Below are 72,089 nucleotides of genomic sequence, written 5' to 3'. Positions count from 1 at the left end.
TTTTCAGTTCTTTGTATCTCCACTAGTGATATTTTTCAGTTCTTTGTATGAGGGGCTGATGGATACAAAATGATTTCATATTCAATTCTATTCCTATTCAATATTTTTATCAGAACTACAGTCTTGATAAAAAGTCAGTATCTAAAGTGCAGCAAAGTTTAAATTCACTTTTTTGGTTTTACCTTTTTATTGAAGTATGAGAAACATAAGGAAAAATGCACACATAATAACTATACGGATTGCTATATTTTCACGAACTCCAAACAGCACCCAGATAAAGAAATAGAACATGGGCAACATTTTGTACTTCCTTCCTGTCACCATCCCCTCCACAATGATAACTGCCACCCCAACTTGCAACCCCACTGACATGGTTTTGCCTGTATTTGTCTCTATAGGATAGAGTCACAGAGGATATAATCTTTCATATCTGACTTATTTCATTTAATATTCTGCTTGTGAGAATCAGCTCTATTGCTATGTGTAATTATAAATGGTTCCTGATCATTACTATATAGAATCCCATTTTATAAACACACTTCCACTTACTTATGACTTTTAGTGGCAGTTTGATGGGCAGTCTGAGGCTGTTATGAATAGTCTATGTCCTTCAGTGCACATATGTGCACTTCCATTGGGCATCCACCTAAGAATTCAGTGCGGGGCCACAGGGTATACATGTGTTCCCTTTAACAGCTACTGACAACGGGCTTTCCAAAGTGGTTACACCAACTTACATCCTGTTGTTAGTGAAGAGGCATTCCAGTTCCTCCACAACTCAACCAACACTTGGTACTTTCCATTTTTTAATTGCAGCCATTCTCATAAGGGATTTTAGCTCATCTCTGACTTACTCTCTAATGCAGCCTTTCCTGTGGCTGTGAGGTATAGCACACTGCTTGGCAATGTACAGAATCACTCTGGAGGACAGTCTCAGCACAGTGATATGACCTGCTGCTGCTAAGTCGCTTCAGTCATGTCCGACTCTGTGCGACCCCGTAGACGGCAGCCCACCAGGCTCCCCCGTCCCTGGGATTCCCCAGGAAAGAACACTGGAGTGGGTTGCCATTTCCTTCTCCAATGCATGAAGGTGAAAAGTGAAAGTGAAGTCATTCAGTCATGTTCGACTCTTAGGGACCCCATGGACTGCAGCCTACCAGGCTCCTCTGTCCATGGGGTTTTCCAGGCAAGAGTACTGGAGTGGGGTGCCATTACCTTCTCCGGTAATATGACCTACAAATAACAAATCTCACCCCCAAAGCCTGGAAAATCTCTCGAGGAGGAGATAAAGAACCAGGACACACACTGCACAGCAGGACGTCCTGCAGGACACTCGGGGCAGCCTCTCCCAACCCCATCATCAGGCCAGCCTCCCCTTCTTCCTCAGGACTCCTCCTCTGCTGTCCTCGTCACTGGACTCTTCCTGACTTTCTTCTAGCCTTTATGACTTTGGGGCTCTCTCCCCATCCTTTGGAGAAGGCAATGGCAACCCACTACAGTACTCTTGACTGGAAAATCCCATGGATGGAGGAGCCTGGTAGGCTGCAGTCCATGGGGTTGCTAAGAGTCAGGCACAACTGAGCGACTTCACTTTCACTTTTCACTTTCATGCATTGGAGAAGGAAATGGCAACCCACTCCAGGGTTCTTGCCTGGAGAATCCCAGGGATGGGGGAGCCTGGTGGGCTGCCATCTATGGGGTTGCACAGAGTTGGACATGACTGAAGTGACTTAGCAGCAGCAGCAGCAGCAGCCCCATCCTTCTTACCCTGAACAGCACCTCACGTTCAAGATGAACGGTCTGACAAAAACCCAGTTCCTCCTCCTTTAAAGTGAGAGGAACGGCAGATCATGACCATTATCCCTGGGCATTGCCCCATGATACCTGTGTGGTGGGAATTTGACATGACACTATCTTAATTTACCCCTGTCCCCTGTCCCATGCTGGCAGTCAGGCCTGGCAACCCCTTTTCATGAGGGCTTCCATACTTAGACGGGCAGAGAGCCCAAGCCAGTATCCAAAGCCTTCTCGCTCTTTTGCAAAGTCCTAGATCCTCAAAAACAGATTGTGCTGGGGGTCCCTGAGGAGAATGAGAGGAACACTGCTTGTGAAAAGTGGCTGCTTAGAGAAGAGACTGCCTTTCTGGGTAGGGGGAGAGGACCTGACAGAGGGCTGTGAAGGGCAGCCCCTGGGTCTGGGCTCCCTGGCCATGTGGGAAGGAGGAAGGCAGGGAGGAGGAAGTACCAGGAGAGGAAGTGCATAGGAGGAAGTGCTGGAGGGGAAGTGTGGGGCGGAGAAAGGGCCAAAGGAGGAAGTATGGGGAAGGGGAAGTGCATAGGAGGAAGTGCTGGAGAGGAAGTGTGGGAGAGGAAGTGCTGGAGGGGGAGTAGGGGGGTAGAGAAAGGGCTGAAGGGAGAACTTCTGGGGGGAGGAATTGTGGGGAGGAGGAAGGGCCAAAGGAGGAAGTGTGGGGAAGAGGAAGTGCATAGGAGGAAGTGCTGGAGAGGAAGTGTGGGGTGGAGGAAGGGCTGAAGGAAGAAGTGCTGGGGGGAACAATTGTGGGGAGGAAGAAAGGCCAAAGGAGGAAGTGTGGAAGAGGAAGTGCTGGAGAGGAAGCGTGAGAGAGGAAATGTGGGGAAGAGGAAGTGCTGAAGGAGGAAGTGCTGGAGAGGAAGAGGAAAGGCCAAAATGAAGACATGCAGGAGAGGAAGTGCAAGAGAAAGAAATGTGGGAAGGAGGAAGCACCAGAGGAGGAAGCTCAGGAGGAGGACATGGAGGAAGGAAGAAGTGCAGGGAGGAGGAAGTGCTGGAGAAAGAAGCCCTGCTAAGTCCACAGGAGAAGCTTTTGTTCAAACAGAAAGAGGCATGTCCCCCTCCACCAGATGCAGGCCAAAAGCAACGGGCTTCCATGTAGATGAGGCCTCTGCCCAGCCTGTGCCAATCAGGGCCCATGAGCATACAGGCCTTCAATCCCTGTGGTCCATCCAGCCCTCTGTGCAGATGGACATGGAGCACACCATGACCCAGCGACCCTGGGAGATGCGATGAGACTCAGGACAATCTGCCGTCACTGGTCACCAGGAGGAGTCCTAGGTGCTGGCTGCCACCTCACTTGCTGTGGAGCAGGGCCCAGAAAGCTCTCTTCAGGAGAAGGACCCAAAGGGAATCTGGGGCCTCCACAGTATTCCTGGAAGTCTGAAAATATTGGAGTCAGTCTTTTCAATTTGATTTAAATGCCATAAGAACTGGGATGTTTCCTGTATGCTTGAGTTTATTTCCACTCCTGTCACACCTGAACTATATATAGTTTCTTTTCAAAATAAATCTATTTTTGATTGATGAAACTATAAAATTGAAACTGCAAAATAAAAGTGAGATTACTCCCATGTGGGTCTAAACAAGTAGATTTTTATTTAACCCATGTGAACATTAGAATAAAATATAAAGTTTGGATATAATCCTGTATAATTTTATATGACATTTTATGTAAGCTATAATGCTCACATGAAACATGGGGAATTCAAGATTATAATGATTAAATATCTGACATTTCCAAGTATTCATGTGAGCATTTAAGATTACTTGTCATTTTTTCTCTTTGTTACCTTGCTTTTTAGATGCTATTTTTTTCACAAGGTAAGCAGAAATACCTGAAATATTACTACTGTCATATTAACACATTCCCTGAACTATTTGCAAGTGTCTGCAACTGAAATGTTTATTTTTGAACACACAGCTGTGCTCCTGTTTTCATGACACTGAAAAGTGTTACTTGAATAATACACAGCCTGATTTTGAGAGAGCCAAATTAATCATGATTAAAATTGAAAATTAACTTTAAATGTTATTGTGAGACATTACAATCACAGTCAGAAACATCCAGAAAAAAAAATTGTAATATTATTCTCATTTAACCTAGAGTAGGTATGGTTTCCTAATAGATTTTCCTTATGAATAAAAGCCTGGATAATAAAAACAAGTATTTATTAAAAGCTTGCAATACCCTTTTATTGCAAATTTTTCATAGCAATGACCAGGAGGATTATGTTATATTATTACAGTTAATAAAATCATAATAGTAAGAATCATAAAAATCTGATACCTCAACTATGCTGATTTTTAGATGCCTTTCCTTTGAAGTGTTTGAAGTACTTGAAAATGGATTATCTTAACATTCCATTTTCTAGGATGGTAAAAAGGCAAATATGACTATCCCCAATGCATAAACAAACTGAAGCACAAAATTTAATAGATTTCTGAAGACCACAGTTGGCCATTAAATTATTCATATGTGTGTATACTTTAATGCTTCTATGCTTTTTTCTTTTATCATAGGATTTTTTCCTTATTCTCTCTTCTTCATAATGCTTTCTAAAATCTAAGACCAAACTGAAATGTTACCCCTTCTGTCAAGCCCTCAGGTAGAAATATCTGACATGGCTGTGTGTTATTCACCAATTCCAATTTCTTTAATAATTGACTCTCATCCCTTTTGATTTTAAATAGTTTTCTTAAATTATGCTTAAAAACAAACCCAAAGGGCTTCTCTGGTGGCTCAGTGGTAAAGAATCCACCTGCAGTGTAGGAGATGCAGTTTCAATCTCTGGGTCAGGAAGATCCTCTGGAGAAGGAATGGCAACCCACTCCAGTATTCCTGCCTGGGAAATTCCATGGACAGGGAGCCTGGCAGGCTGTAGTCCATGGGGTTGCCAAAGAGTCAGACTTTACTTAGCCACTGAAAACACAGAATGAAACAAACCAAAAACAAATAAAAAATACACCAGAATGGCTAACTATGATTATGTGTGGGAGTTGCACCATGCATAACTTTTCAACTTTCTATTTTCCAGATTTTCCCTAAAGTTCATAGAGTTTATGGTTGGAAAAAGCAAAACAAAAACAAATCAAATGGGGAAAATGTTTTATGAGCTATCCCTTTAACTTAAAGCTGGGAAAAGGCACTGATCCAAGGCTAGAATATAGAAGAGACATCATAGGAGGGGACAGAGGCTTTTGGATAGAGGAGGGACCGAAAAATCCCACCCCCCTCCCAAGATTTTACCTCCTTCACGTGTTATATCTAGACGTGACTCTGCTCCCCAGGAAGCCGGAGGGACATCAGAGCAGCCACTGGAACCCGTGTCTTAGTTTCAAGAAAGTATAAGACAAAAGGCCAGAGGGACAGGTGGCATTTGAGAACACTAGTCTCTCTTCCTTAAATGAAATAGAGAGGAAGGAGTCACTTAGAAACTCCTTGGGAGAAGTAAGAATCTCCTAGGGAGAACCTCCTTGGGCAAACCTCCTTGGGCTTCTCTGGTGGCTCAGCTGGTTCTGCCTGCAATGCAGGAGACTTGGGTTTGATCCCTGGGCAGGGAAGATCCCCTGGGTTCGATCCCTGGGTTGGGAGAAGGGAAAGGCTACCCACTCCAGTATTCTGGCCTGGAGAACTCCATGGACTGTATGTGGTCGCAGAGTCAGACACGACTGAGTGACTTTTCAGTTTCACTTTGGAAGAAGTAAGAGGTGGTGATGAGTCAGTCCATCTCCAGAGGCTAGAGCTCAGCTCAAGTCTCCTTGTGAACTGAGCCTGAGAAGAGGTAGCAAGTCCGCTCATGTGCTGGGTGGTGAAACAGGCCCCAGAGGAGAGGGGTCTGGTCTGTGGGGAGCCCCAGGCCCTCACCTGGGCACCTCTTTCTATCCACAGTCTCCACTGTGAGGCAGGAGTTGGAAAACTTCAGGCCTGTGAGCTTGATCCGGCTTGCCACCTGCTTTTGTAAAGAACATTTTATTTGAATCCAGTCATGCCTATCTGTTTACGTATCTTCTTTGGGTGCTTTCACAACATGAGCCAAAGACTGTCTGGTGGCAAAGCTGGAAATATATACCAGTCGGCCCTTTCTAGCAAAAGTTTGCCACCTCTGCTCTGAGGCGTGGACCTCAGTGTGTGCTGGAAGCAGGGTGGTGGGCCTTTGGAAGTTCCAGCTCAGGAAAGGCAGAGAGCGCAGACCCAAGTGCACAAGGCCGCGTCCCTCGCCTCTCGCCCTGCTAGACTCATGGGGTGGTAAGGCGTCTGGGACTTGAGACTGACTGAACCATGGGTTCAGCTACAGCTTCCTCCCAGGGAACAAGGGAGAATGCAATCCGGAGGACAGGCAACAGCCTTCATCACCCGCAGTGCTTGTTTGGTCCCCTTGTCTTAACTTTAATCTTTTAAAAGTAGCATCTATCCTCATGTGTGTCACATCATAGGCAAATGATCACATTTTTATCCACCCAAGAAATGTATTTTTGCTGCTTCCAAGCCAACTTTCTAGTAAAATTTGTCACAAAGAACGTCGACAAGGTGCAATCTGGTGTGAGGCTGAGGAGCTGCAGAGAAAGTCGTGCCAAAGCTGAGACAGACCAAATTCATACCGGAACACGCAAGGGCGTGAGCAGGCTGATCAAGATGAGCACACTTCTTCCCAAACAGCATCATGATGTTGGAGGGTGACGTCAGGAGTGTGCCAGTGAGTCCACAGGTGGGAAATGTGTCATCCAAAATTCTGTTTTGTGAAACATTCCCTAAACACAGAAGAGTTTGAGACCAATTTTAAAAATATGGATCATATGCAAAATATTCTGTAAGGCTCCAGAGGAGCTCCATTTAGAAAGGAAAAATAAGTGTATATAAAAAGATCTAGCGAAGAGTCACAGGACCCATAGGGGACTTTATGGTCCATTTGCTCTACCACCTTATGAGATTAGAAGTAGAAAATGCATCTAAGCTCATCTTTTGCCAGGATGGCTCTCCTAGCAAGTTCCACTACCTTCTTGAACTCAATTCTGAGTGTCTGGGGCCATGTGCTCTCCTTGTCCTTCTCTTGGAGGCAGTAAAAAGTCCTGTGGGAGAATTGCCCAGCACCCTGGTGGAAAAGGTAATGGAGCAAGGAATGGGGGAGAGAAGACTGGTCCTCACTCAGCTATTTCTCAACCACCAGAACCCACATGATTCCACAGATTCATTCAGTTGGTGTATTCTTCCTACTAGACACAAAGCCAGTGCTCTGGGAAAAATAAAGATGCTGGAGACAGAGCCTGAGCTTCTAGGAGTTTATGGGCAAATAGAGGAGCAGCTGCAGGAGGAAGGAACATGCTCTGGGAGGTGGAGCCACGTCCCACATGTGCAGTGGTGGAGGGACCTCCAAGCTGGTGTGGAAGGCCAGGTCAGAGGGGAAGTGTCCCAAGTGCAAAGGACAGAGGCAGCGAAGGAGATGAAAAGGAATGACTCAGGGTCGGATTCAGCTAGAATATGCCATCACAGGGGAGCAGTGCATGGCCAGTTAGGCAAGATAGCCAGGACCCAGACTAGAAAACAAATGACTCTGGTGTTACCCAGGGAGCAAAGTGAAGGCCTCTGAGAAGTGAGGCAGTGGTGATCTGATCAAGGAAAGACTTCAGAAGGATTATTCACATGGTGGTTTGTAGACTGGAGTTGGGGTAGGTTTCAGTTCAGTTCAGTTCAGTTCAGTCTCTCAGTTGTGTCTGTCTCTTTGCAAAACCCTGGACTACAGCACGCCAGGCTTCCCTGTCCATCACCAACACTCGGAACTTCCACAAACTCATGTCCATTGAGTCGATGATGCCATCCAACCATCTCATCCTCTGTTGTCTCCTTCTCCCATCTTCAATCTTTCCCAACATCAGAGTCTTTTCCAATGAGTCAGTTCCCCGCATCAGGTGGCCAAAATACTGAAGCTTCAGTTTACGCATCAATCCTTCCAATAAATATTCAGGACTGATTTCCTTTAGGATTGACTGGGTGGATTTCCTTGCAGTCCAAGGGACTCTCAAGAGTCTTCTTCAACACCACAGCTCAAAAGCATCAATTCTTCAGTGCTCATCTTTCTTTATGGACCAACTCTCACATCCATACATGACTACTGGAAAAAACATAGCTTTGACTAGACGGACCTTTGTAAACAAAGTAATGTCTCTACTTTTTAATAAGCTGTCTAGGTTGCTCATAGCTTTTATTCCAAGGAGCAAGTGTCTTTTAATTTCATGGCTGCAGTCACCATCTGCAGTGATTTTGGAGACCAAGAAAATAAAGTCTATCACTGTTTCCATTGTTTCCCCATCTACTTGCCATGAAGAGATGGGACAAGATGCCATGATTTTAGCTCTTGAATGTTGAGTTTTAAGCCAGTTTTTTCACTCTCCTGTTTCACTTTCATCAAGAGTTTCTTTTGTTCCTCTTCACTTTCTGCCATTAGGATTGTGTCATCTGCAAATCTGAGCAATCTTCATTCCAGCTTGTGCTTGATTCCGCTTGTGTTTGATTTCACATTGTGTTTCATCCAGTCCAGGATTTTGCATGATGTACTCTGCGTATAAGTTAAATAAACAGGGTGACGATTTACAGCCTTGACATACTCCTTTCCAAATTTGGAACCAGTCTCTTGTTGCTTGTCTGGTTCTAACTGTTGCTTCTTGACCTGCATACAGATTTCTCAGGAGGCAGGTCAGGTGGTCTGGTATTTCCATCACTTAAAGAATTTTCCAAAGTTTGTTGAGATACACACAGTCAAAGGCTTTAGCATAGTTAATGAAGTAGAAGAATATGTTTTTCTGGAATTCTCTTGCATTTTCTATGATCCAGCGGCTTTTGGCAATTTGCTCTCCTAGTTCCTCTGCCTTTTCTAAATCCAGCTTGAACATCTGGAAGTTCTTGGTTTACATACTGTTGAAGCCTGGTTTGGAGAATTTTGAGCATTGCTTTGCTAGCGTGTGAGATGAGTGCAATTGTGTGGTAGTTTGAGCATTCTTCGGCATTGCCATTCTTTGGGATTGGAATGAAAACTGACCTTTTTCAGTCCTGTGGCCACTGCTGAGTTTTCAAAATTTGCTGGCATATTGAGTGCAGCACTCTAACAGCATCATCTTCTAGAATTTGAAATAGTTCAACTGGAATTCCATCACCTCCTCTAACTTTGTTCATAGTGATGCTTCCTAAGACCTGCTTGACTTTGCACTCCAAGATGTCTGGCTCTAGGTGAGCAATCAGACTATCGTGGTTATCTGGGTTATGAAGATCTTTTTGTATAGTTCTCCTGTATTCTTCCCACCTTTTCTTCTGCTTCTGTTAGGTCCATACCATTTCTGTCCTTTATTGAGCTCATCTTTGCATGAAATGTTCCCTTGGTATCTCGAATTTTCTTGAAGAGATCTCTAGTCTTTCCCATTCTATTCTTTTCCTCTATTTCTTTGCATTGATCACTGAGGAAGGCTTTCTTATCTCTCCTTGCTATTCTTTGGAACTCTACATTCAGATGGGTATATCTTTCCTTTTCTCCTTTGCCTTTAGCTTCTCTTCTTTTCTCAGCTATTTGTAAGGCTTCCTCAGACAACCATTTTGCCTTTTTGCATCTCTTTTTTCTTGGGGATGGTTTTAATCACTGCCTACTATACAATGTTATGAACCTCCATCCACAGTTCTTCAGGCACTCTATCAGATCTAATCCCTTGAATCCATTTGTCACTTCTGCTGTACAATCATAAGGGATATGATTCAGGTTATACCTGAATGGTCTCATGGTTTTCCCTATTTTTCTTCAATTTAAGTCTGAATTTGGCAATAAGGAGCTCATGATCTGAGCCACAGTCAGCTCCGGGTCTTGTTTTTGCTGACTGTGTAGAGCTTCTCCATCTTTGGCTGCAAAGAACATAATCAATCTGATTTCAGCATTGACCACCTGGTGATGTCCATGTGTAGGTTCTTCTCTTGTCTTGTTGGAATAGGGTGTTTTCTGTGACCAGTGTAGTCTCCTGGCAAAACTCTGTTAGCCTTTGCCCTGCTTCATTTTGTACTCCAAGACCAAATTTGCCTCTTACTTCAGTTATCTCTTGACTTCCTTCCTACTTTTGCATTCCAGGTCCTATGATGGAAAGGGCATCTTTTTTTGGTGCTAGTTCTAGAAGGTCTTGTAGGTCTCATAGAACCATACAACTTCAGCTTCTTAAGCATTACCGGTTGGGGCATAGACTTGGATTACTGTGATATTGAATGGTTTGCCTTGGAAATGAACAGAGATCATTCTGTCATTTTTGAGCTTGCATCAAAGTACTGCATTTAGATTCTTTTGTTGACTGCAAATGGGTTATTCCAGTTCTTTTAAAGGATTCTTGCCCACAGTAGTAGATATAATGGTCATCTGAATTAAATTCACCCATTCCAGTCCGTTTCAGTTCACTGATTCCTATAATGTCGATGTTCACTCTTGCCATCTAACTTATCTTGATTCATGGACCTAACACTCCAAGTTCTTATGCAGTATTTCTCTATATAGCATCAGACTTTACTTCCATCACCAGTCACATCCACAACTGGGTGTTTTACCTTTGGCTCTGTCTCTTCATTCTTTCTGGAGTTATTTCTCCACTCTCCTCCAGTAGCATATTGGGCACCTACTGACGGGCAGTTCATCTTTCAGTGTCATATCTTTTTGCCTTTTCATACTGTTTGTAGGATTCTCAAGGAAAGAATAGTGAAGTGGTTTGCCATTCCCTTCTCCAGTGGAACACATTTTGTCAGAATTCTCCACCATGACCCATCTATCTTGGGTGGTCCTACACAGCATGGCTCATAATTTCATTGAGTTAGACAAGGCTGTGGTCCATGAGATCAGTTTGATTAGTTTTCTGTGATTTTTTCATTCTGTCAGCCCTCTGACAGATAAGGATAAGAGGCAAATGGAAGCTTCTTGACAGACTGACTGTAGGGGAAACTGGGTCTTGTTCTGATGGGCGGGGCCATGCTCAGATCAGATCAGATCAAATCAGTCACTCAGTCGTGTCGACTCTTTGTGACCCCACGAATCGCAGCACACCAGGCCTCCCTGTCCATCACCAACTCCCAGAGTTCACTCAGACTCACGTCCATCGAGTCGATGATGCCATCCAGCCATCTCATCCTCTGTCGTCCCCTTCTTCTCTTGCCCCCAATCCCTCCCAGCATCAGAGTCTTTTCCAATGAGTCAACTCTTCGCATGAGGTGGCCAAAGTACTGGAGTTTCAGCTTTAGCATCATTCCTTCCAAAGAAATCCCAGGGCTAATCTCCTTCAGAATGGGCTGTGCTCAGAAAATCTTTAATCCAATTTTCTGTTGATGGGTGGGGCTGTGTTCCCTCCATGTTGTTCGACCTGAGGCCAAACTATGGTGGAGGTAATGAGGATAATGGAGACCTCCTTCCAAAGGTCCTGTGCAGGCACTGCAGCACTCAGTGCCCCCGACCCTGCAGCAGGCCACTGCAGACCCACGCCTTCACAGAGACTCCCGGACACTCACAGGCAAGTCTGGCTCAGTCTCTTGTGGGGTCACTGCTCCTTTCTCCAGAGTCCTGGTGTGCACAAGGTTTTGTTTGTGTCCCTCAAGAATCTGTTTCCCTGTGTAAGTTAGTTCTGTAATCAAATCCCACTGGCCTCCAAAGTCAAATTCCTTGGGGGTTCTCAGTCCCTTTGCCAGTTCCCCAGGTTGGAAAATCTGTTTTGGGTCCTAGAACTTTCTTAACAGTGCGAGAATTTCTTTGGTATAATTGTTCTACAGTTTGTGGGCTGTCTGCTTGGCGGCTCTATGGAGGGCTTAATGGCAACCTCCTCCAAGAGGGCTTATGCCACAGGCTCTATGACTCAGGTAACTGCACCCAGAGCCCCTGTCCCTATAGCTGGCCACTGCTGACCCATACCTCCACAGGAGATTCAAATAGGTCTGGCTCAGTAGTGGGGTCTCTGGGTCCTGGTGCGCACAAGTTTTTGTTTGAGCCCTCCAAGCGTCTCTAGCAGGTATGGGGTTTAAATCTAAATGTGATTTTGCCCCTCCTACCATCTTGCTGGGGCTTCTACATTGCCCTTGGATGTGGGGTATCTTTTTTTGGTGGGCTCCAACATTCTCCTGTTGATAGTTGTTCAGTAGCAAGTTGTAATTCTGGAGTTCTTGCAGGAGAAGATTAAATCCCACTAGCCTTCAAAGCGGAGAAGGCAATGGCACCCCACTCCAGTACTCTTGCATGGAAAATCCCATGGATGGAGGAGCCTGGTAGGCTGCAGTCCATGGGGTCACGAAGAGTCGGACACGACTGAGCGACTTCACTTTCACTTTTCACTTTCATGCATTGGAGAAGGAAATGTCCACCCACTCCAGTGTTCTTGCCTTGAGAATCCCAGGGACGGGGGAGCCTGGTGGGCTGTCGTCTACGGGGTCGCACAGGGTCAGACATGACTGAAGCAACTTAGCAGCAGCAGCAGCAGCAGCCTTCAAATTCCCTGATGGCTCTCAGTCCCTTTGCTGATTCCCAGATTGGGAAATCTGTTATGGGCCCTAGAACTTTTGAAAAAGTGCAAGAACCTCTTTGGTATAATTGTTTTCCAGTTTGTGGGGGTAGGAATACTAGTTAGAAACTAGTTAGGAAGCTAGGACAAGACAGACATGAAAGAAATGATCAAAAAGCAAATTCAAGAAATTCTTTGCCTATGTTGAACATGATCCAATCATTTATATTGAAAATGCCGTTAAAATATGATGAAGTCAAAAATATAACACTTTAGAAGACAGAACAAAACACATTTGAAATTGAAAATAACAAGAAATACATTTGAATTTTAGCCATTTGATTTGATGTTTGTAAAGATGTTTAACTATTTTGTAAACTATGACAGGCAGTAAATCTGAAACCCTGGGAAGGGTGCAGGAGTGTCCCGGATATGAAGAGGATACTGATGGAGAGAAAATTACTATCCCCCTCACTTCCCTGATGGATCAGATGGCAAAGAATTGTCCTATGGCAATGCAGGAGCCACAGGAGACTCGATTTGATCCTTGGGTTGGAAGATCCCCTGGAGGAAGGTATGGCAACTCATTTCAATATTCTTGCCTGGAGAATACCTGGGAAAGAGGAGCCTGGAGGGCTGCAGTCCATGGGACGGCAAAGAGCTGGACTTGACTGAAGTGACTTAGCATGCACTCACCACTCCTTAATTGAAGGATGATTGCTTTACAATATTGTGTTGGTTTCTGCCATACATCAGCAAGAACCAGCCATAGATTATACATATGATCCCTCCCTCTTAAGACTCCTCCCACCTCCCACCTTTTCCCACCCCTCTAGGTTGTCACAGAGCACCAGGTTTGACTCCCTGAGTCAGACAGCGAATTTCCACTGGCTCCCTATTTTACATATGGTAGTGTATATATTCCCATGCTACTCTCTTCATTCATCCTACCCTCCCCTTCCCCCATTGTGTTCACAAGTCTGTTCTCTATGTCAACGTCTCCATTGCTGCCCTGCAAATAGGTTCATCAGTACCATCTTTCTAGATTCCATATTTGCACATTAATATATGATATTTGTTTTTCTCTTTCTGAGTTACTTCAATCTCTATAATAGGCTCCAGGTTCATCCACCCCACTAGAACTGACTCAAATGAATTCCTTCTTATGGCTGAGTAATATTCCATTGTATCTATGTACCACAGCTTCTTTATCGATTCATCTGTCAGTGGGCATCTAGGTTGCGTCCATGTCTTGCATGTGTGCATGCTAAATGGTTCCAGTCATGTCTGACTCTCTGCAGCCCTATGAACTATGGCACCCCATGATTTTCTGTCCATGAAATCCTCAAGGAAAGAATACTGGAGTGAGTTGCCATGTCCTCCTCCAGGGGATCCTCCTGACCCAAGGATCAAACCTGTGTCTCCTGTGGCTCTTGCATTGCAAGCAGATTCTTAAACACTGAAACACCAGAGGAGCACCTTCCATGTCCTAGTTATTATAAACAGTGTTGCAATGAACATTGGGGTACATATGCCTCTTTCAGTTATGGTTTTCTCAGGCACAGTATGTGATTGTTGGGTCATATGGTGGTCTTATTTCTAGTTTTTTAAGGAATCTCCATACTGTCTTCCATAGTGGCTGTATCAATTTACATTCCCACCAACAGTGCAAAGAGTTCCCTTTTCTCCACACCCTCTCCATCATTTATTATTTGTAGATATGTTGATGACGGCCCTTCTGAACAGTGTGAAGTGACACCTCCTTGTAGTTTTGATTTGCATTTCTCTAATAATGAGTGATGTTGATCATCTTTTCATGTGTTAGCCATCTGTGTGTCTTCTTTGGAAAAATTTCTATTTAGGTCTTCAGCCAACTTTTTGATTGGGTTGTTTGTTTTACTGGTATTGAGTACATGAGCTGCTTGTATATTTTGGAGACTAACCCTAGGATTCTTTCCTGGAGAATTCCAAAGGAGCCTGACAGGCTACAGTCCATGGGGTCACAAAGAATTGGACATGACTGAGTGACTAACACTTCCGTTTCTGACTTTTTTTTCAGTCCTTCAAACTTGAAATAGGTTAGAGGGGCTTCTAGGCTGGGAAGGTAGTCTATTTAATTTATTTTACCCTATCAAACTACTTTTTGCATATAATAAGATGCACCAATTTTAAGTTTGGTAAATTTAATACATACAAATTTAGTAAATTTGGTAAATTTAATAAATACAAATTATACATCTGTACAGTCATCACCAAAATTAAGATACAGACTATTCCTGTCATCATTTTGCCCCAAAGTCCCTCCTAACTCTGCAGTCAACTCCAATCTTTACTCAAGCGGCTGCTTACTGGACCCCTGACATTATGGATTTAGTTTCACCTGTTGTAAAACTTTATGGAAATGCAATCATACTCATATATCCTTTTCTGCCTGGTTTCTTTTGCTCAGAATGTTTTTGAGATTAATCATTGTTGTTGCATATATAGTATTTTTCTTTTTAAATTACTGAATATGATCTCTGAATATTCCACATATTGTTTGTCCATTCATCTGTACGTAAGTGGATGCTTGGTTTTTTCCATCTTGGTGCTATTACAAATAAAGCTGTTTGAACATAGTTTACAGACTCTTTGTGGGCATAGATTTTCACTTCTTTTGAGTAAACACCTAAGCCTGACTTATATGGAAATTTATGTTTACATTTACAGGAAACTGAAAAACTGTTTTCCAAAGTTGTTATATGTTTAACATTCCAACAGCAGTGTGGGAGAGTTCCAGTTGCTCCACACCCTTTCCAACACTTGATATTGTCAATCTTTTCCAATCTTAACATTCTGGTAGACCTGGGTTCACTTCCTGTGTCAGGAAGATCCCCTGTAGAAAGGAATGGCAACCTACTCCAGTATTCTTGCCTGGAGAATTCCATGGACAGAGAAGCCTAGCAGCCTCCAATCCATGGGGTTGTAAAGAGTCGGACATGACTGAGTGACTAACACACACACAGGTTTGTAGTAGTGTTTCACTGCAGCTTTAATTTGCATTTTACTAATAATTAATGATATGTTCATGTCTTTATCTTCCTGTCCTCACTATATATATATGTGTTATATACATATATATATATATATATATACACATACATACATATACATATATAGTGTGTATTCAAAAGACTATATATAGTGTACATTCAAAAAACTAAGATCATGGCATCTGGTCCCATCACTTCATGGCAAATAGATGGGGAAAAAATGGACACGGTCATAGACTTTATTTTCTTGGGCTCCAGAATCACTGTGGACAGTGACTGCAACCACGAAATTAAAAGACACTTGCTCATCGGAAGAAAAATTATGACAAACGTAGATAGCATATTAAAAAGCAGAGACATTATTTTGCCATCAAAGGTCCATATAGTCAAAGTCAAAAACCAAAAGACTATGGTTTTTCCAGTAGTCATGTATGGATCTGAGAGTTGGACCATAAAGAAGGCTGAGTACCGAAGAACTGATGCTTTCAAACTATGATGTTGAAGACTCTTGAGAGTCCCTTGGACTGCAAGGAGATGAAACCAGTCAATCCTAAAGGAAATCCTGAATATTCATTGGAAGGACTGATGCTGAAGCTGAAGCTCCAATACTTTGGCCACCTGATCTGAAGAGTCAACTCTTTGGAAAAGGCCCTGATGCTGGGAAAGATTGACGGTAGGAGGAGAAGGGGACGACAGAGGATGAGATGCTTGGATGGCATCATTGACTCAATGGACATGAGTTTGAAAAAACTCCAGAAAATAGTGAAGGACAGGGAAGCCTGGTGTGCTGCAGTCCATGGGCTCGCAAAGATTTGGACACAACTGAGTGACTGAACAACAACATAGTGTGTGTGTGTGTGTGTGTGTGTGTGTGTGTGAAGTGTATATTCAAATCTTGCCCACTTTTTATTGCCATTTGTCTTATTTTTAAGTTGCAAGAGTTCTTCAGCTCTCTGCAAATTCTGGATATGTCCTTTTTTGGGTGTATGTGTTGGAGATATTTTCTCCTGATATGTGTCTTGTATTTTCATTTTCTTAGTGGTTCCTTTGTAAGTTCAGAAAGTTTTGATTTTAACAAATTCCAATTTATAAGTTTTTATGGATGGGGTTATGGTCTCTCTACAAAATTTTGGCCTGCCCTCAAATCTCGAAAAATCCCTACATTTTCTTCTAGAAGTTTTACAAGTTTAGATTTTACTCTAGGCAACTGACCCACTTTGAGTTTATTTTTGTGTACAGTCTGAGTAGTGTCCAAGATTCTTTTTTTCCCTCTATTTCAATATCCAGGTGTCCCAGCTCTACCTAATGACAGTTCTGTTCTTTCCTCATCAAATTACCTTGACACTTTTGTCAAAGATCAATGGATTCTGTAAATGTTGGCCTATTTCCTGTCCTAACTCCCTTTTTCATTCCACCAACCTATTTGTTTATCCTTATACCAAGGTCACAATCTTGATTATTTAGCTCTGATGTAATGCTTTAAAATCAGGAAATGGAAGCCCTCCAAATTTATTTTTCTTTTTAAGCATTATTTTGTCAATTCTAGGACAAATGTATTTCCATATATCCATTAGAATCACTTTCAGGTTCTACAAAGAAGTCCTGGGGCTTCCATTGTATCTAGAGATCAGTTTGGGGAGAAATGACATCTTAACAGTATGAGTTTTCTAGTTCCAGAATATCCCTTTTTTTTTGTTTTTATTCTCTAAATCTTTTACAGTTTTCAATGTATGTATTTTACACATGTTTTGTTAAATTTATCCCCCAGTATTTCAAACAGCCTGCCTTAGCAGTTGTCTACTGGAGAAGGCAATCTTCCATTACTTATTAATTTTATTAGCTTAATTCCCAGAATAACAATTTCTTCAAATTGATGGTAGTGGAGGAGGGGTGGTACTTGGGGAAAGGTCATTCCCATGGGAAGCATTTTTCCGTTACAAGATAATTCCCTGTCTGTATGAGAAAAAGAGATCTCTGGATGAAAGCTCATTCCACCCCACTTATCAGAAGGTCAATACACACACTTCAAGGGAGACTGCAGATGTGAGCAAGTGTAGATGTCAATATTGAAGCTACTTGCTAAAGTAATTAGGTCTTTAAAGCTGAAAGCAGCTCTTTTATGGATTACCCAGTCTACAGATCTAATGGGAGTTACCACGAAAAAAATTATCTGATTTGGACACTTGGAACTTTTTTTTCCTAGGGCTAGATATTTCTTTTTGCAAAATTTCCATATTTCAGTTTGAATTGGTGATAGCATTTGTGCAATTAAAGAACACTTGTAGAAGACTAAAGATGAAGAGAAATGTTTATCAGCAGAACTTTACCTAAATGCACAAAATTCTCTTGAAAACACTTTCAGGAAATGTAACCACCTCACTCATCTTTTTGCTTTCCACAGAAAAATATTGATGATAAAGAGGAAACTATGATAAAGAGGAACCATCAGATATTGTATTATTCCTCTCACCAAATTCCCTGATGGGCAATTTATAGATTTTCCTTCATTTAAAAAGTAGATTATTCAAGATTCTTCAAAGAATTATATTACAAATATAACAATATCACATTAACTTACACAGTGCTTCTTCTGTAATATCAATGATTTCCTCTTAACTATCAAATTAGATAAAGAAGGATTAGGTGTTATTATCAAATCATGAAACCAACCCTACAGACAATGCAGAGAGCAATCTGAAATGTTATACAGAGACCTGGTTATGTGGTGTTTTTTTTTTCCTTCCCTTTCTTCTTTCCTTCCTTCTTTCTCTCTTTTAAATTTTGGGCTTTCAAAGAAAAACCCAGAACCAACAAATATTTAAGAAATACCAACAACAATTATATTAACTGCTCTGTTTCAGGAATAAACATTGCAATTCTATAACTTCATACTTCTCCAAGGTCAATATTACTGTCCCCATCTTACAAAGAAACTGGAGCTCATGGAGCCTAGTGGCATGCCCAAGGTCACATGGCCAACTGTGGAAACGGGACTCAAATCACAGAACCAGCTCTCTCACACATAGCTGCCTCTAAAAGCAAAATATTTAATTAATTCAACCAAGTGAAAAAGTTGGTTTAAAACTCAACATTAAAAAAATGGAGGGAGGTGGGAGGGGGGGTTCAGGATGGGGAACATGTGTACACCCATGGTGGATGCATGTTGATGTATGGCAAAACCAATACAATATTGTAAAGTAAAAAAAAAAAATTAAGTAATTAATTTTTTTAAAAAAATGAAGATCATGGCATCCAGTCCCATCACTTCATGGCAAATAGATGGGGAAACAATGGAAACAGTGAGAGACTTTATTTTGGGGGGCTCCAAAATCACTGCAGATGGTGAGTGCAGCCATGAAATTAAAAGACGCTTGCTCCTTGGAAGCAAAGTTATGACCAACCTAGACAGCACATTAAAAAGCAGAGACATTACTTTGCTGACAAAGTCCATCCAGTCAAAGCTATGGCTTTTCTAGTAGTCATGGGATGTGAGAGTTAGACTATAAAGAAAGCTGAGCACTGAAGAACTGATGCTTTTGAACTGTGGTGTTGGAGAATCCTCGTGAGAGTCCCTTGGGCTGCAAAAGGTTTAAATCAGTCCATCCTGAAGGAAATCAGTCCTGACTATTCATTGGAAGGACTGATGCTGAAGCTGAAACTCCAATACTTTGGCCACCTGATGGGAGCAACTGACTCATTTGAAAAGACCCTGATGCTGGGAAAGACTGAAGGCAAGACGAGAAGGGGACGACAGAGGATGAGACGGTTGGATGGCATCACCGACTTGATGGATTTGAGCAAGCTCCGGGAGTTGGTGATGGACAGGGAAGCCTGGTGCTCTGCAGTTCATGGGGTAGCAAAGAGTCGGACATGACTAAGTGACTGAACTGAATTCAACCATAGGGTGAATAAAAAGGGAGACTCTAGCCTGGAGAATCCCAGGGACGGGGGAGCCTGGTGGGCTGCCATCTATGGGGTCGCACAGAGTTGGACATGACTGAAGTGACTTAGCAACAGCAGCATGTAGTTTCACAAGTCTTCCAACCTGCATCTATTTAGGAACCCACACATACAGAAAAGGCAGCCATGCATCACAGAAGTGCACAGAGCTGGGGCTGGGAGTTACCAAATCGGATTGTCACAAAATCAAAGGAAAATCTTTAAACCTGTTCCTTTCTTTCTTTCTTTTCTTTTTTTTTTTTTTAAAAAAAAAAACCTGTTTTTTATAAGTAAATGCAGATACTGGACTTCATGCTTATAAAGTCTATTCCAACTCTAGATTTTACCCCCCAAAAATGTGCCTATTATTACAGGGGTAATATTCTTTCCACTTTTGAGTCTTACATGAGAAATATTTTCAACTCATATCAGAGTCTTTGGAAACATCAGAGACGTATAAAGAAGATGGAGTCCAGGCAGGTTCCCCTCTTTCCTGGGTGACCTCTGTGGGCTGAGCCTCCAGGAGACGCTCCCAGCGGCTGCTTCCACCGAGGCTGAGATGACCACAGAAGGTGGGCAGGAAAGCAGCCCCCATCAGTACTTCTGGTTTCCTGTTGACCAGGAGAGCCCAGGGGAGAGGACATGTCCACAGCCCGAGGAGGTCTGGAACCTAAATGGTGTGGCTGCTGCTCCACACCGAAGCCTATCACCTCCATCACCAGCACCCCTGGCCCAAGTTCAAATCCCCAGCTGAGACCATGAACGTCAGCAGTTACCAACTCAGTAACAGCCTAGCCCGCCACTCCACAGCGGCACCCAGAGGATACCCCAGGCATCTTCTCACCTGTTCTCTGCTGTCAAAAATTTCCACTGAGACCACCTCAACATCCCCCATAGCCTTCTTAAGCAAGAAAAGAGAGAGGGGTATAAAAAACGAATGACTCGTGCTTAACCAAAACAAATAGGGTCATTCCAAAGAGGCTGTCACTCCGTCTACGATCCAGATTTTGAAGAGTTGGAATGTTTAAACCAAAAGTACAATCCATAGGGTTGCAAAGAGTCAGACACAACTGAAGTGACTTGGCAGAACACACAGAAATGTGAACAAGAGTGACAAAGATAGCTCCATTTGGCAAGCCTACGACATCCCCATCAATCAGTGAGGTGGGGCTCATGAAGAAGTTCAGATAAGCTAGAAAGAAATCGATGCTCCATCTTCTCTACACATCTGATTGTACTGCGAATGATTCTGTGACTTCATAACAATTTCAGAATTTGAGTTTCATTATAATAAGCTGCTGCTGCTAAGTCACTTCAGTCGTGTCCGACTCTGTGCGACCCCATAGACGGCAGCCCACCAGGCTCCCCCATCCCTGGGATTCTCCAGGCAAGAACACTGGAGTGGGTTGCCATTGCCTTCTCCAATGCAGGAAAGTGAAAAGTGAAAGTGAAGTCGCTCAGTCGTGTCTGACTCCTAGCGACCCCATGGACTGCAGCCTACCATGCTCCTCCATCCATGGGATTTTCAAGGCAAGAGTACTGGAGTGGGGTGCCATTGTCTTCTCCATAATAAGCTAAAAAAGGACAAACAAAACAAGGAACCACCCTCTTTGCAAAGTCAAGTTCAGCTCAGATGCTTTTCTGAGTATATAACATACTCAAGCCTTTCTTAGGCTTGTAAACACATGTTCTGAAGGTTAAAGGAATTTGGGTGACAACTTACTCCACCCCTGAGGAGTTCCATAACATTTCCATCTAATGAAATCTTTAGATAAGTGAGTCGAAGTTTCAATTTGGTTGTTAACATGGAGGAAAAAGAAAAACTCACATCACAGAAGCAATACAATCATAAAATTAAACATTAAGGGGAAAAGCCATTTCTTAAAGTGTAGCCTTTTATGTCAATTAGAATTTTGGTCTGAAATGTAAAATAGAGAGAAAAAGTGAGCTCTGCTGTGAACTGCCAAGGAATTGCCTTTATTCTGCCAAATGCTCCAGATGCTTTCCTTACAGGAATACTTCCATGTCTCACTTGCACTTATTTCCACACATTCAACTCAGCCAGGCACGGAAACAGGTAGTCTGCTAATCCACCAAATGTGATTTTTAAATGACTCCATCTTATCTCAAAGTTCAAACCAAGCAGGACAAGTAGGGCCACGTACTTCCCTTTCTTTTTTTAAACCTCCTATTTGGAACTTCTATTAAATCAGTTTAAAACCAGTTAATGACATTTGTTACTAAGTGACCCAAGAAACCAGGAAGAAAAAAATTATGAGCTAGGCTTGTCAAACAAAGCATTAAATACTTAGGAAACGTTTCAATATTATCTTTGTACTGTCATACAAGTGATTTATTTTGAAAGCTGTTTGTCTTGTGGAAGACATCTTATTTCAGAAATGGATCCAGTAATAGCTATACCTTAGTTTATGCATCTTGTTCCAAGGTGTCACTGCTAAATGTCTTTTTATTCAGTGGCCATTCATTGAGTGTTTATACACTGTGGCATCTTGGGAAGCCTGCATTATCTCAGGATAAAGCCTATAGAGGAAACAAGGGTGCAGACAAAGGGGTGGGTGGGAGACAAGTTCCAGAAGGAGAATCAACAGAATTTTTTGTCAAACCGGTGTGTGTGTGCTGTGACTCAGTTGTGTCCGACTATTTGCAGCCCCTAGAGACTGTAGCCGACCAAGGTCCTCTGTCCATGGGATTTGCCAGCAGGAATGCTGGAGTGAGTTGCCATTTCCTCCTCCAGGGGATCTTTCCGACCCAAGGATCGAACCCACATCTCCTATGTCTCCTGTATTGCAGACAGATTCTTTACCACTGAGCTACCAGGGAAGCCCACTGTCAAACCAGATAATGGGAGGAATGAATATTCTGACACAGCTCCTGGTTTCCAGTTTGTTGAGGGGATCAGCTGATGCCATTCAATGAGATTAGGAATATCAGGGAGCATAAAAGCTACCCAGGTCCGAGTTACTCCAGCATGAGTTCCGAGGAGCAGCTTGTGCAGAGAGGCACATGTGGGAGGCAACCACAGTCAGACTGCACCGTGGGTTCTTCCCAAAGGGAAACCTTTGACCCAGCTTCAGAGCAAGTGCCCGGGGGGGTGAGAAAGCCTCCTCCTCAGACAGGACCCTAGCCTTGGCTGACAGCGCTGTACACACTGGCCCCGCTGTCCAGGCTGACGCTTTTGCGTCCCTCTGACTCCCAAAGGGCACTCACGGGTTCAAGGGCAAACACATGGAACTGAGAGCCTGGGGCTTGCACCTGCAGCATCTGAAGGAAGACAGTCTTGTCCCTTCTACACTGCCTATGACGTTAGCAGCCACACTCGCTGTCGATTACAAGAGTCTGAAATACCCCTTCTCATTTCTGGACGTGCAAACAGATAACATGAGGGGTAATCGGTTGAAGTGAATGCTAAAGGATAAAAGGAAATGTCCAACTTCTATGATGTCAATGAGAACTCATTTCCTATCTTATTTATAGTGTGTGTCTGTGGGGTGCATTCTGAAAGGATTAATGGTTGAACAAGACGGCAGCCCTGTAACTCCGGTGACCCCGTTTTAACTTCACAGTGTAAAGGTACCTACAGGTTAGAATTTTGAAAGAGTGTTTATTTAGCAGAAGATTCATCCTCCTAATTCTGGTTGTCAGAAAACAATGGCAAGAAGGCCACCAAGTTCATAGAATTGATTACATACACATTTTTAAACAGTGTTAACTGTTAAACGGCCTTCTACTGAGATATGAAGCAAATGTCTATTTGAAGGATTTTAAATTAAAATTTCCTGCCTTCAGCAACAATCAGTGCTGATAGTGTCCTAAAATAAATTCTGATCATCTCCTAATCCTGACCAAAAGGCTTCAGCTCTGCCCCAAATGCCAGCTCTTTCTTGGCAGAGAAGGGAAAACAGTTGAAAGTTATTCAGTAAGTAATAAAGGGCTAATTTGTACATTTATTATATTCACAATAAGGGAATTTTTCTATCCTATCAATATCAGTATGTCTAATATAAAATCATCCATTCCATACTTGGTAGCTTTTATAGTAAGATTTACAATAAAATAATAAGCAAAGCTTACCATGTTTATTTTGATCTATGAGCTTGGGAAATGTAGATAAGGTCAGATGACCTCCATTGAGAGAAAAGCTGTACAATGTCTGCAGTGACCACGCATTTAGATTTTTTCTAGAATGCTAGCAGTTACTATACAGAGGTGTCTTGAATATGTCCCTGGCATTTCAGCTACACTCTAATCCTCCCAAGAAACTCACAAAGTAGACATTGTTACCAACAGAGATACCAGAGACCCCGAGGATTCACATGACCCATGCAAAGCCACACAGCCAAATTGGACAATGTTGCCATAGGGACCCAAGTCCATCTGGCCTCCAGGCCAGCTCTCCCAAGTAAGCAAAATACCTCCTTGCCTTTACATTTTCCTCCTTTGGGGCTTTTCCTTGAATTTCCCTTCCCGACAAGAGTGAAATCATCCACTCAGGGATTTCAGACACCTTCAGGGTCCTAAGGTGAGCTGTCAGGCCTTATTTGGTTCACATCATCCACCCCTTCGCTGTTTATTGCTTCTCCCTCTAACCTCTTCCTTCTCTCAAGCTGAGAGTAGAACAAGCAAGCTATTTGAATCCCAATAAAATTGGTTTTACACCATTTGAGAACATATTTGTATATTCTTTGGTAGTGCTGAATATACACTAAGGTTATAAAAATAGTGGTATGCTAACTATTAGAGCTCCAACATCACTGCAGATGGTGACTGCAGCCATGAAATTAAAAGACGCTTACTCCTTGGAAGGAAAGTTATGACCAACCTAGATAGCACATTCAAAAGCAGAGATATTACTTTGCCAACAAAGGTCCATCTAGTCAAGGCTATGGTCTTTCCAGTGGTCATGTATGGATGTGAGAGTTGGACTATCAAGAAAGCTGAGAACTGAAGAATTGATGCTTTTGAACAGTGGTGTTGGAGAAGACTCTTGAGAGTCCCTTGGACTGCAAGGAGATCCAACCAGTCCATTCTGAGGAAGATCAGCCCTGGGATTTCTTTGGAGGGAATGGTGCTGAAGTTGAAACTCCAGTACTTTGGCCACCTCATGTGAAGAATTGACTCATTGGAAAAGACTGTGATGCTGGGAGGGATTGGGGGCAGGAGGAGAAGGGGATGACAGAGGATGAGATGGCTGGATGGCATCACTGACTCGATGGACGTGAGTTTGAGTGAACTCTGGGAGATGGTGATGGACAGGGAGGCCTGGCGTGCTGCGATTCATGGGGTCGCAAAGAGTCGGACACGACTGAGTGACTGAACTGAACTGAACTGAACTGAACTATTAGAGCAGAATTAATAAACGAAGCCTTCCTGTGCTGGCTCTCTAATCTCTCCCATGGGTAACCTATTTTAAAAATGCTCTTCCGATTAATCCCAAATATTCATGGGGATAATCCCAAGGAGAGGATCATCCTTCTTTGCTCAGTGTAATCAGCCTGACTCTTCAGTGAGTCACAATCCAGGGGCCTAAACTCACCCTTATGGCAGAAAGTGAAGAGGAACTCAAAAGCCTCTTGATGAAAGTGAAAGAGGAGAGTGAAAAAGTTGGCTTAAAGCTCAACATTCAGAAAAAGAAGATCATGGCATCTGGTCCCATCACTTCATGGGAAATAGATGGGGAAACAGTGAAAACAGTGTCAGACTTTATTTTTTTCGGGCTCCCAAATCACTGCAGATGGTGACTGCAGCCATGAAATTAAAAGGCGCTTACTCCTTGGAAGGAAAGTTATGACCAACCTAGATAGCATATTCAAAAGCAGAGACATTACTTTGCCAACAAAGGTCCGTCTAGTCAAGGCTATGGTTTTTCCAGTGGTCATGTATGGATGTGAGAGTTGGACTGTGAAGAAAGCTGAGTGCTGAAGAATTGATGCTTTTGAACTGTGGTGGTGGAGAAGACTCTTGAGAGTCCCTTGGACTGCAAGGAGATCCAACTAGTCCATTCTAAAGGAAATCAGCCCTGGGTGTTCTTTGGAAGGACTGATGCTAAAGCTGAAACTCCAATACTTTGGCCATCTCATGCGAAGTTTGAGTCATTGGAAAAGACTGTGATGCTGGGAGGGATTGGGGGCAGGAGGAGAAGGGGACGACAGAGGATGAGATGGCTGGATGGCATCACCGACTCGATGGACATGAAATTAGGTGAACTCCGGGAGTTGGTGATGGACAGGGAGGCCTGGCGTGCTGCAATTCATGGGGTCACAAAGAGTCGAACACGACTGAGTGACTGAACTGAACTGAAACTCAACCAAGAGAGGCCATCCTGCCTGTCATCACTTTTCCCCTGGCTGAGGTTTCCTTCTGTCCCCGGACACCAAGTTCACCTGCTCTGTGAGCATGTGAGGCTTAAAATAAGGAATGTGTTTTATTGTAAATCTCTTCTGTGAACCCTCTCCCAGACTAGATTTTGCATCTTGAGGAAATGAAGACTCCATCATGACGCTTTCACTCTACTGAGACTCTCTATCCTCCTAAGACTGCCTGCCCTCTGACTTTGACCTTTGGGGAAAAGCAAACCTCTCTATTTTCTGTCACCAGAACATGTCCCTTCCTCCCTTAGGATGGTAATTGCTTGCGCGCCTTGCTCTCTCCCTAAACAATTCATCCCAAGGTCAGGCAGTTACAATCCTGCTCATTCACCATCGCAGCTGTGATCTGTTCTTTCCCTCTCGCTGCGTTTCTCATTTATGCACAATATGATTTCATTCCAATTTCATTCTTGAAAGTGTTAGTCACTCAGTCGTGTCTGACTCTGAGACCCCGTAGACTGTACCTAAGCAGTCTCCTCTGTCCATGGAGTCCTCCAGGCAAGAATACTGGAGTGGGTTGCCATTCCCTTCTCCAGGGGACCTTCCCGACTCAGGGATTGAACCTGGGTCTCTTGCATTGCAGGCAGATTTTTTACGGTCTGAGCCACCCCGGAAGCCCTAATTTCAATCTTAACCACAGTTTATTCTTTGTTCTGCCATCCACTCTTTACCTGCCTCTGCAGATCTGCACAGCCACACTGCAAGGTAATGCTTTTCCTCACCTTCAACCCCACTGTCCTGTGGCATCTTGAGCAGCCTCCTCACTTGCACCTCACAGCTGCATTTTTCTTAATCAAAAAAAAAAAATGTTGTTAAAAGAGTAGCCCTACTAAAGTGAAAAACATCTGTTCCATCCATTATTCATGTTGCACTCATTTATATTAAAAATACTTTTAAATCTTTGCATTAGAGAAAAGTGAAAGAGAGCCATAAACAGCCAAGTCACATATAACACATGTGAGCTGCCCTCCAATCATCCCTGACGAAAATAACTGCCTGTGTAAATAAGATTTCACCCTGCAAAACACAACATTTATTTTAGAGGATAAAAAGGGAATAATGTTGATCTCATACAATAACCATATGAAAGTCTAATCATAGAAAAACAGCAAAGTCATTTGTTCCAGCTCTTTAAAAATAGTTTAATCATGCAAAATCAACATAATGTACTCTAACATAAGGCCAGAATGTTAACCAAGATGAAGTGGCTTTTAGTCATTTTACAGGACGTATATTTGGCACTAGTTATTAAAAATAATTGAAGGGACTCTAAACATATAGTTTCAGAAACGATCTTTTTAAACACAGCAGTAAACAAGAGAAACTATTGCTCTTTATACATTTTTGGCATAACACTGCCATACAGTTACAGGATTATAAAATAAGTGTTTTGTAGTACCAGACATATCCAGAAACTGGTTACAGCTCCTACCACATACACATGGTATTGGTGCGCACAGACACGCGCAGCATTCTGTAATTCATCCTGCAGACGACGGCGCCTGGCGGAAGGCCCGCCGCTGCGGAAGAGACAGCGCTCACACCGGAAGGAAAGCACCCATCTTTCTGAGAATCATACCCATCCTCCTGAATACTCAAAATACAAAGGGCACTAAAGTTTCCCAATTGAAATGGTGACTGGACCCCGTTGGCCATCTGTCTTATCAGTTTGCACAAAGGAAGAGTGGCCAGCTCACTGAGGAGACAAGCAAACCAACTTTGTACAAAGAGGAAAACAAAAGGCTTGTAAAAGGACCAAACGCTTGGTCCAGTTTGTTGCTCTTCGTTGTGATGGTTCGGGAGACACGGTTACTTTGCCATATGCAACCTATCACTGCCTCTCCTGCTTGGGCCTACAGCCAGCCCCTCCACTTAACCCAGTTATAAGCACCGGCAGAGGAATTAAACCTGGTTCCGGATCACGTGATTATTTCTCTCCGTCGGTGCAAGGTCTCAGTCTACCGTGGAGTAAGCGGAATTCAGGCTTCAAAGGAGAGCAGGAATGGGATTGTTTCCAGATAGGTACTGATCCCCTCGGCACGTGTAACTCAGGGTACGTCCCTGCTGGAAAGCTCTGCAGACCCTGCCTCATCTCGTCCTCACTGCAGCCACTCTGGCACTGCACAGACCTACAATCGGTTACATCTTCGTTTCAGCAGGGAGTCTCTGTCTTCTAACTTTGTGTTTCAATCGTGTTTTCCTGTCCTCCACATGGCACTGAACCCAGCAGAACTGACAAAAGTGTTCATCTGAGCACTGAGTGCAGAACTTGGATGTTTCTTAGGACCAGAGCTTATTACACAACTAATCTCTCTAGTTAATGTTAACTGTTCCACAAACTCCATTATAATTTAAAAATGAAAATAGGATAAACTTTATAACTTCCATATATTTTACATATTAAAATATATAAGGTTTCTGATTTTTTTATATATACATCAAGGTCTTTCAGCATAACAAGACAGCACTGGTGCCTTTTCCCTTTCATTTCATCTTTACATTGAACCATTTTATGAAGACTTTTATACAGAGGCCTCTGAAAGAACAACCCAAGCAATATTTGATTGGAGATCAGAAGTTTTGAACTGGGGGGGAGGGGCAGGCAGAACTGGTATTTCAATGTTTCCTGAGATACATTTAGCTGTAATCTACACAGCAGGTGTCGAATTGCTCACAATTTTCTAAGCAACTACAAAATGGTGGCAAATGAACTACACCAGGTATTTTTATGAAAACTGACACCCACTGAAACAGTGTATGGAGTTATGGAGTCCCAGGTGGCCCCCACACCTCAGAAGTCAGTAATTGCAGAGCGAGACCCTGGCCACTCCGAGGAGGTTCCGGGGACCCTTCCTCCACTGGAGGGCCTGCACCCAGGGTCGGCTCCCCTTCACCCAGATGGTTCTCAGCCAACTCCCCTTCTCTGAACTCAACCTCCAGGCAGAGTTTGGACCATAAAACAAAGCAGTTAACTGTATCCTCCACACAAACATGTTAATTCAAGGAAACAAACATATTAAGAAGCCATTTCCCACAAATAACTAAAACAGTAAACTTCTCAACAAAAGAAGAAAAAAAGCAGATGACAAAAAAATATTTTCTCCAACCTAAGGTAAAAAGCAAGAACAGTACTGTTTAAATGTTTCTAATAAAACTACAGCATAAAAGTCCAAATTAATTTCAGATTCCTCCAAACATCTATTGGAATTAAACTTCTAAATCATTTCTCTAATTCCATTTTCTACACCCATCTGCATCTAAAAACAAAAGACAGATAAATATTACTTGTAGAAACTGAGAGATGTTTATAGTGAAAATTACAGCATGTAGCAAAATTAAGGAGAAGCATAAATAATGTAACCATGTAGCTAATCTTTCTTACTGTAAAGGCCTTTTGTCAAATATAACACATGTTTGAACACTGTGGCTAAGTATACTCACTTTTGAACTGATGTTACTGATACAAATGGAAATGTCTCCAAAATGAAAAAGCACCAACCAAAGTAAATTTCACTAAAATAACTGATCTTCGTGGTTTGGAATGTTCCTTAAGATTTTATAATGGAGTAAAAATTTAAACTTCTGAATGAAAGCCTGATCACATTAGTTAAGGCACATCTGGACACCCTCAGGCATTCATTTATTTATAACTATATTATTATCAACTTCAGTAATTAGGAATTTCTAAAATACAGTCTGTCCCCCAGCACAGTCTGCTGGGTGGGCTGGAACATGGAAGGAGGCAGGGTGTACTCACTGTTACCCTAGAGATACCCACACAGATCTGCTCATGGAACAAACAGAATTCAGAAGTAAAAGACATCAACACATGTGTACCCCTAACTTCCTATATTCTACTAACCTGTGCCATGTTTCTCTACAACTACACCTACATTTGAAATGATTTCCAGTGTGTCTAACTCCAGCTTACCTTAAACAGAAATACCCCAGGAGAAAACAAAATGGATATTTTTAAAGTGGGAAACAAAATAGAAATCTTCAAAATTATTCCTATAACAAAGAATCCCCACTCACCCCAAATAAACTTGCGAGTCCACAGATGCAATTACAACCAAACAAGATCAAGACTGTCTGTCCTTTCCTCAGGTTAGAAAATAAAGCTTTTATAAGTGTCTCAATTATAGAAAGACAAAATAAAAGGGTTGATTTAGTTGCTCAGTAGATTAAAAATCAACCATAACTATACTATAAACTAGGAAAATTTAACTTTAAACAATTAACCAAATAGTCTCTCTCCATCGGGTCAATCAATTTTTGACCACTTTGATATGGATGTTTACTTACTAAAATGATTTTTTAAAGAGTGACTCAGATGTAACACTGTATTGTTTTCCTTTTTCACCAGATCCTTCCTTCTGTCAGATTAAAGTATAAAAACGAGAAACAAAGTAGATAATCATATAAACATAACATTTATATTTTTAAGACTTGGCAAAGAAAAAAAAAATCTTGGAACTTCTCTGCTAACTCCTGAGTTATAAGTTCTGTTTTCTCCTTGAAGCTGAAAAAAGCTTTTTATCACAATTAAAATTCAAAATAAAGCTATATCATATAATTTTGAACTGAGAACTGGACCTGACTCAGAGAAAGCAGACATATTTTCAGTTATCATCATTCTTTTCCATTTCTTGTAAGATTGAGCATGAGAATGTATAATGGTATAATATTCTTAATGTTATAAACTTTTTCTCTACTGTACAGAAATATATCTTATCATTATATATCACTTTATAGTATTTCAAAATATTTTCACATATATTATCTCCTTTGGGATATGAATGCACAAAATATTAGAAATATACTAGACTAACCAAGCAGTATAACATCTGTTTGTCATGAAACGCAAATTAGTTTTTTATCAATAGCCAATACTGAGTATCCTCACAGTCCATGGTACAATGATAAAGTCTATAGAATTGCAAAAATTCGATAGTTTCTAGCTATTTGGCCATGCTCCACCGCATTTTTATAATAGCTTCTCAGTAAGTTTCTGCAAGCACATAGTAGTTTTTTAAAATACAACACATCAGAGTCAAACCCAGAGGGCTGTTTCATGTCTAGCACACACATAAAGACACACCTATAGATCTTATTTTAAAACTACTGAATGTACAAAATATTCTTAATAGAAAAAAAATTTAGGTGTTTGTAATTTTTATCTGCAAAAGGAATGGCACTCTCTCAATTCTTTCCACTGAACAATTCTCTCATAAGTTATTTACAGATGAATGGATAAGAAAGCTGTGGTACATATACACAATGGAGTATTATTCAGCCATTAAAAAGAATACATTTGAATCAGTTCTAATGAGGTGGATGAAACTGGAGCCTATTATCCAGAGTGAAGTAAGCCAGAAAGAAAAACACCAATACAGTATACTAACACATATATATGGAATTTAGAAAGATGGTAACAATAACCCTGTGTACAAGACAGCAAAAGAGACACCGATGTATAGAACAGTCTTATGGACTCTGTGGGAGAGGGAGAGGGTGGGAAGATTTGGGAGAATGGCATTGAAACATGTAAAATATCATGTATGAAATGAGTTGCCAGTCCAGGTTCGATGCACGATACTGGATGCTTGGGGCTGGTGCACTGGGACGACCCAGAGGGATGGAATGGGGAGGGAGGAGGGAGGAGGGTTCAGGATGGGGAACACATGTATACCTGTGGCGGATTCATTTTGATATTTGGCAAATCTAATACAGTTATGTTAAGTTTAAAAATAAAATAAAATTTAAAATAAAATAAAATAAAAAACAAACAAACAAACAAAAAAAAAAAAAAAATGTAGAACTGATATTGTTACATGTGAATATACCTTTCAAAACCAGCATGGTAGAAAAAGGCCCCTATTTTAAATGAAAGCCAGGCAGTTTTCCCCTTGAGACTAAATATTCTCAAATTAAATGGTACAATCTAATCAAATCCCTAATTAGGAATATTCTAAAAGTTAAATTATTGAATGAAACATTTTTACTTCTAAGGGCTCTGATATACTACTAGCTTCTAAGTAATTCAGATTATACCCATTTTAGTATCAGTCTGCTGCTTATTAATATTTTAATATCTGGTCACAAAATTTTAACATTATGTACTTAGAAAGTGGTGTGAACACTTTATCATGTATGCAAAATTGGTAAGATATTTCCAATGTATTATATTTCTACAATTCAGCCCAATGTGACAACCTACTCTCATGTCCTAACCCTGCAACACTGCTTATTGAGCTCGATGAGGCCATTAAAGAAAGAATGGGGCCATGAAAGAAATCATTTTTTACATTAAAGTAAAAAAAGAAACTGAAATCCAAAAGCAGAATTGTTTCCCAAATCCTAATGCTCACTTCAAAAAAACAGAAGAAACATAAAACTGGTGTATTATGAGAAATTATAATGAGAAAATATTCTATATTTATTGGAATACATATATAACACACGTTATTAACATTCTGACTAAATAAGTCAGATTTGAGAAACAGTGATGTTTTATGTAAATTTCAAGGCAATAAAATCCTTCTAAAAGCATACTGTTGGTGTGTTTATTTTCTAGAAATCCTTTGCTAAAAATCCTCAGATCAATAAAAGTAACAGAAGATGATATGATGTGATTAAAAAACAGGACATAGTAAAAATAGTAAAAATTCTTTGGGGGTTAAAGTGAGTAGATCTTCCCTTAAAAGCCTAAGAAACACACAAGGCAATTTCTTTCTAAATGAAATTAAGTTTTTAAAAAAGGTCTATTAATTACTTTCACTATATTTGTAGGTATGCTGAAGTTTTCACCCCAGTGTTTAATTGTTTTCTAATGTGTAATAATAATTAGTAACAATATTATAGGAAATAAAGCTATTTGCTCTTACCCAATTTTGACACATTCTGTGCTTACTAAAACTGAATACATGGGATATCAAATCTACTCTCAATTTCAAGGTCTGACAACTGAGATGCAGCAAAATGTATTTTTTTTAAAGATACCCTGTGGGCTAAGCAACATGAACTTCATAGTCCACGTAACACTGAGATATTCATGGTTTCAGCGACTACTGCCTTGTTGCCAGTACAAAATGCATGCATTTTAAAAATGAATAATTTCTCCTCTTATTTTTTAATTCTTTAGTCATTTGCATTCAGACACAAGCACCGAATTTATACGGAACAGCCATAAAAGGCAAGATTTTCTTCTTGTACTTTTGCATCAAAATTTGTTTTTAAGCACGTTAATACAGAAAAACATGTTTATTATTTTAAACAAAGCAAATTCTTGAAATCGTACAGTTGACATTCTCTTCCGTCCCGTGCAAATGTCACTGTAGGAGACCATCTGAATGTCTAGATGGCAACACTAGAAACACAGGGGCCCACCGACACAGATGGCTGATGAGGATGAGGCTAAGGGTGGAGAGAGAGGACCGAGAAAGAGACTGACAAGCAGGGGAGGGTGATTCCAAGTCCCCAAGAACATCCATCCTCCTTACCAGAACCTGCAAGTAAACACACTGAGGTGCTGTTAAAAAAAAAAAAAAATCCAAATTCCTTTCTGAATACCTCAAAGAAGACCACATTTTTTCTTGCAGCTTAAACATAGGAACCTTTAAATCTGGCAAAGGTGTGGCCACATAATCAAATTATCCTCTCAATTTCCTCCAGGTATAGTACAGTCCACTCCAAGAACTGATTCCTATCTCAGCTATATCAAACACTCCATGATTACTTCCAGATACACTGAAAATAATTTAAAAGGAATTGTGTACAGGATGCAAAAACTCACATCCCCAGAGTGTTACAGGATACACTCACTCACTGGGTCTCGTCTTCAGACTTCTTTTTAAATATTAAATTCACAGCCACCCAGACTAAAAACCAGGTGACAACTAAATGCTGACCACAGAAAAATCACCAACCGCCAGCTCCGCTGGGAAACGCGGCCTCTGCTCCTCAGGACACGTCACAGCCTCCCCTCCCGGGGGTGCACAGGCGTGGGGGCCTTCTGATAATTCACGGCAACGCGGCGTCATCATGGGAACCCGCATCGCCTGGACTTCCACCGTCTTGGTTCTGGTTGTCACCCGCCTCATCCTTCTTCGAGGGAGATGCACTCTCCTTTTGCTCCTCGGGATGAGTAACTGTCTTTTCTGCCCGAGGACTGGAATTGTTAGCAACCTCGTCCTGCCCTGGGTCTCCGGGCTGGGTGGCCTCGCTGCCTGGCTCCTCACTGGGCTTGTCCGTCTCTTCTTCTGACTCCTTAGAGGCCACTTTTTTGTCTTCAGCTGCTTTACTGATCCCATGCGCGGCTGAGGAGGCGTTTTTGGAGTCTTTGGGTTTTTTGTGCATAGACGTCTGGCCGTGCTGCGCTGCGGTGGGCGGCCCGGGGGGCTTCTGGGCTTTGCTGCCCTCAGGCTGTGCCTTCCTCGGGGGTCCCCAGATAAAATTCTCTGAGGGCGTGTAATGTTTCTGGGCAAACCGTAGGAGCTTTCTCCTCTCCCTTCTGTCTCTGATTGTGTACACGAAATACTCCAGCGCACTCTGTTTAATATTGGGAATAGTATTTTCCACCAGAGCCTCATGAAGGATAAATTTTACAAGAGGAGATTTAAAACTTTCATATCCAAGCTCGCCGAGGCTTTTCAGAATACGAGTGATCCTCAAATAGTTGTGCTGAGACCTGGAAGCAGGTTGAATAAAATGAAGGAAGAAAATTAGGTGGGGTAAGAAGCCTGGGAATGAAAACCACTAGGAAAGTATTTTTGATGGAAGTGTAAACCATGAAAACATGCCTTGTAATGACTTTGCTAAAAGGAGCATTAGACTCCATGAAGAAGTGTAAAACAGAAGGTATTAAACCTCTGTGCCTCAGTGTAATGCCAATCTATATAAAACTCAAGTATATAAAATAAATTCTCCCTGGTTTGTTAGTTCTTCACATTTGAAAAACATTTAGATTCAATATGTATCCCCACGGATGTTGAATTATTATTTATAAAATACAGTGAGGATGAATATCGACTACACAAAGGTATCATTCCTGTAACAGGTAACCAGTGCCGGGCATTAGCTACCAGCCGAATGTACAATTTCCAGGGTCAGCTGGTCAGCAGAATCCACCATAAGAACCAACTCGGAAGGGAAGCAGAAAAAGCCATTCTACCTGGCTAGAACAATTCTGACAAAGGCTGCAAAACTGACTTATTTAGCACAGAAGGGAGCGTGGGCTTTGGAGTCAGAACTGAACTCACATCCTGACTCCGCGCCTGCAGCTGCGTGAAATGATGGCACCTCGAAGGCTCAGCATCCCAGTCTGTAGATGGGGAAAAGGGCCCACACCTCCCTGAGTTTGTAAGAATCAAACAAGCTGACCCATACGCTGAGAATGTGAAACTTAAATATTAGACACTATTTAACCATATAAGTGTTGGTACTGGTACACTAAGGACCACCACGCTTGTACCGATCATAACATAATCACCCCAACTCTTTTCCACCTGTGACCTCTCTTGCCTCATCTTTCCCTATCACAGAATTGACAATTTTGCCTTTAATGCCATTGATTCCAAAGATGCTTCTTTCCCCAGATCGCACTAGTATCATCTTTGTCTGAAAACTAAGGCCACTATCAGATGAAAGCCTTCCAAGCCTGTTCTGTCACAATTCATAATCTCACCTCCCTGACCTCACTCAGCCCAAGAGTTGCTTTATTACAAATACCTGGCTGTGTCCAAAAGGAATCATTAATACATGATTAATTTTCATGTATTAATCACATGTGTCATCAATAGCCCAGGTGAGTTATTCACCCAATGCTGCTGCTGCTGCTGCTAAGTCGCTTCAGTTGTGTCCGACTCTGTGCGACCCCATAGACAGCAGCCCACCAGGCTCCCCCATCCCTGGGATTCTCCAGGCAAGAACACTGGAGTGGGTGGACATTTCCTTCTCCAATGCATGAAAGTGAAAAGTGAAAGTGAAGTCGCTCAGTAGTGTCTGACTCTTCGCGACCCCATGGACTGCAGCCTACCAGCCTCCTCCGTCCATGGGATTTTCTAGGCAAAAGTACTGGAGTGGGGTGCCATTGCCTTCTCCGATTCACCCAATACTGCCCCACAACCACTACTTATTCCTAACCTCCCTAAACCTCTTTACACTTCAGGCATTGAACTTTCTACAACCGTCACATATACTTGCCTTGGCATCCACAAATGCTTGGTATTCACTTAGGAATAACTAGCAACTTATTTGGAAAAAGTGGAGGATGCTGAATATTTGAGGAGTGGAAGGACCTGGTTCCAGGACCTTATAGTTTGAGACTTAGTTTGGACCAAACTAAACAAACCCTGAACAATTCAGGCTCACCAAACATTGGAAAAGACAAGTACAACAGTTTTCAATGTTTCCATCTTTCTGGATGTTTACCAAAGTAGTATTCTCTTAATAGTCAATAGTGTTCTCTTAATAGTCTTTGAAGGCCAAAGGATAAAACATAGCACAGATAATGCTTCAGTTTTATGAATCAAGTACCAGTCTTTTGAGACAATACCAATTTGAGTGAAGTTAAGACAAGGTGCCATTATCAGCAGGACCAACCTAGTAGTTAGGTTAGGGTAGCATCTACATGGTCTGGCATCCCTGGTGGCTCAGACGGTAAAGAATCTGCCTACAATGAGGGAGATCCAGGTTCGATCCCTGGGTCTGGAAGATCCCCTGTAGAAGGGCATGACTGCACATTCCAGTATTCTTGCCTGGAGAATTCCATGGACAGAAGAGCCTGGCAGGCTACAGTCCAAGGGGGTTGCAAAGAGTCAGACCCAACTAAGCGACTAACTGTTTCACTTTCGCTACACAGTCTAATAACTTGGTAGTGAAATCCCAACGTCTGCTTCCTAAGTCTATGAGAAAGAGAGGCATGGTAAAATGGAATAATATTTTCCTTTAAAAAATCAAAGAGGAGTTATATGACACAACAAAAAATTTGCAAGTAGCTCAATTTCACATACCCAATCCAAGATGAATGCCCAAGATAAAATTTTCTCTATCAACACATTCTCCAATTTAAAAGTTTACGTAAGAGTGGAAAAGAACACTTAGGTTAAAGTGAATAAAGATCAGGACTATGGAACAGAATTATACAAGAAAGAAACAGGGTGTTTCAGTATGATTTGAAACAAATGTCACTAAGAAATACAAAACGCCCCCACTCTCCTAATGTTGTGAGTAGACTTGGGTGGCTTAGCAGTTCAAAGACAGAAGCTGGGCTTGCAGACAGAGGTGAGGGCAATGGGAAAGGCTGAGATATGTTCCCTCTTTGAGTCATGGTCCTTGTTCACTATACTTCATTTCACTTCACTTTCTTTTAATATTTTTCTCTGCTGGACTACTATGCTGCTGCTGCTGCTAAGTCGCTTCAGTCGTGTCCGACTCTGTGCGACCCTGTAGACGGCAGCCCACCAGGCTCCCCCGTCCCTGGGATTCTCCAGGCAAGAACACTGGAGTGGGTTGCCATTTCCTTCTCCAATGCATGAAAGTGAAAAGTGAAAGTGAAGTCGCTCAGTCGTGTCCGACCCTCAGTGACCCCATGGACTGCAGCCTACCAGGCTCCTCTGTCCATGGGATTTTCCAGGCAAGAGTACTGGACTACTATAAAAACACTGAATTCCCTGCTTACTCTAAAAGACTCAAGATACTATGCAGATTAAAACACACAAAAAAGCTGTACCCATGGAAAGGAAAACTGGTGGTGGAAGGAAGGAAAGAGGACAGGGCGGGAAGGGTCAGGTAACAATCAGGATCCCCTCCGAGTCCCAAGCCAGAAAGTCATTTAACGAAAGCCTTCTGCTTCCAACCACCAATTAAGAGTGGTGGAGACGATTAAACCCCAAGGAGGATTTAGGCAGACAAACCTGGTTTGTCCACCACTTATTCATTCAACAAATATTTACTAAACAAGAGTGCTATTCCAACCAAGAAAAAAAAAAAAAAAAACAAGTTGGAAATGGAGGTTCTCTCAAATGACATTCGTGAGCACACAGAAGATGAGACATCATCAGATCCTCTTCTGAGGTTGACTCTTGGCATCCTTCATGTCAACAGACTACCTGCACACAGCTGTCTTTGAGGGTAATCCACAGTGCTTAGAAACTGTGCAGGGAGAGCTTGGGGAGAGCTCTCTGCATCGCTTCAGTGTAAGTGCTCTGTCGTCACTTAGTCGCTAAATCGTGCCAGACTCTTTGCGACTCCATGGACTGTAGCCCACCAGGCTCCTGCATCCATGGAATTCTCCAGGCAAGAATACTGGAGTGGGTTGCCATGTCCTTCTCTAAAGTGCTCTCTATGAATCAAATTTAACTTCAGTTATGAGTTAACAGGTCTTCTAGTCAAGATCATAAAGTTTTATGCCCCCATCTTGAGTGTTTTACTACAAGTCACCATTTTAATAGTGTTGATTATAAATAATAAATAGAAGGCTCAAACAGTAATGCTTCTACTCATTTTACCAAAGCAAGATCAAAGTTATAGAAAAATACACACAAAAAATTAGTTTATCAATGTACAAAAATGCTGTTTGGTGCAAAGACATATTTCTTAGGTTAGTTTTAATTTTTTTTCTCTTGGTATTTGCCCCATTCAGCTAATTATAATGTGCTAAAAATGTTTTAAAGTTGTTGGTTTTATAGTCCAGTGCTCATAAGTCACCCTATAATTAAGAAGAAAAAAGAAAAGGCCAGTTTGCATGCAAAGAAAATATTTTTTTAAATTGGGATATAAGTATTAATGAAAGTTATAAATATCTAAGCAAAAGAACACAGAAAATCAGTTCCAGATAAACTGCTAAAATTTTCTTCACAGGTGTTTAGATTTATTAACAAAAGCTGGGCTTCTGATTTTGACCTATAAGGCGATGATTCTAATTTTCTCTCTTTCTAAAATGTATGAGTACCTCTCAGTCTTATAAAGTGGTTTTTACAGTAAGTCCCCTACATACAAATGAGTTCGCTCCAAGAGCATGTTCTAGGTCCATTTTGTTCGGAAGTCCAACAAAATTAGCCTAGATATCCAACTAACTTAATTGGAAATTTAGTACTGAACTGTAATAGGTTTATAATACTTTTCACACAAGTAATACATAAAAATACACAAAAAAATAAAGAAAACATTTTTAATTACAGTACAGTACCTTGAAAAATGCCACCTACACCACTGCCGCTTTTATGCTTGCTTCCAGATATCCTGGGCTTGAAATAAAGATCCTGCGCTGTTGTACTCTATTCAGTACTGTTCAGTAAAATACACAAGAGCACCGCCAATTGTAGAGAATGCACGCAGGTGACCACGTACACCAGACCCATGAGCTAACTTACAACACGGGACATGTGAACACATGTTTGCACCTTTGAAAGTTCACATGTAGAGGACTTACAGTATATGTCATGGGCTTAATTATGGATTTGATCTAAGAAGGCACAGTGCCTGAGAAGCAGCCCGAGCTACCAGAAGCATACAACCCAGGACAGGGGTCTAGAAAAGCCTATACAAACAACAACCACAAATGCTGAGAAACACGGTATAAACAGGGAGTGAGGCTACACTTGACTGCGGGCAGTAGAGTGGCTGCAGAAATAAACAGTTCCGAAACCAACGTGAACGTGAAGTCGCTCAGTCGTGTCCAACTCTTTGCGACCCCATGGACTGTAGCCTACCAGGCTCCTCTGTCCATGGGATTTTCCAGGCAATAGTACTGGAGTGGATTGCCATTTCCTTCTCCAAGGGATCTTCCCAACCCAGGGATCGAACCCGAGTCTCCCGCATCATAGACAGACGCTTTACCGTCTGAGCCACCAGGGATGTCAAGCAGCCATATTTCTACCTGGAATATCATTCCTTTTTTTTTTTTTTTTTTTGCTGTTGTTATTGTTATTTAGTTTTGCTTTAGAATATAGAATGGGGAATAAAGTGCATTTCAGATGAGCTTTTGAATTCAAATCCATGGGTCCATCTGCTTGTGGCTCTATGTGCCATAGAGAATTCCAACCCAGAGAAAACCCCGTGCCTTGGGGACTCACTGCAGGGGCTCTACTTACTCATTCAGATGCTGAAACCTTTCCTGCCAGTTAACAGCCCGGGCAACGTTTCCAGTTTTATCTATCAGCTTTATTCCAAAAAACTCTAACATCATTTTATAAGCCAGGAGGAATCTTCTTATTGCTTCCTTTGTTTTCTTGAATTCCTAATGAAAGAAAGAAAAATTCGGCGGAGTGACTCAGTTACCAGGGCCATCAAACGGCAACATTAATTTGGCTAACTCGCATGAAATGAAATCAGCTTGCCTCACCTCAATTTCATAGGTAGTTAGTTCTTTAGCATAGAAATTCAAGCCTTGTTCTCTCAGAGGGAAAAGCCTATGTTTTAGAGAAATAATATTTGTATATTAGTGATCTCTGGGAAGCACATGTGATTAAACAGGTCATGGTTGGAGAGAGAGCAGGCGACTGACCATTGGATATAGGTGTGATTGTGTTCCAGCTTCTCGTAGTCCCCTTTCCACTTATTGAGAACTTCTTCAATGTAAACACCTGAAGAGGAAAAATTCAGAACATGAACCAGGTGTTAGAACACTGTTGAAGGCATTTTGAGACTGAATCACTTCAGCTTTGTGTTAAAAACTTTTTAAAACGTAATAACAGCACACAAGAGCAATGCCTTTATAAGATGAAAACCCTATGCCACAGACTCAGTGGTGAAATAAGCCTAATTGAAAAGAAAAATCATGGCACCTCAAATCGCAGAAAACTGTATTGGACAGTTACTCCAAAGTAGAAGCTGGCAAACTGTGGCCTGCCATCCGTTTTATAAATAAAGCTTTTTTGGAACACAGCCATGCATATCCATTCATGTATTATGTGTTTAAACCGTGGAGCTGAGTAGTTGCAACAGATATGGTATGGCCCACAGGGCTGAGGATATTTACTCAATGGCCCTGTACCAATAAAGTTGGCCAGCCCCTGCTCTTGAAAGCCACTGAGTTCTTTAAATACTAGAGCAAATAAAAATGAAATGTATCCCAGGCAAAAAGGAAGGAAGGGGACAAAGGTGGGAGGGAGAGAATGCAGAGAGAAGTCGGAAAAGGGGAAGGAAAGGGAGGAAAGGAAAAGCAAAGGCAAAGATGTTGAGTGCTTCCTAGTGGCAGGACCAGTCCCGCAGTGCAGCCAGCCCGCTGAATCTGCCCAGCACCATCTCAACCCAGCATTTCTGGAGCGTTGCTCCTCCTGCTAGACTACTGAGAAAACAGTGAGATCTGCTCAGTCACACACCAGCAAAACCAGGAGCGGAACACAGATCTTTATGGTCCTGAAACGTAAACCCTCTTCTTCACCATGTCCTGTCCTTCTCCTAGAAGAACTTATTCGGGCAAAATTCTGCTTCCCAAATCTGTCTAGGTCCTCACAATTAACTGTAGCCACTTAGTCAATTTTACAGACCAAGACACAACTACATAATACCATTCTAAACATAGCTCATCTCACTACCGTATCCTCCAGAGGTCACCGGTTTGGATCAGAATCTCACGCTCAAGGTTTTCGGTAAAACATTGCTATTTAATCCTCAGCCTATTGAAAACATTTACCCCTATAATTTCCCATTTGTTTCCCCTTCCATCTACCCTTCCTCCTACTTAATAAGTAAAATATTGGGCTGGCCAAAAAGTTTGTTCAGTTAGGGAATATGTTTTTCAATAAAGTTCTTTATGAAAATTAAAAATAGTCCTTTTATTTGTACTTAAAACCTAACAAACTTTTAGTCAACCCAATACATGTCATTGAAGGCTTATGCTTACTAACAAGTGTGGTGTGTGTGTGTGTTCACACATACTGGGGAGGAAAGTGTGAACTGATGTAATTTATATAATAAACTAGAATAACATTTTATGTGACCATACCTAAAACTTCTGACCCCCACTAGTCTTATAAGATTTCCAAATAAATATTTGTGATAAAGATTACCCCCAAAAAATTAATTAAGTTATTTCTCTAAATTACTACCTCAAAAATAAATTCAGTTAGAAATACAAAAAAAAAAAAAAAATTAAGTTAAACATTGTCATTGTCTCTATCCTCAATGTGTTCAGTATTTGAAGACATTTCTTTGGGTAAATTTTATCAAAGTCACATCAGACTCAAATTAACAATCTACCACTGCATTTCTTCAAAAGTTTTTCTTACCCCAGGTCCTAAAAAACCAATTAATTAATCTTATTTCAATTAGTATATAAAGCAGTTTCCACCATTAGTAAATACAACAGAGCATTTTCACTTAGAGGGTTCCTTCCAAATCAGAGCAGACTTCTGGGACACCAGAAAATCACTAAAGTCAAGTGGATCGGGCCATGTCAGCAATCCACCCTCCTTCCCAACTGGTTTGTCTGCCAGTGTACACTGTAGGGAACTCCTTAGGCATTTCTTCAGGCAGTTAGTTCATCAAGAACTAACTTGGTTCTGCTTTGCAACCCATGACCCTCATTCCCTGATTCACCCTGCTGTGAATTTGGCTCAGTTTTCACTGAGAGCAAAGAGCCGCAGCCAGGGCCATCTGGTCACCTCACAGAGACAAGGGCTCTATGGAGAGCAGCCGTCTTTCCGGCTTGACCTGGATAAAGTGAGATTGCCCACCACGAAGCACAGTCTGGTGCCGGGGGGAGTCAGGCATAGGTACCGTGGGGACTGCACCCTCTCACTGTAGGTTTAGAAAAGACCCTAGGAAGGCACCTGCAGAGCTGTGGAGGGCAGGCTTATCTGACAGAGTTGTGTGGAGACCTGCAGTGTGCGTAGCTCCCTCCCTAGGATACTGAGACGCTGAAGTGAGGCTCCTCTAGCTTCCTGACCTTGAATCTGAAAACCAACAGGAAAGATGATCCCAACAGAAACATCATGTTCAATCATGCTCTACAGACTTTTGGCTTATGGCACAGTGAAAGGAACGCTAAATTCTGGAACCGAGACCCAAGTCTATGATGGAGTGAACCAACCAACCAGTCATTCCAGCCTCAAGATCCAGTGACTTCATCTTTAAATTGAGGAAACTGAATTTGTCCTCCGCTAATGTTCCTTAATAATCTGATACCCTAGGGTTCTAGAAATCTCCTTTTTTCCTCTCACAAAAATGGCCCCCACTCCCTTCCAGATAGGAGTCCTCACTGTAAAGAGGTGGTGGGAAGGAATTGATAATCCTCAGGTTACTCCTCCAGAATCTGCCGAGTGGATGCTCACAGCTCAAGGGTCTAGACTCTGGGGACACAACGGACTGCAGGGCAGAGCCAAGCCAGACAACGAAACAGCACGCGGAGAATGGACCGAGCCGGGAATAAACAAAGAACAGCTAGTGCTACTACTATTTAAAGTTTGCTTTTTCCCAAAGTAGCGGATTACTCACCATCGGGCTTAAATGGGATTTTATTCTTATAAAAACGAAGATTGCTCAAGTCATTTTGGTATCGGATATCTTTGAAGTTCTGCTAAAGGAAAAAATAAATCAATCTCCAGCACATGGACATATAAAGAAGGCACAAGGACCTTCCTTGTACATTTGCTCATTGGCACCATAAAATAACAGAAACAGAAGGGAAATATTTTACAGTTTGGAAAAAAATCATTCTATAGTCTTACTGGGTACTGGTGTCGGTATTTGTACAAATCCCTCGCAGCATAAAAACTTCTCTTTGGCTTGGCAGGTGCTTCAGTAGAATCAGTCCCCTAAAATAAATGGGGAAATTCCATTTACATTTTGAAGCAAGACATTTTCGCTGAGGAATTTTCAGAACAAACTTGAAATAACAAGCACACATAAAGAAAGGCTGAACAGTGTCCAGCTATCCATTGAGTGAAGATATTTTAAATGTCCTTTTAATAATGCTTACTAGCAACATTTGTTGGCTCTCTCGTTTCCTGACTTGAAGCCAGTAACATTTGTTCTGAGGTGTTTTACTAAATAAAAAACTTTATTATTTACCAAAAGCCTATAGAGGCCAAATATTATGGATCAGTATCTATTAGAAACAGAACTTACAATGAATTAAAGACCAGAGGTTAGACAAGTGATTTTACGACAAAACTTATTTTTAAATATTTTACATAACATGAAAAGTGTTAAGATAATAAGTCAATCCTACAAAGAAGACTGTCATCAATCTTGCAATGTTTAGCTGTACTTGGAAGTCAAGTAATATTTGTGAAGGGAAAGGGGACTCTTAAAACAAACTAAATAGCTTTCTAAACTCCATCCTTTACAGTATACAACAGGCACACAAAGGCATGAATAACCTTTGTGTTAATTCAGTGATAATACAATGTGATATAAGGTGTGTGTGTGTGTGTGTGTGTGTGTGTGTTCGTCACTCAGTCATGTCCGACTCTTTGCTATCCCTCAGACTGTAGCCTGTTCGACTCCTCTGTCCATGGAATTTTCCAGGCAAGAATACTGGGCTGGGTAGCCATTCTCTTTTTGAAGGTAGCAGATTTCAAACATATACACACAAAGTAGTGTAATTCTCAGTTGGACTGAACTTCACATTGTAGTAACCTGTACGTGGTAGTTTACTTACACTTTTAAAATTCTAAACAAAATTCCCAGCCCCACGGCAATTTTTAAAGGATAAGATAGAAGTCAGTATAATCAGTTCTCATGCTCTTAACTCCACGTGCTATCATAGTGTACAAGAACATGCTTTGGGTCCAGAGTCACGCAGAAGGGCAAAGAAACTGCTGAGGAAGATGAAACAGATGACAAAGCTGAAGTCTGAATATTCATTAAGAGGTTCACCCACCTTTCCTCATTGGCCCCCGCCCCTGTCGGTGCTGACAGACCGGCATCCGCCAAGCAGTTTCTGAAGCGGCATGATTCTCACTATTACTACAAGTACAGAGCGACTTACTTTAACTCCAAACTAGCTGATGTTTAACAATAGCTGCTCCTTACATAAGCAAGGAAAAGCTTATATTCTGGTCTTCACCACACATTTCAAAATAGCTCTGCCTAGCAGGTTTCTGGATCTCTTTAGCCTATGCTACAACCCCATGACTCATCATCCCAGAAGCATAAAGTAAGCATTTTTCTACTTACCAGGCACATATATTATTTCATTTGATTCTTATAATGCACCTGGAAGGCCATCAGGAGTGCTTCCATCTTAGAAACAAGGGAACCCAGGCTTGGAATAAAGTTCAATAACTATCACCCAGAGCCCAGCAACAGGGCCAGACGGAGAACCCCAGGCTGAAGGCTCCAAGTCTGACTAATTGGGTCTGAATCAATTTCAGCTCCACCCAATGCGAAGGACTGTCATAGAAACCATGGTGGAATATCAACAGTTCAAAACTAGGAGTCAGGACACTCCAGCTGAGTCTTTAACTCAGCTGCTGACGTGTGAGGCTTTTAACTGCATCTTCATTTGATCATCTGCGAAATGAGGAGAATGACTCACGCCCTACCTATATTTCCCAGGGTTATGCTGAGAATGCCTGCCTCCTCCAGGCTCTAAATGCGCCAGCCTGCCAGCATCATCCGTGCTCCCTCCCCTTCCTGCTCCTCCAGGCTCTCCTCCCCACTCCCTTTCACCTGCTCAGCCACAGATTTTGTTCCTTAATATTTTATCACTAATTCCCGTGTCCCCAAAATTTCCCTGTTTTCTGGGTCATTGCCTTCAGCAAACATGCTGTAGTATCTCTAATCTTAAACATGTATCAACTAGGACTGACCCAAACTCCCCTCAAGACAGATCCATAGCTTTGCTCTGGTTTATAGCAAAACATCCCCAGAGAGTTGCCCATAGTCCCTGCCTGTCTCCCCTTCTCTCACAACCCACCCCAATCAGGCTATCATCCTCTGCACGCCATCAAAATGGCTTTTATGAACATCACCTAACACATTCCCATCTCACTGAGCAGCTTTCCCAGTGCTCCACCCAGGTGACTTCCCAGCAGCACTGGGCCAACTGACATGTCTCCTTCTGAAACACTGTCACACGCCACACCTGCCCCGGTTTGCTTCTGCTCCATCTCACTGGTCGCCCCTGGGCAGCCTCATCTTTGACTTCTCTCCCTCACATGGTCTCCATGGAGCAGTGCCCAGGGCCCGTCCACATTTCTCATGCTCCTTGATGACCCCAGATCTTCCCATGAATTTAAATACTTCCATTCTTACATGCTGACGATTCCAGTCCTGGACTGAGGCTTCACTCATAATGAACTACTCATCAACTCCCCTTGGATATTTTATAGGATATTAAACTCAGGGGGATTCTTGATTTAACCTCTGATGCTGCTTGCTACCTTAGACTTCCCCATCTTGGTTAATGGCACCGTCATTTGTCAAATATTCACTTGCACTAGGAATACAGCAACAGAGCTGGTGAAAAGTAGTTTTTCTACTTTTTAGCAGTCTAAAAAGTAGACTGGGTTAGAGTTTAAAGGTAGCTCCATTAGTTCTTGCAAATGACCATGGGGAGTAGGGAGCAGGTAAGGTGGACATTCAAAAGCAGCATTAAAGAGTAGACATTACATGGTGATCCTGACAAGAAAAATCAATCATTAAAGGGGAAAAGAAAACTTTGAAGCCATCTACCATTTACTGGGGTTGTGATTAACTGATTGAAACATGAATTATAAAACTGTCTCATATAGATGGACCAGGTTAGCTGGACAGAATCTGAGCAGGTGTTTTTTTTGTTTTGTTTTTTTGACATCCCAAACTTCTTCATTGAGATACAGATCAGATCAGATCAGATCAGTCGCTCAGTCGTGTTCGACTCTTTGCGACCCCATGACCGCCAGGCCTCCCTGTCCATCACCAACTCCTGGAGTTCACTGAGACTCACGTCCATCAAGTCAGTGATGCCATCCAGCCATCTCATCCTCTGGCGTCCCCTTCTCCTCCTGCCCCCAATCCCTCCCAGCATCAGTCTTTTCCAATGACTCAACTCTTCACATGAGGTGGCCAAAGTACTGGAGTTTCAGCTTTAGCATCATTCCTTCCAAAGAAATCCCAGGGCTGATCTCCTTCAGAATGGACTGGTTGGATCTCCTTGCAGTCCAAGGGACTCTCAAGAGTCTTCTCCAACACCACAGTTCAAAAGCATCAATTCTTCGGCTCTCAGCCTTCTTCACAGTCCAACTCTCACATCCATACATGACCACAGGAAAAACCATAGCCTTGACTAGACGGACCTTTGTTGGCAAAGTAATGTCTCTGCTTTTGAATATGCTATCTAGGTTGGTCATAACTTTCCTTCCAAGGAGTAAGCGTCTTTTAATTTCATGACTGCAGTCACCATCTGCAGTGATTTTGGAGCCCAGAAAAAGAAAGTCTGACACTGTTTCCACTGTTTCCCCATCTATTTCCCATGAAGTGATGGGACCGGATGCCATGATCTTCGTTTTCTGAATGTTGAGCTTTAAGCCAACCTTTTCACTCTCCATTTTCATCAAGAGGCTTTTCAAGTGGAAGGGAAAAACAATGAATTTGCAAGGCAAGACAACCAGCTGCTGCTGCTGCTGCTAAGTCGCTTCAGTCGTGTCCGACTCTGTGCGACCCCATAGATGGCAGCCCACCAGGCTTCCCCATCCCTGGGATTCTCCAGGCAAGAACACTGGAGTGGGTTGCCATTTCCTTCTCCAGTGCATGGAAGTGAAAAGTGAAAGTGAAGTCACTCAGTCGTGTCCAACTCTTCGCAACCCCACGGACTGCAGCCTACCAGGCTCCTCCGCCCATGGGATTTTCCAGGCAAGAGTATTGGAGTGGGTTGCCATTGCCTTCTCCAGACAACCAGCAGCAGGGCCAAACTGACAATCAGGTCTCGGGTTCTGCAGCAGGTGACAGGCAGACTTGGGTCTGCACGTCTCTTTCCCTGGATGATCCTGGGCAAACTTCTCTTTCTAGGCCTCAGTTTTCTCCAAAACGGGAGTTCAAAAGAGCTACTGCCACCACACTCCACTCCAAAAATTGCAGTTGGAAAGAACATGTGTATAGCACAGAGCCTGCACAGTTTGCTGCTGACCCAAACAGATGATTGTCAAGATGGATGAGGCAGCCTTCCTGTAAAATATACCCTCTGATTCCTCTGCTAGAGCCGAGAGACCTTGGTCTCCACTTCCCACCCTCTTCCCCTCAAGGCCGAGGAGGAGGGCCTGACCCAATACCCCGGCCTGTTAGAGCTGAGCCAGGCGCCCTTCAGAGGCTTGGCCATGCAAGTCCTCCCTTCTAAAGTTTCCTGATTTTTCAGTCCATTAGAGGTTAGAAGGGTTACTAACCTCTCCTCCGAACTGAAGGAGGCAGATGACTTCAGCATATCTGGATCAACAAGTCTTCTGGATGAAAAAAAAAAAGATGTTTGGAGCATGCCCTGAACTCCTGGGTTAGGAGGCCTGACTTGGAACTCTGGCATTTTCACGTCGGATGGGCACCTTCCAGAGATTCCTAAAGGCTGGAGACCCCGCTTCAGGGAGAGGGCTCGCTGCCCCCACCTCATTCTAGGTGATTTTTTTTTTTTTGTTAACCAATAACACGCACTAGACAGGTTTTCACCATCCTCTATTCTCAGGCAGGTTACCCCCACCCCGCCTTCCATCACCCGGCTGCGCTGCGGAGGCTGAGAAGACACTCCGCCAAGTTAGGTTCTGCTCGGGGTGGCGGGGGGACCCTCCGGCCGGTGCCGCGCTCAGGCCCAAGGCCGTCCGCGGGCGGCCCGGGGCGACCCCAGCGCGCAGGGCCTGGGTCCCGGGGCGGCCGCAGGAGGACGAGCCGCCGCGCCCGCGCGCGCCCGGGCCCTGCGCGCTGGGGTCGCCCGCGGCCGCCCCCCGCCCCACCCCGGCCCGAAGCCCTGGCGGCCGCCTACCTGCTCTGCGCCTGCCGCCTCGGGGTCCGGCTCCGGCGCGGGGCCGGCGCGGGGCCGGCCGCCGGCTCGCTCCGGGGGCTCCTCGGGCTCCGCGGGCTCTGGGGGCTGCGCGGGCTCCCGCCCCGGGCCCTCGCCGCCGCCCGGCCCCGGTTCCTCGAGCTCGGGCTCCGAGTCCGTCTGCCAGGTGGAGTCGCAGTCCTCCACGGTGGTGGGCTCGCGCACGCTGACCCCGCCGAGCAGGTTGCCCATCGGAGAGGCGGGCGCGGGGCGCGGCGGGGCTGCGGGGCGCCGGCTCCGGGCTCCGGTTGGCGGCGGCGCTAGGGCCCGGGCAGGGCCGCGGCCGGGGCGCTGGGCGGCACCTCGGCGCCCGGCCCGCTCTGCCTGCGCGCGGCGAGCAGCGGGCGCAGGGCGGGGAGGAGCCCGCGGCCCCGGGGCCGCCGCCCGCGCCCGAGCCCGCCCATCGCTCCCGCCTCCCGGCCCGGCGCGCGCAGCTCCCGCCGCCCTGCCCCTCGGAAAGCCCTCTGCCCTCGGCTTCCGACCCTCCCCTGGCTTGGACCGGGGTCAGAGGAGGTGTCGCCGTCTGCGGGCGATTCCCGTCCGCACCCCGCCTCCTCTCCCGGCCGGTCCTGGAGGGAAAGATGGATTGGCCGCGGCAAGAATTCGCAGCTGCTGGGAACCGGGCAGCAAACCCGAGCTACGGGGACTGCGTCTGGGCTGACACTCGCAGCGCCGCGGACACGGAAAGTCAAAGCTGTAGCCACCTCATCCAGGCAGCAAAAGCAGCGAGAACCACCAGACGCTCACACGCATCCGTGCATGGTTTCGCTAATACCCACTCTGCATCGGTGCTCGGAATAGAATAAAAACTCAGGAAGCTTGACCCCTTGTCTGTTTGAAATGGGAGGGACAGCCAGGGAAAGGGTGTCATAGAAGTAATTAAAGCGGTCTTCCCTGGTGGCTCAGCTGGTAGAGAATCCGCCCGCAATGCGGGAGACCTGAGTTCGATCCCTGGCTTGGGAAGATCCCCTTGGTTCGATCCCTCGGTTGAGAGAAGGGAAAGGCCAGAAATATTCTGGCCTGGAGAATCCCATGAATAGTCCATGGGGTCGCAAAGAGTCGGACACAACTGAGCCGCTTTCACTTTCACTTTCAAAGGTAAAACAGCACAATCTGATAGAACGAGTGGCTCCTGTTAACTTTGTATCATGACCTTCCAACTAGAGGCGACCACGCCTGCACACCCTGTCTGCTGACCGTGGACTGAAAAAAAAAAGTCCAATGTATAAGGCTAAATTGCTGTGCTTGAAATAAACAGCTTCTTTCTAAATGTTTCGTGATGTAATAGGAGACTGCATCAAGAATGATGGGCCGCTCCTAGGGCGAGAAGAGGTGACAGGATGTCCATTCCACGGGCAAGTCAGAATGGCTTCTCTTCAAGCATTGCAACTGCGGCTCCGCCCATAATCAGTTTCTGACCTTGGCCAGGTCACACAGTTACTTTAAAGCTAAATTTCCTCGTCTATAAAATAGGACCTGAGTCTCTCTCCCGCGTCCCTTGTAGCCCTGACTTACTATGATCCATGAGTGACCTGAAAGTAATAGACACACAAACAGACCAGAGACATAAAAAGACTTGTTGGTCGTAGGGCTTAGTGAAGGAAAAATGGGCAGCTCTAGGATCTGGGAGTTTGGCGTCGTCTTCCACTGGCAGAGGGCCAGAACGTGGCGCAGAAGTAAGTGGTGTCCGTCTAGCCATGGGCATCCTAGAAAAGAAAGTGTAGTGCCAGTTGCTGCGCCCGGGTGCTCCGGCAAATGGTCTAGAGGTGTGTAAGTTAGAATTGGCCTCGTGTTCGTTGCGCTCCTCCCATTGAGAGGTACAGTCTAACTCTCCACCTTTTGAATTAAGGCTGACCCCAGTGGCTTGCTTTGAAAAACAGAATATGGAGGATTTTCCAGAAAATCTGGAATTTACAAGATTAAGGTATAAGGAAACTCGCGTCTTCCCCTGAGGCCTTGGGAACCTACTCTTGTGTAGCCCTGAACTGACATTTAAGAAGTTCTCCTCCCTTGAGACCACTACCGGAAAGGCCACCCTATCTGTCTTCTGGTCACCATTGCCAGCTGGAGGTCCTACCTTCCAGGGTCCCCTGCTGCATCCTTCTGGGTTTTATTAGCTCCTCCAGACTTGCCCATCTGCCCGCTGACCTCTTAGTGACCTCCACTGATGCCATGTGCAACAAAGGAACCACCCAGCAGAGTCTTGCTCAAATTCCTGACCCTCAAAATAGGAAAAACAGTAAAGGGAAAACTATTTAAAGTCACTGAATTTTGCAGTAGCCTGTTACACAAATGAAGGCACAATGAAAACACCTGTAAAAGCCTGTATATATTTGTATATATAACTGCTGCAATTATGTCTTTACCTTTTCCACCACCTTTTGGCAAATGTATCAGTTTTTATGGGGCTATAGATTTTGTGCCATTGTGCAATGTGTTTTCTAAAGGATGTAATTTACATGAACTATTGCCAAAAACCTTAAGTAGCGATTTTTAAGTTTGGAAGCAATGCTTGATCACATTGTGTCCAATATATGTGTTTAAGAAAGTTAATTCTGGAGGTCTCTCATCTTTTAGGTTCTGTACACAAGAATTACCCTACCTGAAAATCTAAATTTTTTCATTATTCCTAACTTTGACAGTATTTAACATTCCTTCATTGACACCAAAGAAGCATGTCTTTGTTTCATAGGAAAAAAATTCAACACTCGTTGCCATGCACATATTAATTTTTAATTGACATATATTAACTCTAATCAGTATTCACCCAGTGAATCTCCAAAGAATATTGAGTTCAGTAATTAAATAAATATACATGCAATGAGGAGAAACTGTCATAATGGCCTGTAATGGCTGACTCCCTGCACCCAGAAGCTGTCCTAAGCTCTCCAGATACTACAGCCGCGTTTCAGTGCAGCTGTTTCCCACCTTGTCACGGTTTCAGCCATGTCCTTGAAGGGTGAGGCGACGATCAGGGGGACCCACTACTTCAGGATCTAAACTTTTTTGACTAGAATCCAAGACATATGTGCCATAATTTTTTTTTTTTAATAGTGAGTTGTGTCTTAGGGACTTTAATAGAGAAGGTTTATTGTTATACATTTCCTTTAAGAGCTTTTCAAATAAGGAAAAGGCAGACCAAAGGCCATTTTATCTAACCTCAGGAGTTAATGTCTCAGTAGCTCTTGGGAACTGAAGACCCATGGAGGAAAAATAATATATATGTTATAAAAAAAAAAATCACTCTCTTTTAACAAAAGCAACTCCATTGCCATTATTTCCAAGGGGACGCTTTTTGTTTTGTTGTTTTAAGAGGAAAGATCTTCCCTGGTGGCTCAGACGGTAAAGGATCTGCCTGCAATCCAGGAGACCCGGGTTCAATCCCTGGGTGGGGAACAGTGCAGGGAGAAGTAACTGACATCCTTGGCAGACCTGGGAAGTCAGCTGCCCTGGCTGTGTCCATCATGTGTCCTCTGCAGCCATTTTCAGGCCGCTGGAGTGTTTAGCTAAAGTCCCAAAGTATGAACACAACATATTCAAGGAATCTAAGAAGCAACGGATTCTATGATGCATCTTATTCTAGAGATATTTAGATGTGAAGAGCTGTACATTCTACAATTCATGCATTATGATGGTTTGCTAAAAGAGAAGTTTAACATTTTTAAAGGACTCATTTATTTCTAAGAAACAGTTTGCAATTCAAAGGCTGACTGTAGATCCATATCCTGTACTGAGTATTTTCATAGCTTAAAGCCTTCTGTTCAATCACAGGAAAATTATTAATAAAGCAAAAGTAAATGTTCATAGAATTTATGAGTGTTTAATTAGTGTATAATAAGATATCAGTGAAGGCAGGTTGAAATTAACCTGATAAGAATTTGGTAGTAAATCATCATTCCCATGAATATGCAAATAAATTCAGCCTGTAGACTAAAAATAGAGTCATGTTTAAATTTAAAAAGTAATAACATTTGTTCAATAACAGTGATTGGAGTCTTTAGTTGAACAAGTCAGCAGCTTTTAAACCTATACTTTGGGTTTTCATTTCAGACACTGTACTGAAAATAGAAATGAAAAGATCTTTTCTAGCTACACTTTAAGAAAACAAAACATTCAAAAATGTTTAAAGAAAATTGGCATAGAAGCTATTAAATATAGGAATTTTTTTACCTCAATCAAAAAAGGAAAAGAAATTTTGCCTATCACCTCCAAAGTTATTTTTTATTTTCCGTGAATAAAAATAGATATGTAGCCCCCATATTTCCTTTTTTCAATTATTACCAGTAAGTATTTGTTATTATTTTATATAATTCTTGTTTGTAGCCCTTTAAATTTATCTGATCACCTAAAAACACTACAGCGACAGTAAGAAATGGGTATGTAAACACATTCTGGACTGTCTACCAGATCAAAAGGACGCTTGTTATTAAATGCACAGCTGGGGAATGTGTGATTCTTGTGGGTTCCTCAGAGTTTCTGCCCTTCTCTTTTACAGTTACTGTTGGCCTTATGAAAAGACTCCCCGAGGCATGCTGTAGGGGTGGGTCTCCTCCAGGCTTCTCAAAGCCCAGATGCCCCTGGAGGACACAGCAGAACCAGCAGAGGTGCTGTCACTGAGACCAGGGACACGCAGAGAGGCTGCAGGGAGACCCGAAGGCAGGCATCCAGTCTAGGCCAGGCCTTGAAGGCAGCCTCAGTACAGCAGAGGAACCAAGTCTGGCTTCTGCCCAAAGACGAGTGTCTTCAAGTCTTCACCAACCGCAGACTGCAGACTGGCCTCCCAGGAGATGGCTGTGCTGTTTGCGAGGTTAAAGAGTCACTTCTAGACTCCATTGGAAGTCCGCAACTCCATTGGAAGAGAACTTGGGCCTGGGTGTTGGTGGCAAGGTACCCTCCATCCAGATGGCCGTCTCTTCAGAGAGCCACAACAGTTTCTTCCAGGCGTCAGAGCTCACAACCGCCTTTAGATGAATGCCTAGGGAGTAGCTTTGTCTCATTGTTTTCCAATGGCTAATCGTGTACTCTGCCCAGTTTCCAAGATGGTTCTGATGATCCTCACTTCTTGATATTCAGGCCCTTGCAAAGTCTCCTCCCATGCCAGACGCACACTGCCATGTGCGGTCAGTAAAATACGGGGACAGGATAGCATGGGACTCCTGAGGCTAGGTCACAAGAGGCTCTAGGGCTTGCACCCTGACCTGTAGCACTTGCCTGGGGGGAGGCCACCTGTCACATCCTAATGATGCTTAAGCAGCCCTGTGGAGAGGCCTACAAGGAGGGGAACAAGGGACCCCAGCCAAGAGGCAGCACAGACTTGTCAGCCATGTGAGCGAGCCTTCCTGGATTCTTGGCAAAGCAGAAACCATGAAGAAAAATAACAAGTGATTATTGTTTTAAGTCACTAAATCCTGGGGTGATTTATTACAAATCATTGGAGTAACTGGAGCACCGTTGCTGAGTCACACCAGTCCCCAGCTTCATTTATGCTGCAGACTTTTCCTGAGAGTCTATTATATGCCAAGCCCTGTGCTAGGCCGGGAGCCAGTGGATGCTGTACACCCCTTGGGAACACAAATGAGGAGTAATAAGTGACCACAGAAGATCTTAAGCAAAATGCTATGGGAGTCCAGAGAAGAGGTGACGCTTGTCTTTCCTTCATCAATAACAATTATTCATTCTTTCAAAAAATAATGTATTGCATGCTTTCTGGGAATCAGTCACTGTGCTCCGTGATAGACACTGGTGGAAACATCCATTCCTGCTCTCAAGGCCAACATCACAGGCAGAGGAACATCACAAGAAAGTGGAAATGGGGTAGTTGAGTTTGGCAGGTTGTGACTTCAGTGAAAGCAGTTTCTGCAGAATGGTGAAAACAGACAATAGAATAAAAAAAGGAAGTTGAGACTGCTGGCGTAGAATTTTTTTTTCCCCAAAACTATTAGTGGCAGAGGAACAGAATGAGGTCAACAGCTCGGTTCTCCTTCCTGCCTGTACCCTGGTTCCAGCTGCTCTGCGGGTTTCATCCCCATGCTGGTCTCTGTCTCCTGTTCACAGTCAGCAGGCTGAGATGATCAGAAAGGTTGATTGGCTCTTACTGTGAGAACTTCCCGGGAATGGGGGAGGGGAAACAGGCAGCATCTGCAAGTCTGAGATGCCACCCTCAGCCCAGACCCAGAATCTCTTAACTTGTCAGCATCACCCAGTTGACCTAGCTTGAGGGCATTTGCTCATTACCAGGACTCTCAAAAGATTATTCCATAAACCCAGGAGGCCTGTTCTTCGTTCTCACAACTGTAACTGACAGTTCTAGCATATACCGGTGTCTGCCCACCAGGCCTGGTGAGTGCTTCTCAGAATTCATAGGTTGACGTCCATCCCCTAATGTGATGATACTGGCGGGGGGATGATACTGGGGGTTGATTAGGGGATGAGGGTGGAGCCGTAAGGAAAGAGATTAGTGCTCTTCTAAAGGAGACCCCAGAGGGCTCTCTGGCACCTTCTGTCATATGAGGATACAGTAAAAGATGGAAGCTTATAAATCAGGAAGTAGACCCCCACCAGGTTTCAAGTCACACCTTGATCTCAGACTTATTAGCCTCTAGAACTGTGAGAAACAAGAGTCGTGTTGAGGCTTGTTTTGTCATAGGAGCCAGCACTTACAGAGAGAGTAACCATGAATCAGGACAGGGACACTGCGTATTGGATTCAAAGTCTGAAGCCTCTTCTTGTGTGTGATGGGGGCACAGCGGGACACCTTCTAGTCCAGGCACTGTTCCGTTAGGCCTCTGTGCCTCTGGGACTCTGGTTCTATCTGAAGATCCATCAGTGATTGAATGATCCACTGTTCATAGGTTGGATTATTCAGGGAGGCTATTCCAAGTCTCTAATGTGTGCGTGTGCTAAGTGGCTTCAGTTGTGTCTGACTCTTTGTGACCCTATGGACTGTAGCCCACCAGGCTCCTCTGTCCATGGGTTTTTCCAGGCAAGAATACTGGAATGCATTGCCATTTCCTCCTCCAGGGGATCTTCCCAAGCCAGGGATCCAACCCACATCTCTTGTGTCTCCTGCCTTGGCAGGTGGGTTCTTTACCACTAGCACCACCAGGGAAGTCTCTCAGGACCCATTCAAACGGGCTCTAGCCAAGCTGAATGCCTGCAGGAGGGCTGGAGGCCCCCTGCCCTGCCAGCTTCTGGGTTTGGGGAGCTCCAGGGTGGCTGGGAAAGGGCAGGACTCCTGGGGGTGGCAGTCATGACTGTCTCAGTTTTCAGCTCCTTACAGGCTGACTGTCAGCCTCTCTTGTGTATGTGAACACTTTGATTGGGACAGACTCCCTCAGAAGTCTTCGTCTTTGTGGTAATTGCTCATTTCAACCCAAAACTATTCAATGCTGAATCAAAATGTGGTTCTCAGAGGAAAGCTCAGTTTCTAAGTTCTTGAAGATACACCATTGTTGCCCCAGGTATTATTTCTAATAAAAGGCAGCAAATTGCAATGGGTGGATATTTTTGTTCCTCAGAGCCCTTCACAGTAGGTGACATATTATAGGCACTTTTAAATGTTCTCTGATGAGTTATTAGGTTAATGAACAAACAAGACTAACCCAGTAACAGCATGTTCCTTCAAACTGATATCTATGACTTTCGTCAAAACTTGTTACAAATACAGTATTAATACCAAGATAGCTCACTGGTCTCCTTCTCATTGGGAACCCTTAGCGGTTCATGGATTTCAACAGTCATTCAATACCTTCAACTACAATACATTCACACATCACGATTGTAATGACATGATATCTTTGCCATTACAAAACACACAAAGGAGTGATTTTTGTTTTGATTTTCAAAAGTATAACAAAAATTAAACGAAGCATAAACATTTAATGTGTCTTGCTATAAGTTGATCATTCAGAAATCCTTGGAGGGATCACAGAGCCCAGTCTAACCCCAAGGACCAATGAACCACAACTGCTTAATATTTTTAAATGTATTTTTAAATTTTGAAATAATTATTACACCATCTTGTCATTTTTCCTCCCAAAGTAATGGCACAAATCATCGGTTGTGACTAACCTCCTATTCATGTAGCACTTCATCTAGCAATCCATTTAAGTGGAAACTTTCTTCTCTAATTTCTTCTTTTATGTTTTGTAAGATAGAAGGAACAAAAAAAAAAATCTCAGAGTGTAATAGATTTCTGGGCTTGCACTTTGGAGTCATGGAAACCTATATGGAATAATTCCCAAGACAGCATTTTCAAAGTTCTACCATAATAAGTAAAATGTCATTCCTAGGAATTTATAGTAGACACCAGTCAGCCTCCACTGTCTTTAACCCCTGATACAGGAGTTTCTCAAAGAATATTAATTGATGGTGGCAGAATACTACATGAACTGTTTTAAGGTGAGAAGAAGTCGCCAGTCCAGGTTTGATGCACGATACTGGAAGCTCGTGCACTGGGACAACACAGAGGGATGGTACGGGGAGGGAGGAGGGAGGTGGGAGGAGGGAGGAGGGTTCAGGATGGGGAACACGTGTATACCTGTGGCGGATTCATGTTGATATATGGCAAAACAAATACAATATTGTAAAGTTAAAAAATAAAATAAAAATAAAAAAGGTGAGAAGAAGCAAACCTAGGTAAACTCAATAGAGGAAATCGATCTTGAAGTGTTAATTCCACTTATTAAGTCAGTTATATCCTACAGTATTTCAGTAGTCCTTCAGAAGAATGTAAATGCTCTAACAGTTTTACAGTTTGGTTACAAAGACAGAGGTGAAGATTGAGGTAGAAAATAAAATGTTGCAATCTCCTTCCTGCCAAGTCCTAGGGGACCTTGATTTAATTCCTCCCACTCTTCTTCCAAGGTTGTCTGTCTCTCCCACTTTACTGGCACTCTCTCTCTCTCTCTCTCTCTCTCTCTCTCTCTCTCTCACACACACACACACACACACACACACACACACACACACTCACAGGTCTTCCTCAGCTTCAGAAAAAGTCATAAACTTAAGCAGATGCTGCTGTGGATACCATCCTGGTCTTCACCTTCCATTCACTACCAAACCCCTCCACAAATGCACATGTTTCCACGTCCTCATGATTCATTCCCTCCAAGGTGGTATTCCATTCCCCACCACTCCACCAAAATTGGAAGAAGTCACTGCAATAAGTTTTGAAATCTCTGTGACAAGTCATTCTGCTCGCTGCAGTGACCACTGGTATGACCTGCTCCATCTTTACCCGTGTTCAGGATCCCCCCTGTCCAGGCTCTCCTCAATCTCCCAACCTTTCCTTGGCTGCTGACTCTTTTCTCCTTATACCCACTCCCTTAAGAAAGTCATCAGCTGTCACAACATCAGCTCAAAAAAATCTGACCTCTCTGCTGAGGGCCACCATTCTATACCTTCACCTTTGTCTTCTCATGAGGGTTCTATTGTTGTTTCAAAAGTAGAGAAAGAAAACTGGTATTTAATTTTTTTTTAATTTTTCACAAGTTGAACTCTACTGATCACTTCTTCCTGAGTAAGTTACAGGTTTGTTTATGAAAACCAGAGACACAAATCTAGGGAGAGGTATGACAGGAACACATGCGTTGATGAAAAGGCTACATTTTGTGCCCCATTCACTGCCATTTGCACTGAACGTGTACTTCTCAAGAGGAGCAATGTAATGAACATGTAATTCATGTCTCTGTGTATATCACAATACCCTAACTGACATATTATGCATGATTGCTATGTCTCTAGACCCCAAGACCATCCTATACTTCTGTACCTTTGAATGATGAGAACATAATCCTATGGGATACTTTCCACCATCTCAAATTCTCAGCGACATTTATCTGAAGAACAAGTGTTGAGTATCAGGTGCTGTACTAGGGGCTGGGACACAAAGATGAATGACCCACAAGGCCTGCTCAAGACATCCTAATTTAAACTCATGACCTTTGTTTTCTGAAACCATAGACTGTCTTAACTTTTCACCCAAGTTAAAAATCTTGGCCTCATACTTGATTAGTTCATGCTTATTTCTCATACTGATAAATCTTCATATTGGGTTCATTTTTCACTTTAAAATGCTTGCCCTCTCCATCTATTCCTTTATGTTTCCATAACCTAGTGTCACAATGCTAGTTTAAGCTCCAGACCCTGCAAGCCTGGATTTAATAGCCTCTCAGTTGCTCTTTACCGTTCTACACACGCCCCTTCTTCTAACCCATGGAGTATATCATTGCCAGAATAATCATCCCTGAGAGTCCATTTAAAGATCCTTATTCCCTGCTCATCTGGCTAAGATGGGCTCTTGACTTTGTTTACCTGTTTATCTCTCATTCAAGCTGAGAGATTTGGTCCATTTGTCTTCTCACGGACACCTTGGGTTAGTCAATGAATTTTTAGGTGTGAAACCAAAAACACAATTCATAAAACTTTTTAAAAGCCATAAATTATTTTTGGTCAAAATTTAAAACTTTACTCTGAAAATGATTCTGTTAGGAGAATTAAGAGACAAGCTACATATTGGGGGAAATTGTTAGTAAATCATATATCAAAAAATTACTTGTCTATGGGATATATAAAGAACCTTCAAAATTAAACAATAAGAAAAGAACCACAATTTTTTAAATGGGCAAAATACTTGAATAGGCACTTCACCAGAGAAAATATACAGATGGCCAAAAGACACATGAGCACATGAAAAAAAAAAAAGTTCCATAACATTAGCCATTTATGAAAATGCAAATTAAAATTACAATATGATACCATTACATGCATGCGTATGTGCTAAGTCGCTTCAGTCGGGTGTGACTCTTTGTGACCCTGTTGACCAAAGCCCGCCAGGCTCCTCTGTCCATGAGACTCTCCAGGCAAGAAAACTGGAGTGGGTTTCCATGCTCTCCTCCAGGGGATCTTCCTGACCCAGGGATTGAACCCCCGTCTCTTATGTCTCCTGCATTGGCAGGTGGGTTCTTTACCACTGGCACCACCTGGGAAGCCACCTACCTACTTGGGAAAGTAGCAAAAAAACAAAAAACAAAACACTGACAATACCAAGTATTGAGGATACAGAGCAGCTGGAGCTCTCACATATTGCTGATGGAGATCCAAAATGAAACAAGCACTGTGAAACAAGCTGGTAGTTTTTTTATAAAGTTAAAAACACACTTACCATATGATCCAGCAATCCCATTTAACCTAGAGAAATAAACACATATTCACAGGAAAAAAAAAAAAAGCTAGCAACTTTATTCATACTCACCAATCTTTTAAAAATGTTATTGGAGTATAGTTGCTTTATAACATTGCATTAGTTTCTACTGTATAGCAAAGTGAATCAGCTATATGTACATATTTATCCCCTCTTTTCTGGATTTCCTTCCCACTGAGTAGACAGAGTTTCTTGTGCTATCCAGTAGTTTCTCATTAGTTACCTATTTTATACACGGTATCAGTGGTGTAAATATGACTATCTCAATCTCTCAATTCATCCCAACCCACACATTCCCCTTTGGTACCCATACCTTTGTTCTTTACATCTGTGTCTATTTATTTGTAAATAAGATTGTCTATACCAATTTTTTCAGAGTCCACTTTCATGTGAAAATATACAATATTTGTTTTTCTTTTTCTGACTTACTTCACTCTGTATGGTAGTCTCTAGGTCCATACACGTCTCTTCAAATGAGCCTATTTCATTCATTTTTATGAATATTCTGTTGTGAATATTCCATTGTGAATTACTCCACAATGAGTAATATTCCATTGTGGGTGGAAAGAACCCACATGCCATAGCAAGAGACATAATGATGCAGGTTCGATCCCTGGGTTGGACAGATCCCCTGGAGAAGGGAATGGCAACCCACTCCAGGATTCTTGCCTGGATAATTTTGTGGATAGAGGAGTCTGGCGGGCTACAGTCCATGGGGTTATAAGGAGTCAGACACAACTGAGCGATCAATAACTTTTTCCCTGTTTTCACAGGAAGGAAGAACAGATGAGGAGCTGCAGGAGCTAGGGGTGAGGGAAGTGGTGAGTAGAGATTGTATTAATATTAGAGAAACTTTGGCGGTTATAGAACTGTTCTCTGTCTTGATTGGGTTAGTGATTATTTGAATCTATACATGTATTAGGGCTTCCCTGGTAGCTCAGTGGTAAAGAATCTGCCTGTAATGCAGAAGACACAGGAGACACCAATTTGATCATTGGAGACACCAATTTGATCAAGAATACCCTCTCCAGTATTCTTTCTGGGAAAACCCCTTGGACAGAGAAACCTGGCCGGCTACAGTCCATGAGGTCACAAAGAGTCAGATATGACTATGCACGCACACACAAACACGAATTAAAATACATAGAGGTGGATAGCAAAAGAGTTATTTTATGGTTTTTATTTTTATGGTTATTTTTACAGCTTAACAGAATTTTAATAGCGATAAAAATAATAAAAACTTAAATTTTGTGCCTACATATAATTCTAGTGCCATCTCAATTGTTATTTAGGTTATTTAGAATGTTTTTCTATTTAAAAAATAAACGTGTTTAGTACCAGGTGATACAGATAGCAGAAAAATCTCTATGAATTTTCTTCTACAAGTCTTCCTAATACAGAGACTTGCACAGAGTTGAAAATCACAAAATACCACCCTTGATCCCCAAAATGAAGATATCAAGATTTTCCATAAAAACTCAATATATACTTCATATCTCTAATACACCTTACTCTTTGTAAGAATTCAGTATGTATTTATTGAATACATTTGAATTAATCTACTGCAGCCACTAAAAAGCTAAATAAACAATGTAAATCGAATTTGTGGGGAAAAAAACAGGCCCTAATATACTGAGGGAGAGTCCATCACCATGGTGACTGTTTTCTAGATGCCAAAGAACCTTCCACAGTCTTCCTGGTCAGCATGTAAAAGAGACACGGATAGGACTCTTCTTCAGGATGGTCCAGTGAAACTACAGCCAAACCTGCCTGCTTTGAGATGGACATGCCCGATGGAGGCCAATTACAGGTCCACGTGCCAACCCACGGCCGTGATGAACTGAGTGAGTGGAGTCTGTGCGTACAGTGTGTGTACAACTGAAATTTTTGTATTAGTACAACTGTTACAAACCGAAGATTTGGCTCAGGGATGTAGAGCGCTTAAAAGAATGTCACTTCTTCGGCACTCATGACAAAAAAATAAAACTGTTAAAAAGATTGTAAGTCCATCACTTTTCTAGAACCCATCTGAGAGCTGAGGTTGCAGGCCACCAATGAGGCCCAAACCCAGGGATTAAAAGGCTTCTCCTGGAGGGGTGAGCCACGGCCACTGCTTCCCCAGAGCAGACACAACCAGACCCTCAGCCAGACCAGCCAGCAAACTGGTACAGGCTGAGTGTGAGCTGGTGAGAGATGTGGAGCCTCTGAAAACTGCGAGTGGAGGAGAGCGTGCACCTTTGCAGGCTCTTCTCCATGGACCTCAGAGGGGACTGAGAAAGCACCCTGGCCGTGGAGGTCTGACAACCAGAACAGCAGTCTCTGCTGGAGGAGTAAAACCACCCTACCAGGACCTTTCTCCCTCATCTCGCCTGGGCAACAAAAGCCTTAAGGTCTAAGTGTGAAGTGTTACTTGCTCAGTTGTGTCCAACTCTTTGAGACCCCATGGACTGTAGCCCTCCAGACTCCTCTGTCCATGGGATTCTCCAGGCAAGAACACTGGAGTGGGTAGCCGTTCCCTTCTCCAGCGGATCTTCCTGATCTAGGGATCAAACCCCAGTCTCCTGCATTGGCAGGAAGATTCTTTACCCTCTGAGCCACCAGGAAACCCCCAAGAGAGTCAGATAACAAATGTTGTCACCCATTGGTTGTGGGTGAAAAACTGTTGCAGTGGAGAAAAGGAACAGAAAATAATCCTTCCACCCCTAGTTTCAGTTCACCTTGGACAGACACGGGGTCTTCAGCACTAAGACTGGGGAAGTCCCTGCAGACTGGGAGGAGATGGTTACCCTAAGCCTGGGCAAGGCCTGAGAATTCCTTCCGGGTGAAGGATCACCATGTGGCTGAGCACTATGGACACCACAGCCCCAGATACTGTGCCTGTCGAACACGGAGGTGTCACAGCAAAGAACTTCCTCCCCCACCACCAAGCTCACAACCTGAGGGAAGAGCTGCTGCTGGAAGAGGGCCTGAGGCTACAGACAGATCCTCCATAAGGGGCAATGCAAAGGGGGACCAAGGGCAGAGGGTGAGCCAAAAAAACATTGAGCAAAATCTATCAGCAACTTGCCCTCGATGGAAACGTGAGAAGTTGCTAAGGTGTCTGATGCCTGTGGGCACACCAAGGAGGGAATCTTAGACTCATCCAAGCCCAACTCAAAGTCACACAGCTGAAATTCTAGCAGGAGGACATGTGCACACATTCCCAGGCGTTTTTGTTTTTGTTCAGTTGCTCAGTCATGTCCGACTCTTTGAAACCCCATGGATTGCAACACGCCAGGCTTCCCTGTCCTTCACTATCTCCTGGAGATTGCTCAAAATCACATCCATTGAGTCAGTGATGCCATCCAACCATCTCCTCCTCTGTCATCCCCTTCTCCTCCCACCTTCAATTTTTACCAGCATCAGGGTCTTTTCCAGTGAGTCAGCTCTTCGCATCAGGTGGCCTAAGTATTGAAGCCTCTGCTTCAGCATCAGTCCTTCCAATGAATATTCAGGGTAGTTTTCCTTTAGGATCGACTGGTTTGATCTCCTTGCTGTCCAAGGGACTCTCAAGAGTTCCAAGCTATTTTTCTCATCTCAAGAGTCCTAAACAAGGTGTCTGGCTTTCAACAAAAATTATGAGGCATGCGGAAAGGTGAGAACAGACAACACCCGGTCAAAAATTAAAGCAATCAACAGAACAAGATTCAGGTATGGAGAGATGTGAGAACTACCTGATGGAGATTTAAAATAACTCTGAGTAATGTGAAAAAGCTCTAAGAGGAGAGGAGGACAGCATGCAAGATCTGAGGGGTCAGGTCAGCAGAGAGATGAGAAGTATAAGAATCAACCCACTGAAACGCAAACCACAGAAATGAAGCCACAGTAGATGCCTTCAGTGGGCTTGTCAGTAAACTTAACAAAAAAAATCAGTGAACTTGATGAGTGATCAGCAGATATTACATAAACTGAAACACAAAGAGGAAGAAAATATTATTAGGCTGGGCAAAAAGTTCATTTGGGTTTTTCCAAAACCAGAATGAACGTTTTGGCCAACCCAAATAAATCCCCTAGGTATTTACCCGAGAGAGCTGGGAACTCGTGTCCACACAAACACCTCTCCTACCTCTGTTCAGAATCACCCCAAATGATTTCTCATCTGTGAATGGAAGACCAAGGTGTGTCACCTGTTCAGCAGGTGAAGGGACTGAACTATTCACTATGGTGATAACACTGATTACTCTCCCATATATTTGCCAGTGAAAGTAACCAGACTCCGAAGGTCATAGAGTCTATGACTCTAATTTTGTAGCTTTCTGGAAATGGCCCAGAGACAGAAAATAGAAGTGTGACTGCTTTGGACTGGAGGTGGGGCCATGCTTGTCTGCACAGAGGCAGCCAAGGGAACTTTATGGGGACAGCATAAATTACCCTGCCTCATGCTTGTGGTGGTGGATGCCTGGATTGAAGCATCTGTCAAACCCACAGAATTAGACACCATGACGAGTGAAGTTTATTCTAAATGAAAAGATAGCAGGGTGTACAGGGCACCTCTAAATGGAATACAAACCCTAACAAATGTTACTTATCTAACCTATGAATATATAACATCACTACGTAATTCACGTGGGGAAGGAAAGACCCAACCCAATAGCTTTGGAAAGCAGCATTTTGATTGAATACTATTAAGGCTAAAAACAAAAAGTATTCTAGTTAGTAAATGTGCTCCTCACGGAGTTATGAGTTAGCATTTCTGAACCTACTTTGTGTGAGCTAGAGTAGGAGATTGAATAAAAAAACAAATTGTACTGTAAACCCTGAGCACCAGGTTTCTAAATGTCAGAGAAGGAATAAACTCTGTTGTATTGGTTTAGGGCTGAAACTGGATTGAAAGATAGCTAGATAGACCAAAATATTACAGACAGACCAATAAAATATAGAATAAGCATAAATGTGCTTATATACACATACATGTAAAATGTGTATCTTCATCATAAGTATGCATGTATGGGGTTAATCACTGCAGATGGTGACTGCAGCCATGAAATTAAAAGATGTCTACTCCTTAGAAGAAAAGCTATGGCCAACCTAGACAGCATATTAAAAAGCAGAGACATTACTTTACCAACAAAAGTCCATCTAGTCAAAGCTATGGTTTTTCCAGTAGTCATGTATGGATATGAGAGTTGGACTATAAAGAAAGCTGATGCTTTTGAACTGTGATGTTGGAAAAGACTCTTGAGAGTCCCTTGGACAACAAGGAGATCCAACCAGTCTATCCTAAAGGAAATTGGTCCTGAATATTCATTGGAAGAACTGATGCTGAAGCTGAAACTCCAATACTTGGCCACTTTATGTGAAGAACTGACTCATTTGAAAAGACCCTGATGCTGGGAAAGACTGAAGGCAGGAGGAGAAGGGGACGACAGAGGATGAGACGGTTGGATGGCATCACCGATGCAATGGACATGAGTTTGAGTGAACTCCGGGAGCTGGTGATGAACAGGGAGGCCTGGCGTGCTGCAGTCCATGGGGTTGCAAAGAGTTGGACACAACTGAGCAACTGAGCTATGTTACACACACAGATATGTGTATATATACATATTATCTACCTTTGTTGATTCAAATTCATGTGCCTCAATGCCACCTCCTTCACAAAGCTTCCCAGTTACAGCTCTGCAGATTCCCACGGTGCTTTATAGCTCTCAAAGCACTGATCAGATCTGTCTTGTGCTTTTGTTCATGTCTTGGATATCCTTCCATAAAGCAAATTCCAAAAGGTCTTGTTTGACTTTTTTCTTTTATGGTGCGCCACCACCCCACTCCCCACCCCCACCATGACCTCTTAAATGGTAGATTTCCTCAGAAAATTTACTGAATAGAAGTCATGTCAGAGGTGCCAAGATATATATCTGAATGTCTAGGGATCAACTGTGCCCTTGGGGCAGCAGTTCTCCTTAAGCTAGATTGCCAGGGGCCTTAGAAAGTCCCAAGAGCCTCTCTAGGCTTCAGTCCTGCAGCCTCGACTCTCCCCATTCTCTGTGGTGTCATCTAGTCCCAATACCCATGGAATGAAAAGGCAGCCGTGATGACCCCCCGTGGACACCTCCAGCCTTCACTTCTCCTCGCCCTCCTGTGCCCAGCCCATCCCCCTCTCCCCCAGCTTCTGCTCCACAAGAATGCTTGTGCCACCCCTCGTCCCGTTCTCCCCAGTCACCCTCTCCTGTCCATTGCTGCCAGAGCTTCTCCTGGAAACTTCTGAAGGCTTGCAAGCTGATCATCCTGTTTCGTACTCTTTACTTCAGATCACTCTGTATATGGCAGTTAGAATGATTATTTAAAAATCTAAATCGTATCATGCATCTGTTGCCAATTCTTCAGTAACTTCCCATTGCACTTAGAATAAAACCCAGCCACTTTTTATTTATTTTCGTCCTCAAGGCTCTGCACACAACTACATACCCAGTCATGAGCCTCCTCTCTGTTCCTGAAACTCAGTTGCTTCTTTCCTTCTTCAGGGCATCAGGAATCACAGGGTACTTCCACTAAAGCAGAGCATCTTAAATCACGCACTGTGAATTAGCGACTGAACAACAAGGATCAGATCTAGCCTCCTCAGTCTATTGTGGAATTCTATTTTATAAAATACAGTAAAAATTGAATACCAGAGAAAAGTTATAAAGACGTTTTGTTTTTAGGTTGAACAGACATCAAGACAGTCTATCAAATCATTACAAATGTTTTCAGATGGGCAGTCTCAATTTCCGTACAGATCGCCTTAGGGTTCAAGAACAGCTTGCTGATGTGGGCTACTGAGTTACCCTGTGTATGTTCCATCTGCTCTTTAAGATCACGGCTTAAATGTCATTTCCCTGATGTATGCCCTGACCATACAGTCTAATTGGGCCCATTCCCCTCTATAATGTTTTCTATCACCACATCCAATTTGTTTCATTCATAACACTTACCTAAATTACATGCGCACGCACACGCGCACACACACACACACGCATGCACGTTTCTCTGCTGACTGTGTTCCCTGCCTCTTCCTTGTAAATTCCAGATGGCAGGGACTGTGACCATTTTCTTTCCCTAATGCATATCAATTGCAAAGTCAAAAATGTCAAATTCTATTGGAGACTAATGGATTTCTCAGAGGCTTTCATGTGCTAATATGAAGTGTGACATTCCAAGAACAGGTTATAAAGTGCAGAGTTTCCCAAACTCATTTGCCCAAGAGACCCTTTCTTAGGATGTATTCTGTGAAGTATATTGTAGAAAATACTAAAGAAACATCCAGAAATCTTGTTTATGCTGAAACTGCTTTCGTTAGGTTATAAAATTTAAGTTGCACTGATATTTGAACTTAACCTGTCACCATCATTTCATGGGTGGAGAAAGCAGAGAACTGGCATCATACCAAAGACATGGGGGGACGGGGCACGTGATCTTCATTTGCCCATTTTGCTCTCAAACTCCTTTCTACCTTTTCATATTCTGGGGTTAAAACACTTAAATTTCCCAGATTTCTCAGCCAGATGACTTCTCTGGACAGGTTCTGCAAAAAAGAGGTGATAGAGGAGACTGGAAAGCTGAAGGAAAAGGAAGCTTTTTTTACAATTCTGCTTCTGACAGCCGTGGTTGACCTTAGGCTTCCCCAGCCTTGCAGACGCTGGCTGGTGGCTGCTGTTCTTACATCGTCCGTAGGTCCAGCCTCACAAACCGGCCACAGCCAGCCAGCTGTGCCTTCCATAGCCTTCCGTGGCTGCAGCAGCAGACAAGGGGTTTTGCAGTGGAGTGGGTCCCAGCCTTCAGCAGTGACTGCTGTGAGCATCCGCCCATGTCTGGCAACCCTGCCTATTCCCTGGGGTCCCCCAGCCAGGGCTGGGAGTGACTTGCTGTGGTCACTGACCCTTCATTAGTCCATCTTCCACTCTGTCAGGCCTTTCAACACTGTTGACACCAATTCCTCGTGTGAAATCTCTTCCAGCTGAAATACGTATAATGAATTCTGACACTGACTGATATGGGGTCAGGGTGGGAAACTGTTGGGCAGTGTTGAATAATATCCACTGAACTGGGAGAAAGAACTTTGAGAAAAGGGAGCAGGCAACTCCATAAAGTATAGCCATGAAGGTTATCATGGAGAACTTACCTACAGGCAGGATCAGGCGGATGACAATGCATCGGCAGCTGCAACTCTGCACCTACAGAAAGGGTACAGGGGACTTGAAGGGGCCAAAGGTACAGTCCAAAGCCACTAGAGAGACACATGTCTGCAGCAAAGGGAACTGGGGGCTGCTCCTCTTCCTGAGGGGGTCTCATAATCATTGACCATCTGCGGTCAGCAAAAGGCACCCGTCCAGTTTTCATGTCACATGAGAGCAAAGGTAAAGGTTAGTGGGGACCCACCTGTCATGGGCACATCCCTCGTGAGTTAGGCTAAAGCTAGCTCAGTGCTGCAGAGATGAGGGGGTGTGACTGGGAGCCTAAGACAGAGCTGACAAAGTACAGCCAGGGCGGTTCCTCACACAAACGGATTGTGTGAGGGTAGAGAAACGTCACCTGCTGTCTGATGTCAGTATGAGTCAAGAAGCAAGCATTCAGAGAAACTTGCAGAGCGAAGCAGAACAATGAATCATGGAAACAGAAGCACGAGTGAAAACAGGTGCCCCGGCACTGATCCCTATCAGTCATGGAGTGACTTCTGCAGTCCCTTCACCGTTCTGAGCCTGACTGTCCTTGCTTCAATCCTTCACGATTGCTCCAAAACCCCAGGGTGCACAGAGGCCCATAGCCCCACCATCTCTACCAAGCCACCCAAAGCCACCCCAGCTGGATGAGCTAAGTCTATGTCAGCTGTTCACTCCACCAACACAGCCGTAGGACAGGGCCCCCAGTTCCCAACTCTCTCTCCAACTGCACCATCACGCGGAACCCTGAGTAGACAAGCTGGAGTGGCCCTTTTTCAACATTTATTAGGTACTTCTTTTGTGAGGCACTGGGCAGCGATAAAACCAGCTCACCTCATGGTGTGCAGGAGAGAACAACATATACAAACAACAGTAAGGCTTAGAGGAAAGCAAGAGCCATCACAGAGATACAAACAAAGGCGACAGGAGTGGCAAGAGGGAGCAATTAATTCTAAGGGGATCCTTTCTTCCAAAGACTCCACAGACAATTCAATGCATGTGCTAGAACACACAGTTCACTCCCCAGAAAGATGGAGGGGGGTCCGACCAGGTAGGACCATCAGAGGCAGAATTAGAGTATCACTGTTATGGCATCAGGAAGCTGTGCTTAGTCAAGTGCAACTGTTTGCGACCCCATAGACTGTACCCATTTGGCTTTTCTGTCATGGGATTATCCCATCAAGGCTATGGGACTGGGTTGCCATTTTCTCCTCCAGGGGATCTTTCCCACCCAGGGATCAAACCCAGGTCTCTTGCATCTCCTGCATTGGCAGGCAGATTCTTTACCACTGAGCCACCTGGGAAGCTACATGAGACTACATAAACTAAAAAAGAATGTGAACTATATAAATTAAATAATATATAAAATATATAAATATAGTAATAATGTTACTTGAAGAAGAAAATATTGAGCATTTCATACTATTTTTATGTCTCTGTTACCCTTAGAGTACATGTATGGTATCCCACCAGTATACCAGGACACCAAGTCATAATCAGCAAGAGGAGGGCTACCCCATAAGAATGACACAACCAGGTCAATGGAAATGTTTTTGGAAATAAATCATTATGTTGAAAGACTAAAAATGCAGTTGCAAGAAAGAATGTAATAGCTCTGTGAACAATCTAGAATGAAAATGACATTTAGGTTTCCATTTATTACTGATTTAGAAGGACAGTGAAACATAATAGCTTATGGATATAAAGAATTTAGAAATATGATTCAGCATTGCATAACAAGAAGCAAAGTCCAGAAATACATTCCAAACTGATTTAATTCCTGCATATTCCATGATCAGCTAAGAAATAGTAATGCCACAGAGATTTAGAATGCCATTACATGGGAAATTAGTTATGAGCATTCAAAGTGAAATGGCAGAAACACTGATAAAGTCAGCACTATTCAGAGCTATATATAAACGAGGAACACTAATCCAGGTGAGGAAATTTTAAACCCTTTCAAACAATCTTAGGATAAATTGCTCCCAAAATATCTCATTTACCTTTGATTACCACTATATCAAAAAGATGGAGATGAGTTGAATGGAGAACTAAGAAAAGTAGCTGAGTATTGAGGAAATTAATTTATGAAAAATATTATAAGAAAAAAATAGGCACCACTTTGTAAAGAGATGACTAAGGAATGATGACACTCTATAAATATTTGAAAGGTAAAAACATCCAGTAGGGGAGGAATTATTTAGCATGTTATAAAGAGCTATAATTACAGTTTATGGAATGAAATTAGACAACCAAGATTTAAAGCATTCAAAACCACTTACCTCAAGATACTGGAGAACCGTATTTGAAAAGATAGTATGCTCTTTGGGGACAGTGGAATGCTTTTGTCTGGTTTGTTTAAATGTCTGCTTTAAAAAAAAATCAATGCAATGAAGAGAGGCATAAATCTCTTCATAAGTATATTTTACTTTATTTTGTTATTTTATTAATTTTGCACACTCTTGTTCTAAAAGAATATCAAGTGGCTCACTCAATTGTTTGACAATAAAAACAGAAGACAGAAACAGAATCCATAACTTTTTCCCCAATCAAATGTTACTCTTTTCTACTAGACCTACTTGCTAGCATTGAGCAAAACTCACTAACTGGAATTTTGCCTAAACATTACTAAAGGAATGTAAAAGCATTGATCTAGACTAATTGGAGTTATGTACCTAACTGAGGTAAAGACAAATGCTGGCTGCTTTACACTGAAAAGACTGAAGACTTCATTCGCACTTGACACTAATTACCACCTCTCTTCTGAATTCTCTCTCTCCCTGTGAAAAATCTAAATGTGCAACCACAACCACTTTGTGGCACCTCGTTCTATATCTTATCCTGGATATCCTGCTGTCTCTTCCGACTCATTAGACCTCAGATCAAATTCATTCGACAAACAAAATAAACTGTGCTGCTCATTTTGTGTGTGTCAGGTGCTGTGGAGTCCAGCCAGAGATAAAACCATGGCTGCGAAAGACTCGTGGGGCTGTGCCCTGGGTCTTATCCCCCACCACGAGCCACTTCCCAGTTTTAACCTGCATCATATTGTCTTAAACACTATCTGAAGCTGGGTTCCCAAGAAGTGCATAATTTGCTGAGATTATGGGTCATAATCTATGGAGAGAGTATCTTTGGAGAAAAAGAATACAGAGACAGTGGAGGAAGCAGCTACTGGATAAGGCTGTGGTCCCAGCCGGAAGCCCAGCTTCAACCTGATCTGTGGGGAACTCTGAAGCATAAGTTGTACCCATGAGTTGATCCCACCTTGAGACCAGACTGACTGCGTTTTGTATGTTCACGTCAATTAATCATGAACCGTTGGCGGCTGTCTCCCCAGGCGGCAAGTACCTTCTCAGCAGTTCTGCTCTCATTCTTTGAGCAGATGACAATTTTATGGGGAAGTAAGGCCACTCTGAGTAATTACAGGCAGCTCTGTAAGCAACTGGGGATCAGCGTGCTCTCTGGTGCACGGCGCCTGACTGGCTCCCAGCCCGGCCTGCTACAAACATCACCTCTGCCCAGCCGCTTAGTGACACAACTGCTATTCCTACCAAGCCAAACTGGAGCAGCCACTAAATCTTGAAAATTCTCCCTTTACGCTGCACTTCTTGTGTTCTTCCCTTCTTATTTTTTCCCAGTCACCATTTGAAACTGCCCAAGTTCTTAACTGACTCGCACTTAAGCTACAAGCACATTTTCCTAATGAGACTCCAGATTTCCAAAGACAAAAAGGCATCACTGCTGGGCAGAGCCATTAGGTGGGGATGAGGTTTTCTGGAAAGGATGTGCTGTGATGAAAGCCACAGGAGACACAAGTTCGAGCCTTGGGTCAGGAGGATCCCCTGTGGCAACCCACTCCAGTATTATTGCCTAGAAAATTCCATGGACAGAGGAGCCTGGCAGGCAGACAGAGGAGCCTGGTGGGCTATAGTCCATGGGGCTGCAAAGAGTTGGACATGACTGAGCACCCCACACACACATATGCTCTGATGAAAGGTACAGCCATCAGCTCCAGACGCAGGTGCCGCAGATCTTCTGATATTTCAAGTCAGAAATCCAAAATGTGTTGTGAGGTCTTCTAAATTTCATATGGGA

General features: G+C 43.1%; 1 protein-coding gene and 1 long non-coding RNA gene across 3 annotated transcripts; one reads left to right on the top strand and one right to left on the bottom strand.

The window, feature by feature from the left end:
• Positions 1 to 32,293: 32,293 nt before the first annotated feature.
• OGFRL1 (opioid growth factor receptor like 1) lies at positions 32,294 to 48,975 on the bottom strand. Of its 2 annotated transcripts, none has more exons than XM_055534782.1 (7): positions 48,558 to 48,975; positions 43,336 to 43,422; positions 43,103 to 43,184; positions 40,170 to 40,248; positions 40,008 to 40,074; positions 39,757 to 39,902; positions 32,294 to 34,352 (listed from the first exon to the last, which is right to left on the bottom strand). In XM_055534782.1, exons 1-7 carry the CDS (start codon positions 48,804 to 48,806, stop codon positions 33,686 to 33,688), a joined length of 1,377 nt encoding a protein of 458 aa, XP_055390757.1. In that variant the 5' UTR covers positions 48,807 to 48,975; the 3' UTR covers positions 32,294 to 33,685. The 2 variants fall into 2 exon arrangements, with proteins under 2 accessions (XP_055390757.1, XP_055390758.1); XM_055534783.1 differs by having other exon boundaries at positions 43,103 to 43,181.
• On the top strand, positions 47,767 to 61,622 carry LOC129619597 (uncharacterized). Its single transcript, XR_008697949.1, has 3 exons — positions 47,767 to 48,196; positions 60,594 to 60,641; positions 61,491 to 61,622. It is a non-coding gene; the product is annotated as an uncharacterized LOC129619597 (long non-coding RNA).
• Positions 61,623 to 72,089: the final 10,467 nt, after the last annotated feature.

The sequence above is a fragment of the Bubalus kerabau genome, chromosome 9 (assembly GCF_029407905.1).
Source record: "Bubalus kerabau isolate K-KA32 ecotype Philippines breed swamp buffalo chromosome 9, PCC_UOA_SB_1v2, whole genome shotgun sequence".
In the NCBI taxonomy this organism is placed as follows: Eukaryota; Metazoa; Chordata; class Mammalia; order Artiodactyla; family Bovidae; genus Bubalus; species Bubalus kerabau.
This window is presented reverse-complemented; position numbering and strand designations above follow the sequence as displayed.

Coding starts and splice junctions, on each gene's coding strand:
- OGFRL1 (XM_055534782.1), bottom strand. CDS start 48,806: ATGGGCAACCTGCTCGGCGGGGTCAGCGTGCGCGAGCCCACCACCGTG. Junction 40,075..40,169: donor AATCACACCTATATCCAATG/GTCAGTCGCCTG, acceptor TCTAAAACATAG/GCTTTTCCCTCTGAGAGAAC. Junction 34,353..39,756: donor AGGTTTCAGCATCTGAATGA/GTAAGTAGAGCC, acceptor ACCTGCTTCCAG/GTCTCAGCACAACTATTTGA.